The 72,089-nt window shown below is 35.9% G+C and overlaps 4 protein-coding genes across 5 annotated transcripts; 2 read left to right on the top strand and 2 right to left on the bottom strand.

Annotated features, from left to right (window-relative positions):
• Positions 1-30,016: 30,016 nt before the first annotated feature.
• LOC145133300 (uncharacterized) lies at positions 30,017-34,822 on the bottom strand. Of its 2 annotated transcripts, none has more exons than XM_079068245.1 (9): positions 34,662-34,822; positions 32,318-33,901; positions 31,992-32,218; positions 31,567-31,899; positions 31,234-31,480; positions 31,021-31,149; positions 30,735-30,950; positions 30,532-30,655; positions 30,017-30,452 (listed from the first exon to the last, which is right to left on the bottom strand). In XM_079068245.1, exons 2-9 carry the CDS (start codon positions 33,863-33,865, stop codon positions 30,214-30,216), a joined length of 3,063 nt encoding a protein of 1,020 aa, XP_078924371.1. In that variant the 5' UTR covers positions 33,866-33,901; positions 34,662-34,822; the 3' UTR covers positions 30,017-30,213. The 2 variants fall into 2 exon arrangements, with proteins under 2 accessions (XP_078924371.1, XP_078924372.1); XM_079068246.1 differs by lacking the exon at positions 34,662-34,822 and adding an exon at positions 34,376-34,454.
• Positions 34,823-38,698: 3,876 nt separating this feature from the next.
• Positions 38,699-43,159, bottom strand: LOC145129710 (CBL-interacting serine/threonine-protein kinase 24-like). The gene is made up of 15 exons (XM_079064491.1): positions 42,924-43,159; positions 42,151-42,395; positions 41,368-41,430; positions 41,191-41,262; positions 41,014-41,121; positions 40,831-40,905; positions 40,709-40,762; positions 40,495-40,620; positions 40,319-40,408; positions 40,104-40,226; positions 39,907-40,023; positions 39,712-39,828; positions 39,582-39,638; positions 39,396-39,470; positions 38,699-39,295 (listed from the first exon to the last, which is right to left on the bottom strand). The coding sequence occupies exons 2-15, from the start codon at positions 42,313-42,315 to the stop codon at positions 39,200-39,202; spliced, it is 1,338 nt and encodes a 445-aa protein (XP_078920617.1). The 5' UTR covers positions 42,316-42,395; positions 42,924-43,159; the 3' UTR covers positions 38,699-39,199.
• Positions 43,160-52,228: 9,069 nt separating this feature from the next.
• LOC145133110 (nucleoporin-like protein) lies at positions 52,229-55,439 on the top strand. Its single transcript, XM_079068043.1, has 8 exons — positions 52,229-52,590; positions 53,157-53,215; positions 53,369-53,511; positions 53,573-53,729; positions 53,809-54,126; positions 54,202-54,285; positions 54,357-54,794; positions 54,876-55,439. The coding sequence occupies exons 1-8, from the start codon at positions 52,278-52,280 to the stop codon at positions 55,305-55,307; spliced, it is 1,944 nt and encodes a 647-aa protein (XP_078924169.1). The 5' UTR covers positions 52,229-52,277; the 3' UTR covers positions 55,308-55,439.
• Positions 55,440-61,908: 6,469 nt separating this feature from the next.
• Positions 61,909-63,594, top strand: LOC145131032 (uncharacterized). Its single transcript, XM_079065767.1, has 3 exons — positions 61,909-62,514; positions 62,612-62,864; positions 63,365-63,594. Exons 1-3 carry the CDS (start codon positions 61,909-61,911, stop codon positions 63,592-63,594), a joined length of 1,089 nt encoding a protein of 362 aa, XP_078921893.1.
• The last annotated feature ends 8,495 nt before the right edge of the window (positions 63,595-72,089 follow it).

Raw genomic sequence — 72,089 nt, 5'->3', positions numbered from 1 at the left:
TATATATATATATATATATATATATATATATATATATATATATATATAGAGAGAGAGAGAGAGAGAGAGAAAGAGAGAGAGAATATGATCATGTGAGAACTTTTTTTTCGGTAAGGACTCGTAAGGATATTTTAAAAAAATAAAAAAAATCCAAATCATATAATCGAGCACACTACTATATAGGAAAGAAAAAAAATTGGAAAAAAAATTTGGATTATTTAAATTGAATCATGATTACTTTTTATGATCCATTATTCAAATTTAATGATCCAAAAAAAATTTCAATTTTTTTCTCTCCAATATAGTATTATGCTCGATTTTATAATTTGTATTTTTTAAATTTTTTTTAAGGTGTCCTCATTAGTAGTCATCGAAAAAAAAGTCATCACCGAAATCGGAATATATATATATATATATATATATATATATATATATATATATATATATATATATATATATATATATATATATATATATATATATATATATTATTGTGTTCTAACTAATTATTGTATGGATGTATGAATGATTGTGAGCCAATCATTTTTATTATTTTAAGAAAGTGATTAATATATATTATTGAATTAAAAATAATTGAAAAATATCATCTAATTTATTTATAAGGGTATTTTAGTCAATTAAAATAAATTTAAAAAATGAAAATTCTAGATTTTTTGGGATAATTAATTCTCTTCATTTAAAAATTATGATTTTTTATTAATTAAATTTTAATTCTAATGTAATTTTTAATTATACTCAATTTTATTCTATCAGAATGAGATTCTGTTAGAATGATATTCTACAAAAATGTTATGTTATATATTTCTGACAGAATATATATTTTTCTTAAATGAATTTCTTCATAAAAAGCAACATTTTTTAACCAATGGTTGAAAAATAATAATATCCTTATATTTTCATAGACATTTGAATATAAATACGGATTCATACATATTCTTACAGAATAGTCGTCGTAAATATTTTATTACAATTACACATATTCCAACAGAATGTCATAAAAAATAAATAAAAATCGTAAAAAATAACATTCTTAAATATATAATTCGTGAACGCACTTGATCATCTTCAATGGTCCATTTTGAGAAAATGACATTCTATGAGAAAAACATCGGTAAGAATGATTTTTTTTGTATAAATACCATTCGGTGAGAATATATTTATCTTCATCATGTAACATTTGCAACGCACCTATCTCTGCAATATATATATATATATATATATATATATATATATATATATTATTGTTAAACCATGGCGAGATGATGGGAAGTAACATTAAAAAATCAACCTGTATAAATGTGAGATATTTTAATTGCCAAAATTCATAACAAGTCAAGAATCTTTCCAATTTCTTTTTAGTTTCTATCATAAACTGTAAAAAAAATTCATATTAAGGTATTGTACCTCAAAACTCTATCAGAATTATAGTAGTGTATTTTTAGATTATTTTCTTTTAGATTAAGCATATATACACCCCCAAACAATAAATCAATATCTGGATGAAAAGAATCTAAGTTATTTATTCTCTAAGATTAGTCAATTTAATAGAGAAATTATAATATTTAAGAAGGAACTATATATATATTACATCCAGCAGGTAAGATCAACCATGTGTCTGTATCACTCCTCCCTCATTGCCATTGCCATGAACTTCCATGCCTATTATCTGCATACTATATATATTAGATGAATTGCATAAAGATTACAATGTATTAGATGAAATAACTTTTTAAACTTTCATATACATTATTGCAATGATAGTAACCACCTAATGCTTTTCTTCTAGTTCACTGAAGTAAATACAAGAAAGAAAAAGATACAATCAACTCATATTTGAACTGAATGAAATAAAAGGGAACATCAATTAATTGCTCAAATTATACATCAATGGCTAAAATACTCAAGGAAATAGTAATAAGACAACTATATTTGTCAAATCAACAAATAGGTGACCACATAAAACACAAGAAATATGTTCTGGTATGTTTACACATATCACTGCACAGGCTGGTCAAATTCGGAGGAATTCTCGAAGGATATTTGAATAAAAACTAAAGGTTCTTTCTAAATCTACCTCTTCCCTCTTAAGAATCTTTCTTTCTCAAACTCTCACATGTCTGTATCAATCAAGCTAAAAGGGAATGTTAAGAAATTAAAATAGACGAACCCTAATCATACCTGAAGGCATATTCGATGGAGATGGGTTTTTAAACCCTTTCCGGTGAAGATTGGTCCAACAATGTTGTAGGAGGAGGTGAAAAAGATTGCATCCATAAGAACTCGATTTAAAAAATCTCTGATCCAGATCCTTTACCGGTTCCGTTTTAGAGTTTTTCATCAAAATGGTGGAACTTATGTGACACCCCGAAACTTGGTCCGTTTCCGTTACTCGATTTCCGTTAATAAAATTTCGAATTCGTTAACTTTTCCATCAAACTTCTTGGTTTTGAAAATAATCTAGTTATATATAATTAAATTATTTACGATTCGGAACCAAAAATCACGCGGAAACCTGAATATCTCGAAAAACCAAACATTTCCGGTCTAAGTAAGGTTACGACCGTAAACTTGTTTACGACCGTAAACTCGTTTACGACCGTATACCCGTTTACGGTCAGTAAAGGGTGGACCCCCACCACCGACCACAACACCCATATATATACGAGACCTCCACCTTCATTAGAACGTTTCTAGCCAAAAACTCTCTCCTTCTCTCTCTAAACCTTGACCGTAAACACCTGAAAACGCCTTCAAACTTCGGGAAACATCGAGAAACACCGTTTGAGCCACTTCGGAACGTCTGGAAACGCTTATCTCTTCGAAATCAGCACCATTGTTCTTGAGTTTACGGCCGTAAACTCACCGAGCCTTCAGAAACCGTAAACCCTGTTCACGGCCGTAAACTGTCTGTCGACCGTAAACTCTTGTTCACAGCCGTAAACACCTTTTAAGTGGTGCTTTTGACTGAAAACTCACTTTCATCGATTCGATCAAGTCCCGGTAACATTCCTCAACCGAATACAAGTGTTCCTCTAACACGTTATCTAACGAAATCGCTAATTTAGATACATATATGTATTTATTTGATAATAGGATTCCGTTAAGTGTCACGTGCAACAACTCGAGGATCTTCATTTCAGTCAACGCTTTCACACAACAACTGTGAGTTCATACCCCTACATTTTCCGCATTTTTAATGTTTTCAGGGGGGGGGGGGAATACAAGCTAAACATAAATGTTTTCAAGAATATACATAAAACTTATGCAAATCACATACTTTGATTCCCTTTTGTACTATGCTGAGCATAATGGACGTTTTCACTAAAATTGCATAGTTTTTCCGGACACGCTATTCGCTACGATTTACATGCAAACTATAATCGGTATAGTTTGGGATTTTTCTAAAACATATCAAGCATAGAAAACTTTCACTACTAAACATATGCACTAAGGCAGAAACCGTTTACAGTTTACATCACTACTTTATCATGGTATTCATAACTGTAATTATCACTATATACGGTATACATACGGATTTTCACTACGGTAGAACATACGGATTTTCACTACGGTAGAACGCTACTACACTACATGTAAACTAGATTGTACGATACTGTGAGGCGCTACTTCACTACTGTACCCTTAGGTGTACAGCAATAAGAGTTTTAAGTTTATACTATACAAAGCTACTGAATGTAATTCAAACAAAGTTTCAGACAAAGTTTCAAACTGATGTAAACATTTTTATTTAAGTATTCACTGTAATGGTTGTGTTGCTATGATTGCTGTTATTCATTGGTTGTGATGCTACATGACGTCCTCCGCCCCGAAACGTTTCCGCCATCGGTTTCGGGGTGTGACAGATTGGTATCAGAGCCCTTGTTTATAGCGAACTAGTATACCGAACCTTACGTGGTATACAACTATAAACACTAAGGGGCCTAAGTGCTCTACGCTAAAAGTATACTTTCAAAATATAAAGTATTTTTATAAAAGTATACGAGCCTGCATACATAACAAAATTTGTGTCGCTAGTAGAACAAAACAAAAGTATTTGGATGTTGAAACACTGCGGTTAAACCTGGGCAGTTATGTAATCATGTCTAGGGTGAATATAGCCTGATCAACTATATTCAGTCGAGACATGACCAACATGTGCTTGAGAGTAACTGTGGTGTTACGGCAGGCCTAAAACTTACCAAAATCATATCACATAAAATACTATAGGAGTATTTTCGCTAGAGCCAAACTCGGTATACAGATTCACTCCAAGTGTTGCTACCTCTTCTTCCTTAAGCGATAACTTACTTGTGTTAGTAACCTTTCTGTACTTATCGCTTGGTAGAATACTTTTATTATCAGGATGAGATATATTTTGTTTTATATATATCTCGAGGACTTACCATCCTCTTCTTCCTGATTATTTCTAGAACAAGATGCCTCCTCGACCAAGACCCATCAGAAGGAACGACATCACTCCGCCACCACCACCACCCCCTCAGTTCGACCTTGTCATGTTCCAGGCAGCAGTTACCGCCGTCGTGACTGCAGCAATGGCACAAGTGAACGCTGGTGGGGCTGGAGGTGGAACCGACCCACAGAGACAAGATAGAAGTCAGGGACATCAAAAAGAGTGTTCCTACAAGGACTTCATGACTGCGAAACCCAAGTCCTTCGACGGAAATGGAGGTGTCATCGCCCTGACTCGATGGTTCGAGAAGATCGAATCCATCTTCGAAATTTGCGTCTGTTCTGAAGCAAACAAGGTGAAGTTCGCCGCCTGCACCTTCACCGACAGAGCCTTGACCTGGTGGAATGGTCGAGTCAAAACCCTAACCCTGCCAGTGGCTAATGTCATGGGTTGGGAAAGAATGAAGGAGCTCATGCTCGCGGAGTACTGCCCGAGGGGAGAAGTGCAAAAGTTGGAACACGAACTCTGGAATTTGAAGATGAAGGGTTCCGACATCGCTGCCTACACTGCTAGATTCTGTAATCTGGCTCTCCTCTGTCCGGGAATGGTTACCCCGGAAAGCAAGAAAATCGAAAGTTACATTTGGGGACTGACACAACCAACAAAAGGGAATGTCTTGGCTGCTAGACCGATTACTTTTGAAAGCGCCAAGGATCTGGCACAGACTCTGATCGATCATGGAGTCGATCTAGATGAGGTGGTAGCTGTCTCCGAGCCACAAAAGGAAAGCGGTGGAAAGAAGAAGAAGTTTGGCAACAAGCGAAAGGGTCAGTTTTCATCGGAGCCCTCCAAGAAACAACAAATAGTGGCAGTTCATGCTGTTACTGCTCCTGCTGCTGCTCCCACTGCTGTTTCAACCACCCAATCTCCTACCGGTGGTTATGCTGGAAAGCTACCCCTGTGCAACAAGTGTAACTTCCACCATCACGGACTCTGCTGTGAGTTGAGTTGCAACAGCTGTGGAAAGAAAGGACACACAGCTCGATACTGCAAGACACCGGCTCAACCAACCAACCAGGCTCCGGGAGCGGGCGCTGGTCAAACTTGTTATGGATGTGGAGAGGCTGGGCACTTCCGGAGAAACTGCCCCAAGGCAGCAACTGGTGGCAATACAGGAAGAGTTTTGGTGATGGGACAGGAGGAAGCAGTTGTTGATCCTACCGTTGTTACAGGTACGTTCCTCCTTGACAACTCTTATACATGCATTCTCTTCGATTCTAGTGCGGAGAGAAGTTTTGTTAGTCATACATTCAAACATCTAATCAAATGTAAATCCCAACCTCTAACCGAAACATTTACCGTCGAGATGGCTAACGGAAAGAAGGAGAGCACTAACGACATATTCATAGGCTGTACTCTTACCCTAGACAATTATTCTTTTCCTATCGATCTTATGCCTGTGTCCATCAAGAGCTTCGACGTCATTATCGGCATGGACTGGTTAAGCTCCAATCGTGCTGATATTCTTTGCTTCGAGAAAGCTATCCGTCTCAATCTTCCCTCTGGCGAAACCCTTATGATTTATGGTGATAGGCTCGGTTCGAACTTCCGTATCATTTCGTGCATCAAAGCTCAGAAGTATCTGCAGAAGGAGTGCCATGCATTCCTAGCTCATGTTGTCGACGAAACGCAAAAAGTTAGAAACCTCGAGAGCATCCCCGAAATCTGCAACTTTCCTGATGTCTTCCCTGAAGATCTCCCAGGAATCCCTCCTGAGCGCCAAGTTGAGTTTCGTATCGACTTGATCCCCGGAGCTACTCCTGTAGCTAAGTCTCCTTACCGTTTAGCACCAGCAGAAATGCAAGAATTATCCAGTAAGCTCGATGAGCTGATCAGCAAAGGATTCATAAGGCCGAGTTCCTCACCCTGGGGAGCTCCGATCTTATTCGTGAAGAAGAAAGACGGATCATTCCGGATGTGCATCGACTACCGAGAGCTGAATAAACTTACCATCAAGAACCGATATCCCTTACCCAGAATCGACGATCTCTTCGACCAACTTCAGGGAACCAGTTATTTCTCAAAGATAGATCTAAGATCAGGGTACCATCAGTTGCGAGTTCATGAGAATGATGTGCCCAAAACAGCATTCCGAACCCGCTATGGACACTACGAGTTTGTAATAATGCCCTTTGGTCTAACCAACGCACCGGCAGTATTCATGGACCTGATGAATCGGGTGTGCCGCCCTTTCTTAGACAAGTTTGTGATTGTGTTCATCGACGATATACTTGTCTATTCGCGGAGTGAGAATGATCATAAACAGCACTTAAGGCAGGTGTTGGAAACATTAAGGGCAGAAAAACTATACGCGAAATTCACGAAGTGCGAATTCTGGATCAGGAAGGTACATTTCCTTGGTCACGTGATTAGCAAGGAAGGAATACACGTGGACCCTTCCAAGATCAAAGCGATTGATAATTGGTCGGCACCAAAGACACCCACAGAAATCCGACAATTCTTGGGTCTCGCGGACTATTATCGCAGGTTCATCCAGAACTTCTCCAGAATCGCTAAGCCTTTAACTACCCTGACACAGAAAGGTGTAACCTTTAGTTGGGGAGTTAAGCAAGACACTGCGTTTCAAACCTTGAAACAGGCCCTATGCAGCACACCTATCTTGTCCCTGCCCGAAGGGACGGAGGACTTCGTTGTCTACTGTGATGCATCCAATCAGGGCTTAGGGTGTGTGCTCATGCAGAGAGGAAAGGTCATCGCCTATGCCTCGAGACAGTTGAAAACACACGAGGTCAATTACACAACCCATGATTTGGAGTTGGGAGCAGTGGTCTTTGCGTTAAAGATCTGGAGACACTATCTCTATGGAACCAAGTGCACTATCTTCACCGACCATAAGAGCTTGCAGCACATCTTTGATCAGAAGGAGTTAAACATGAGACAGCGACGATGGGTCGAGCTACTCAGTGACTACGAGTGCGAAATTCGCTATCATCCCGGCAAGGCCAATGTGGTAGCAGACGCCCTCAGTCGAAAGGAGTATTTTGGGCGTAAGGTGAAGGCACTAACAATGACCATCCATTCCCACCTGTCCGCGCAGATCAGAGAAGCTCAGTTGGAAGCCTTAAAACCGAAGAGCATGCCAGGAGAAGCATTGAGAGGAATGGAAAAGAATCTAGAGATCAAGGGGGACGGAGTCTATTATTTCATGGACCGAATCTGGACCCCAAAGTTCGGTGGTTAGAGAGAGGTTGTCATGAATGAGGCTCACAAGACTAAATACTCCGTTCACCCAGGTTCGGATAAGATGTATCTGGATCTCAAACAACTCTATTGGTGGCCAAACATGAAAGCGGAAATTGCTACTTTCGTGGGCAAGTGCCTGACTTGAGCCAAGGTAAAAGTAGAATATCAAAAGCCCTCAGGTTTACTTCAGCAGCCGGAAATACCTGAGTGGAAGTGGGAAAGGATAACCATGGATTTTATCACCAAGTTACCCAGATCTCCGAGTGGGCACGACGCCATTTGGGTAATAGTCGATCGGTTGACAAAATCCGCCCACTTCCTACCAATCAAAGAAAACTTCAAGATGGAGAGACTCACCCGAATATACCTTCAAGAAATAGTTCGCCTTCATGGTGTACCTGCATCCATTATCTCCGACCGAGATAGCAGGTTTACCTCGAGATTCTGGCAATCACTACAGAAGGCTCTTGGAACTAAGTTGGATATGAGCACGGCTTATCATCCGCAGACTGATGGACAGAGTGAGAGAACAATTCAGACGTTGGAAGACATGTTGAGAGCCTGCGTCATCGATTTCGGTGCGTCATGGGACACTCATCTTCCTTTGGTTGAATTCTCCTATAACAACAGCTACCATACCAACATCAAGGTTGCGCCGTTTGAAGCCCTCTATGGCCGTAAGTGCAGATCCCCTCTGTGCTGGGCTGAGGTGGGTGACACGCAGCTAGCCAGGGGTCAAGTCCCCGACAGTACTCTCACTGGTCCTGAGATCATCTGAGAGACAACTGAGAAGATTGTGCAAATCCGGGAACGACTGAAAGCCTCACGAGATAGACAAAAGAGCTACGCCGATAAGAGACGAAAACCCTTGGAGTTCCAGGTTGGTGACCGCGTCCTTCTGAAGGTCTCACCCTGGAAAGGCATGATACGTTTTGGGAAGTGTGGAAAGCTAAACCCAAGGTACATTGGACCGTTTGAGATCCTTGCTAGGATCGGTCCCGTAGCATACAAACTCCAATTACCACGGGAGCTCAACAACATCCACCTTGTTTTCCACGTATCGAACCTAAAGAAGTGTATGTCCGATGAGACACTTGTGATTCCTCTCGATGAGATTGAAATCAACGAGAACCTCAACTTCGTGGAAGAACCTGTCGAAATCATGGATCGGGAAATCAAACGAACGAAACGAAGTCGCATCCCGATAGTGAAGGTTCGCTGGAATGCCAATCGGGGACCTGAATTCACTTGGGAGCGCGAAGATCAGATGAAACAGAAGTATCCGCATCTTTTTCCTAATCCATGATTTGTGTTCTATGTTCAAATTTCGGGACGAAATTCCCTCTAACGGGGGGATGATGTGACAACCCGAAACTTGGTCCGTTTCCGTTACGCGATTTCCGTTAATAAAATTTCGAATTCGTTAACTTTTCCGTCAAACTTCTTGGTTTTGAAAATAATCTAGTTATATATAATTAAATTATTTACGAGTCAGAACCAAAAATCACGCGGAAACCCGAATATCTCGAAAAACCAAACATTTCCGGTCTAAGTGAGGTTACGGACGTAAACCCGTTTACGGCCGTAAACCCGTTTACGGTCAGTAAAGGGTGGACCCCAACCACCGACCACAACACCCCTATATATACGAGACCTCCACCTTCATTAGAATGTTTCTAGCCAAAAACTCTCTCCTTCGCTCTCTAAACCTTGACCGTAAACACCTGAAAACGCCTTCAAACTTCGGGAAACATCAAGAAACACCGTTTGGAGCCACTTCGGAACGTCTGGAAACGATTATCTCTTCGAAATCAGCACCATTGTTCTTGAGTTTACGGCCGTAAACTCACCGAGCCTTCAGAAACCGTAAACCCTAGTTTACGACTGTAAACCCTGTTCACGGCCGTAAACTGTCTGTCGACCGTAAACTCTTGTTCACAGCCGTAAACACCTTTTAAGTGGTGCTTTTGACTGAAAACTCACTTTCATCGATTCGATCAAGTCCCGGTAACATTCCTCAACCGAATACAAGTGTTCCTCTAACACGTTAACTAACGAAATCGCTAATTTAGATACATATATGTATTTATTTGATAATAGGATTCCGTTAAGTGTCACGTGCAACAACTCGAGGATCTTCATTTCAGTCAACGCTTTCACACAACAACTGTGAGTTCATACCCCTACATTTTCCGCATTTTTAATGTTTTCAGGGGGGGGGGGAATACAAGCTAAACATAAATGTTTTCAAGAATATACATAAAACTTATGCAAATCACATACTTTGATTCCCTTTTGTACTATGCTGAGCATAATGGACGTTTTCACTAAAATTGCATAGTTTTTCCGGACACGCTATTCGCTACGATTTACATGCAAACTATAATCGGTATAGTTTGGGATTTTTCTAAAACATATCAAGCATAGAAAACTTTCACTACTAAACATATGCACTAAGGCAGAAACCGTTTACAGTTTACATCACTACTTTATCATGGTATTCATAACTGTAATTATCACTATATACGATATACATACGGATTTTCACTACGGTAGAACATACGGATTTTCACTACGGTAGAACGCTACTACACTACATGTAAACTAGATTGTACGATACTGTGAGGCGCTACTTCACTACTGTACCCTTAGGTGTACAGGGATAAATCCTACCACTGTATAACCAGAGTCTCCTGGAGGGAGAGCGTGAGATTTGTGAATAGATCTATTCGGGACTGACAATCCCACATCTGGACTGCTAGCTACAGTTAGGCGGGCACGCCTGAGATGTACAAATGTCATTTAACTCGACGCCTGAAGAACGTTGGAAAGGTCTCTAGTCATATCAAGCATGGTTATACGACTCACAATATGTATAAATCATCTTTAGTTTACAAATCTGACACTCTTCAACGGTTTTATTTATACTAAATAGAACTAAAACTCACTACGTATACTGGCCAAGCCAGGGTTTTCAAACAGAACCAATTATGCTATGGCTTTACATACAAAATATTTATACTTCATGATTAGCTTTAGCTAGTCACATGAGGTAGTATTTTCGCATATCACTACATTTTTCAGTAACGAACATTCATGGTTTTATACGTAATCGATAACGCTACATTTTCACTAAAGAAAATATCGGATTTTCTTGGAAGCATACAGATATTCATGGTTTATTACAGAAGTGATAACATTACATTTTCATTAAAGAAAATATCGGATTTTCTTGGAACTATACAAATATTTTACGAACTCATCAACGATTTTTCACTACAAATCATCGCTTATGAACTCACCAGCTTTATGCTGATACTCTTTCAAACTGCTTGTATTCTCAGGAAATCAGTAGACAGGTACTAACTGAAGCAATAAGAGTTTTAAGTTTATACTATACAAAGCTATTGAATGTAATTCAAACAAAGTTTCAGACAAAGTTTCAAACTGATGTAAACATTTTTATTTAAGTATTCACTGTAATGGTTGTGTTGCTATGATTGCTGTTATTCATTGGTTGTGATGCTACATGACGTCCTCCGCCCCGGAACGTTTCCGCCATTGGTTTCGGGGTGTGACAACTTAGACCCATTTAACTTGCGGAACCAAATAATCAACCAAGATTACTACCATTGCTTAATCTCGCCGAAGCCTTTCTCGAACTTGGCAGCGTCATAATAGAAGGCAATCCTTCTTCTTGTTGATCTCGATTGAAATAGGAAGCACTGGTGGAGGCGGTGACCTGCTGGTGACAGAGTGGTAAGAAATGTCGATCATTTGAGCACTGGATTCGGACATCGGCCGATAATGGGGATTAGTGGATGTAGTGAGATGATTGTGAGGGATGAGGCGGTGATTGTATCGAAGAGGCACAAAGGATTGGATTATGCGGTGGCGGAGCTATGTCCATCGATTGCGACGGTGGTGAATTTTCATCGATGAGGACTCTGTGCCGATTTGCTTCTTGTCGATTTGGGTATGCAGTATTTAGGCGTGTGTTTGTGTTGATGGTGTTCATCGGTGGAAGTTTTTTTAATGGTGGAATAGGGTTTTTGATAGTGAACGGCCGTATATAATAACGAGAAGAAATTAGGTCAAAGTCAAAATAACTAGCATAATTATAGGAAGTATTTGTGGAAGTTATTTATCAAATTACTTAATTACCCTTATTTATTTATTTAATTTTTTAATTTTTTAATTTTGATTGGTTGACAATCAATCCGACATCCACACAATAACTAGTTAGAATACATGAGCATATCTCTCTCTCTCTCTCTCCCTCTCTCTCTCTCTCTCTCTCTCTCTCTCTCTATATATATATATATATATATATATATATATATATATACCATAATTAACAAAGAACCAAGGAACTAAATGTTAGCGTCAAAATTTAAAGCAATCAACAACCAAGGAAATGTATGTATACTTGTATATTGGACGTACATACACCGGATTATACCATAAAACTCACCTCTTTACCAAAAAACATACATCTTTTTTTGTTTAAATTTTTTTAAGTCACGATTTTTATCAAAAAAAAAAACAGAATAAGCCATTGTTTACGATTTTTCGTCCTATTTCCATAAAGATTCATGTTAATATATAAAAAAACAAACTTTTTTTCGAAAAAAAATCCACTTCGTTTTGTTGTTTTTTTCAATATTTAAGTTTATTTTTATAAATAAAAAACCAATTATACCAAAAATCTCAATTTTTTGTTCTATATTAAATACATCATCAACGATTAAAAAAAACTCGATTAGTTCATATTCACATTGTGAATCTAAACTGTAAATATTTCAATTTTAACATTTACAATATGAATCTAACTTAATATTATTCACAATGTGAATCTGTATTTTCGTTTTTACATCAATATGAATCTATATTTGAAGAGTATCAAAAAATATGAATTTTGATATATTTATTAAAAATTTTCAATAAAAATATGTCTTAACTTTTCAAAAAACAAAGAAATAAAGTGAGTTTTTTTAAAAAAAATCATTTTTTGTATATAAATATAGATCTTTATGGAAAGAGGACGGAAAATCATGAACAATGGTATATTCAGTTTTTTTTTTCGATAAAAAACATGGCCTAAAAAAATTTAAACGAAAAAAAAGGAAGTAAGTTTTGTCATAATTCGGTGCATGTGCGTCAATTGTAAAAGTCTACAACCCTTCATTTTGCTCTTGATCGCTTTAAATTCCGACGATTTAGATTGGTTTCTTGATTAATAATGGTTCTCTATTTAACTTCTCTCTCTCCCTCTCTCTCCCTCTCTCTCTCTCTCTCTCTCTCTCTCTATATATATATATATATATATATATATATATATATATAACCTTTGCCAATAATAATAATGTTTTCTTTTATTTTGTTTAGTGATAATAGCAACTTATTCACATGTTTATTGGTAAAAGGAGTATATGAGTTCATAACTTTTTTTGGAAAATTTTGCAAATACATGTAAGAAAACTAGTGAGATACTTAGGTATAAAAGTTATGCTAACCCTCATGTTTGAGATTATGAAAGATGGGATTAAGAGCTTCAAATCAATAGTTTCTTAATTTCAAAATGCATACATGAAAATCAAGAATGCATAAAAAAATAATCAATTAGATTGGAGTTGAGACAATGAGGTTATGATATATAGTTTGAAAATGGCATGCTACTTGCATATAATGATAGAAATATGCAGCACCCTTTGTTAATAGCCATATAACTCGATATTTATATCATAAAATCAATAACTTTCTAAAAAAATTTGTAGTCAACACAACAAAGAACAATTATAAAAGAATATCACCTAATCAAAGTTTGTATGAGAAAGTTTTAAGTGTTTTAGGTTGAGGAAAAATTATGCATGATTTGATGAAAGTATGTTGCCTAAATTAGGAAGTATGGAGTAAAACACGGTCTGTATTTTTTTGGGCATGAAAAACTTGGCCCGTGTAACTTGTCCGAACAAAAGTTATGGGATTAAAAGCCTATGTCAGTCTAATTGTCTCCAAAAACATTCCTAAAACATTACAGTGACATGAGGATAATTTCTAGAGTTTTGGAGCTTAATCTTGAAGCAAAGCAAGTGATTTCAAAAGGGAAAACAAAAATTAATCATCATCTACTTGAATCAAAGGTGTGTTGTTACTCTTTTGTAGCTTTGGTGGAAATATTGAAAGAACACATGAAAATCCTAGAATGCATATGTTCTTGTACGTTGAGAATCTTGGAAAATTAGACCACTAAGTGTTATATATATATATATATATATATATATATATATATATATATATATATTATTGAGGGTTTAGAATGTAAATATCTCTTATATATACTTTATATTGTAATCGTGATTTACATGCAATAATACAACATATTTATTACTAAGTTTATCTTGGTATCAGAGCCATATCCCGGAATCCCTAAAAGCTGATGAGTACCATCTCTTCTTTCTTCCATGTCGTTGACTACAAGACATATGTCTTTTTTTTCATGTCCTGTCTATTAATCGCTCTTATTACAGCCTTCACCTCCGATGAGAAACTACACATAAAACCCATAAGTTTGGCTTCACTTTATCTCCAAATAAAACGGCTACTGGAAGTAGGGGTGAGCGTGGGTGGGGTTGGGTCGGTTTTGGGGTAAAACTGAACCCAACCCACATATTATGGTTTTTGGGTTTTAGAACCCGTTGGGTTCGTTTTTTGGTCGGTTTCGGTTTTTGGGTTCTTGGGTCGGTTCCATTGGTTTTTAGGTTCAACCCTTGGGTTGATGGGTTTTGGGTTTAAACCGTGGGTTTTAGGTTGTAACCCATTTTCCAGCAAATCTTTATAACTTAAAAATGAAACAAATTTAGCAACCTAGATTAAAGAAACTAAAAAAACCATTACAACACCAACACAACATCAAATTTAACAACCAAGTTTAACAAGATTTTAGAAACAAAAACAAGTAGCGAACAACCGGGTCATAATCTCGGTTTCACTAAAACAACACCACAACCATATATTTGGTGTAATTTAGTACTAAATCCGCCTCCTTTTGCATTTGACGTATATTACCTTTGACATAGAAAGTCAAATTATAGTATATCATTGAAAAACATGTAATAATATCGGGTTGGGTCGGTTTCAAACCCAATGGTTTGGGTCGGTTTGAGGTACTAAAACCGAACCTAAAACCCATTTTTCGGTTTTTAAAAATTTAAACCCAAACCTAATGGTTTGGGTTCGGTTTCGGTTTCTCGGTTTCGTTTTTGTCGGTTTTTAGGTTTTTGGGTTCGGTTTGCTCATCCCTAACTGGAAGGCAATGGTTCAACCATTCCTTTTCACCAACTATCTGTTCAGTTTTATTGATGTCATAATCCTTTGTCCTTCTATGACTATCTCATCATCATCATCATCATCATCATCATCATCATCATCATGTAAAGATGTTGACGGCACCATAGTGTTGCCACCACAACCTAACCCTCATTACATAACATGGGTTTCTAATGATGCTCACGTACGGATGCTAATTACTTCTACAATCTGTGAGGCATCATTCTGAAACGTTCAAGGAATTACTTTTCATGATTTCTGGTTGTCTCTCAAGCGTGCTTATGCTCCTCAAACACCCTCTAGGGAATACACCATAAAGACTCAATTTCTCAAACTAAAGATGGCAGGCGATGAAACCTCCTTTGCATATCTTACAAAGGCTCAAGAATACTATGATGCGCTTGCCACTATAGGAGAACCAATGAAAGACAAAGATTTGGTGATGCTAGTTATCTTGGGTCTTAGTGAAGAATACAACGGGTTAAAATCAACCCTTCTTGGTTTCCACTTCATAATTGTGTTTGCATAATTTCATGGTTTGTTATTGACCATGCTTACATGATCAAGAAATCAGCAACCGATGTCTCTCCGGCTTAAGCATTCACGACTGTCACACACAATCGCACCTCAACGATTCCATGTGTCACTTGTTTTACTCCTCAACCGGATTAACTCCATGTTTTTCAACAGTTTATGTCACAACTTGGTCTTCAAGGTCGTCCATGCATAACATGCACAAACCCTTTACACAAATAGATCTGAAAATAACTATGCTTATGTTCGTGATACTAGACGTGGACGAGGAAACTACAACACCAAAAATCAAGGTGGAGGTAATTGTAATCAATTTAGTTGGGCTTCTAACCAAAATACTATTTTTGGCACATGCAACAGATGTGAGATTGGTCATATCTTGTCTCAATGCCCTAATTGTGATCCAACTACTATAAGGACAAAACAACCACCTTCAACCAACTTTACAGACTACCACTCACAAACGAGAAGCTTTTGGCTTCCAAATACTGGCTCTAGTTATATTGTTGCACCAGACCTATCTACCTTCGATAAATCTGAGGCCTACTAAGGTGATGACAACTTTCACATTGGCGGTAGTAAGGTTTACCTATTCTACATATTGTTTCCTCTCAATTTCTCTCGCCAAACAAAACCTTTTTCCTTCAAGATATACTTCATGTACCCGAAATAAAACAAAACCTACTTTTTGTCTAAAATATTCTCTTGATAATCATGTGTACTTTGAATTTCAATCCATGTTTTTTGTTGTGAAGGACAAGCATACACACATTATCCTTCTCATGGGTCCAAGTAGTGGAGGTATCCACTCCTTCTGTCTTCCTCAAACTCAACACGTTCACAAAATAACATTTTCTATGAGTCGTGATTCTTCCACCACATGACACCAAAGACTTGGACATCCAAATCCTCGGTTTTTTAAGTCCGTGTTACGTTTTGTGATTCTTGTTCTATTGGAAAATCGTCTAAAACTTCATTTATCACCATCTACTTATAAAAGTTCGCATATTTTGGATTTAGTTTTTTTTCATGGTGTATAGGGTCTCGCTCTCTATACCTCTTTTTATGGTCATAATTATTTTATGTTGTGTGTTGATCATTACTCCAGATTTATGTGGATAGTTGAAAGACGGTTTCAAACCAAACTAAAATCAGTCTACATCGAACGAGGAGGCGATTTTCGGAATCTCTCCCATTTCTTGTCTCCTTGCAGTATCACTCATTGCCTTCATGTTTGTATACTAGCAAAATAAAATGGTTTTGTTGAACGAAGACGATTCGTTGCCAAAACCGGTCTTACTTTACTCACTCAATCATATTTTCACAACCGTTTTGTCATTTTGCTTTTGACACCTTCGTATATATTATTAACCGAATGTCGTCTAGAACAAACTCCAACAACTCACCCTTTGAACATGTGTTCAAGCATAAAACCGAATTTTCATTTATTCAGGTTCTTGGATGTCAATGCTTTCCTCATCTCCATCCATACAATAAACACAAAATGGACTTCCGTTCTACAACTTGTGTGTTTCTTTGTTACATCACCACTCATCATGGCTACCAGTGTTTAGACCCACAATCTGGTCGCATCTATGTGGGCATGACATGTTCGATTTAATGAACAATCATTTCCTTTTGAAAAACCTCCTACAACCACTCTTACTATAACCATTCCAAATCCCTATTGTGACAATCGCAAAAATTAACCCCGAAACACTAATCGCAACAAGTTAAAAGACTTAGAAAGCGATAGTTACCAAAACACAAGATTTTGAGTTCCAACACGTAAGAAAAATCAATCCAATTAGATAAAAACATTGAAAATAAGTGCATGAAAAGTTATATTATCTTTAAGAAATAAAACCATGTTCCAAGAGTACACGATGTCCCGATCCTGGAATATAAATTTCATAAAAATCCGACTCCATATAAAATAGATATGATTTTTATAAAATATAAAAATCAATAACGCATAAGGAGTTGCAATGTCAAAAAGCTACGAAGAGAACAATTGAGCTTTGGATAAAGTCACCAAAAGAATAATCGTATTAGTTCCCGAGATAAGAATTTTGAGAAAAAGAAAACAAAAAATGGAGTCCGTATAAGAGTGATATGATTTTTACAAAATCATTTAGAATTATAAAAATAAAGGCTAAAATTAAAGTTAGAATTAACCAATACAACCTAAATGAAAGTTCTAGTACTCAACAATAACTACGTGTGTGTGTGTGTGTGTCTATATATATATATATATATATATATATATATATATATATATATATATAAAGACCGCCGAAAACAAAATTCATACGAAAGAGATAAGAATTTATGAAAAACATTTTCATGCACCGTGCACGACACACACTTCTGACGACCGGATTCCTTGAGATACGGGAAACATGGGCGAACGAGAGAGTGACACGTGTCCAATGTTGGATGGAGCCAACGTGCACATGTGTGTCACACATATGAAGGTGTGTCGTGCGCACATCATAACCTAACACTATAAATAGAGAGCCTTACCCTCTCTCTTTTCACACCTCACATCACTCTCTACTCTCTCCTATTCAATCGATAAAATTTCCCTTCTCCCGAATGGCTCAAGCCTCCCGATGCGAAGCTCTAGATCAGCCAAATCACGCTACAAGGGTGAGTTTACGGCTTCACTTTTATGATTTTCAAATGTTTTACCAGTAAGGGGGATTACATTTTATAATGTTACACTATCGATTTTACAAAATATTATTATTTGTATATCAAGTTTACAAAATGCATGAAACCTGAGGATGATATTATGCCTGGTAGTTACCATGCCAAAATTTCAGGAATAATATTATGCCTAGTCGTTATGCTACACAAAATCATAGGATAATATTATACATGGTAGAAACTCTGCCCAAAACTATATGATAAATATTATACTTAGTCGTTATGCTGGCAGATGCTCTAGGGTAACATAATACCTAGTTTTTATGCTGACCAAACCTAAGAATAAGCATAGTACTTAGTTGTTACTCTGTCCTAATATCCTATCAAAAACATAAAAAAACTATGATAATAAGTATAGTACTTAGTTGTTACTCTGTCCTAATATCCCATCAAAAACTACGATAATATATGTATATATATATATATATATATATATATATATATATAAGTATATATTAGTATAATTATGAAAGAGAATAACATCAAAGGAAAACTAAAGATAAACAAGATCAATAAACATACTATAAGGTTAAACAAAGCAGTTGTTAATTGAAAACAACAATTCATCCTTTAGCTGATTAGTTTTCAGCTACCCCGACCTATAATCGTAAAATCTTAGGTGAGCGGGAAAGATATGTATAGATCTATACGGGATTAACAACCCCACTTGTAGTTGCTAGCTACAACCCCTAACGGTAAAGTCACAACAGACATAACTTTCTAAACTATATAACGACGTTCGATGAAGCGTTGTGGTGGGCAAATATCTAGTCAAAAGCTCGATTATAGGAATTGATTGTAACAAATGCTCGACCAACCTTAATAAAATAAACTACCTAGAGGGGAACGCCTTAAGGTATTAATATACTCGAAACTAATCGAGTGTATAAATTCGAACATTCCTGAAAGAAGGAGGAAGTAAAATGAAAGTGAATACTAAAGGAAAGATGACGAAACACAAATTAAAGATAATGAAAGAAAACACTCCCTAGAGACATAGAGTATAGGAGTAGTTATGAGAACATATATATTCATAAACAAATATCCTATATTGAAAACTTTTGCAACGAGTATTTTCAATTAGACTATAAAAATTTGTGAAATGTTTTCAAACCACATGTATTCCTAGGGAGCCAAAACAAGGGAAGATCATTTCAAGGAAGTACAAGATGTACTATTTACACGGATCACAAGAGCCTGAGGTATTTGATGGACCAGCCAAATCTGAACATGAGACAACGACGGTGGTTGGACGTGGTGAAGGATTACGATTGTGAGATCCTCTACCACCCGGGAAAGGCCAATGTTGTGGCCGATGCTCTCAGCCGCAAGGCGGTCGCAACTTCGATTCGGGATATATGCCTGAGGATGACAGTGATTACTCCGTTGTTGGAACGGATTTGGGAGGCTCAGGTCGAGGGTATGAAGGAGGAGCGTCGGAAGTGTGAGCGGATCATAGGGCAGGTGGCTTCCTTTGATTATGACAACCGTGGGTTGTTGACCCTGCATCGGAGGGTCTGGGTGCCATATCAGGGAGGTGTATAACAGGTTCTGATGGAGGAGGCCCACAAGTCTAGGTCCTTTATTCATCTCAGGGTGAAGAAGATGTATCAGGATCTTCGCCCTGATTATTGGTGGCCCTGCATGAAGCGGGACATAGCTTGGTATGTAGAGAGATGTTTGACTTGCAGGATAGTCAAGGCCGAGCACCAGCGACCACATGGCAAGATGCAGCCGTTGGAGATTCTCGTGTGGAAAATGGAAGACATCACCACGGATTTCATCACAAAGCTTCCCAGGACTGCACGTGGAGTAGATTCAATTTGGGTCATCGTGGATCGGTTGACCAAGAGTGCACATTTCATCCTGATCCAGGAGAGAACCGAGAAGTTAGCTGATATCTACGTCCGCGGGGTAGTGGCACATCATGGAGTGCCAGTGTCGGTCGTGTCAGACCGAAATGTTCGCTTCACTTCCAGATTTTGGAAGCGGTTCCATGACGAGATGAGTACTCGTCTTCACTTCAGTACCGCTTTTCACCCTCAGAAGGATGGGCAGAGTGAGAGGACAATTCAGACTCTAAAGGATATGCTACACGCATGTGTGTTGGATTTTGGTGGGAGTTGGGATACGTATTTTCCGTTAGCGAAATTTTCGTATAACAACAGTTATCATGCTAGCATAGATCGACCTCCCTTCGATATGCTCTATGGAAGGAAGTGTAAGACCTCGATTTGTTGGGCTGAGGTCGGTCAAAGAGTCATGGGGAGTACCGAAGTGGTACTCAAGACCACTAAGATGATCCAGCAGGTCCGGAGCAGGCTCCAAACAACTCAGAATCGGCAGAAAAGTTATGCCGACAAGCGACGGTCAGACTTAGAGTTTCAGGTGGGTGACATGGTTCTCCTGAAGGTGTCACCTTGGAAAAGTGTCATCCGATTCAGGAAGCGGGGCAAGCTGGGCCCCAGATACATCGGTCTGTTCAGGGTTTTGGCTCGGGTGGGCCAGGTTGCTTATCGTTTGGATCTTCCAGCAGAGCTCGGTCAGATCACAGCACCTTTCATGTATCTCATCTATGGAAGTGTTTAGTGGATGATTCCGCAGTTGTACCCTTAGAGGATATTCAGGTGGTCGAGTGCCTGAACTACATTGAGAGGCCGATAGTGATTCTCGATCAGATGGAGAAGACCTTGAGGAACAAGGTCGTGGGGATGGTCAAGGTACAATGGCAGCACCGGAAGGGTTCAGAATGGACATGGGAGCCCGAGGATGAGATTAGGGAGCACTATCCGGAGTTGTTCAGGGCAACGGACTTCGAGGACGAAGTCTGATTCAAGTGAGAAGAATTGAAATGCTCGATATTCTCCAAGGTATTATTTATTCATATATTGGGTTAATTAATTAAATTGGTTTGGGCTTGGACCCATTGGGTCCTTATAATTGGGCTGAGGAGTGTCGTACGCGGGGTGTACCACTCTAAGTACGCGCAACGTACTCACGAGTTATAGACGCGGATGCCATGCGCGTACATGCAGTGTACGCATGCAGTCCCCAAAACCCTTAAATTTAGGGATGATCCCTATATAAAGAACATTATGCCCTAAAGCCCAGCCACCCTCTCATCCTTAAGCCACTCCCATGAAACCCTAATCCATATATTGTGTGTTCTTGTTCTTGGAAGGCCTTTTGAGGGCATTTTGGTGTTTTGGATCCATTCTCCAAGGAAGTGAAGAGCAAAACAAGGTGGTGGTTCAAAGGAGAAATTGTAGATCTAGGATTGTTGCTTCATTTCAGACCTTTTCAAGGTATAAAGTCTTGAACTTGATCCTTGACTGCTTAGATCTCCTATGTTGAGTTTTTGGACCTTTTTGGTCCCAAGAATGGAGCTTTATGATTCCAAATCTGTTTCTAGACTTAGGGTTGCCACCCTTTGTGCTATTTGAGCTATGGCCATGTGGGTGGAAGTAGATTGCTATACTTTGAGTTTGGGTTCATGTGGGACATATAAAGTCACCAAGTCAGTGACTTTATGGATTAAGACGTTGAAGAGGACTTGGATCTGTGATTTTAGCCTTTGGAATAGAGTATTAAGTGCTTAATGGTATAAGTGGATTAACAGAGCAGTACGTTGGGCGTACAAACATGTACGCGCAGCGTACAAGCCATGCAGACTGTACGCCTAGCGTACAGTGGAGTACGCCCCGCGTACCCACTGGATTTGGGCCTTGCGTCATTTGGGCCTCGGCTTAGGCCATTCCTTGGACTTTTCTATTTTGGGCCATAGTGGGCCATCAAAAATCGGTTATTTTGGGCTAAGAATATGTTGGGCTTAAGAGAAGGCCCATTTGAGGAGTTGGGCCCAATTTAGAAAATTTGGACATTGGTGGCCTACTAGTGGGCTTGGGAAGGCTATCTAGATTTGGGTCTTTCATGATATGGTTTTGGGCCTTGAGCATGGGCCAAATTAGATCAGGGGTAAAATGGTCATTTTACCCTAAGAAGGATTATTAGTTTTTGACTAAGTGTTATTGTGGTAATGATAGCTCGGGGAGTCGTCGGAGCAACCGGTAGAGATTCCTTACCGTGAGATTCTGCATTCATCTTTGCGAGGCGAGTTTCCTTTTATAGGAACGGGTCGCAGGCACCAATGTCAGCCCGTATGTATGATTATATGTTTCCGGATTTCGATATGATGTCGGGCGGTGCCCGATGAATGTTTATATGCTTTCCAGACTAGGGTCCGATGTCGAGCGATGCCTGAGGAATGTTTGTATGCTTGATGTCTTCATGATTCTTGCATGTGTTTGTATTTGTATGTTTCCGGAATACATTCTTATGTCGGGCAATGCCTGAGCAATGTTAGTATGCTTCTGGATTTCGGTCTGATGCCGAGCGGGGCCCGAGGAATGTTTATATGTTTATGTTATGTGAATATTTTATGTGTATATTTTTATATTTTATTATGTATACCGAGTTTTGCTCGATGCCGGGCACGGCCCGATGCCGGACTATGTCCAATGCTGGACGGGGCCCGATACTGGACATTGTCCGATGCCGGGCGAGGCCCACGATATGTATATATGTGATTATGTGATTATGTGTATGGTATGTGGTAGTTTAGGGAGACTCACTAAGCTTCGTGCTTACAATTTTCAGTTTTTGTTTCAGGTACTTCTGGTAGCAAAGGGAAGAGTTCGGGATGACTGCAGTGCCCACACCATTATGTTTATCCTGGGATGATTACTCTGATGTTTGGATTCTCTGATAATAATGTTTTTGAGATTGTTTGACTTATGTTTCGATGAAGTGTTTTGATAACTATGGTTTTATTTAATGATTTAAAATGAAAACTTTTGGTCATGATTTTTGGGATGTTACAAATTTAGTGCTATATTGGTTTATTCTATTAACACCTTATTCACCACCAAAGAATCGGTAGAATTTTGATCAAGAAAGCATTCATTTTCTATTAGTTTGCCCTACATTATCTTAATTTACTTATCCGAGGTAAGTTGATTGAATGCGTATCCAAATAAGGAAAAAAATCTAAAAAAAACAAAAGAAGAAAAATGCATCTTACACACTAAACAATTAACTCAAATAAACATAGCGTCCAAACCTGAGTATTCTCTTTAGATGCACTATTAACAACAATTGAAACCTAAAAAAAAGACTAATCAAGATTAGATCTCAAATCAGAATCAGAAAACCAAAATGGAGGCAAATAAAATTAAATTTTAAACTTGTTTAACAACAAGAAGCTCTCCAGAATCCAGATTCATGCCTATGTGTGTGTGTATGTGTGTGTGGGTGTTGAATCTTGGGTAACTAATTAAATGTCCCCAAGTAATAAATATATGTGTAAGACATGTATCAGAGCATGTACATATATTTAGAGTATATATGGGGTATACTTTAGAAACATGTAGCAGATCATGTAAGTATACCTAGAGTATGTGAAGCAGATGAGAATGGTATTTGTTAATACCCAAGAGATACTAGATAGAGACAGAAGATGATTATATGCAGTATAGTCATAAAGGTATGTATGTATGTCTAGATATTAAAGGTATTATGTAGAATACCTATATGTTATTAGATATAGATAAAGATTATGTACTTAATGTATTAAGTACTAGAAGAGTGATAGAAGATCTCTTAATGAGATAAAGAGATAGATTGTCCATGTGACAAGTGTTATGTGATGAGTCACATAACAAAGATAGAGATGCAAGGAAAGATGGTTCATTCAGGGACAAGAGATAGAGTATGGTTCCTATGGGCACAAGAGTATGATTCGTTCGGGAATAAGGGCATGGTTCCTACGGGGACAAGAATATGATTACTTCGAGAATAAGAGTATAGTTCTTATGGGGATAAGAGTATGGTTCCTTCGGGAACAAGAGTATGTTTCCTACGGGGACAAGAGTATGGTTCCTTCGGGAATGAGTTTATGTCCATGAGTGGAAATAGATGATGAGATGTGGATAGATAATTCACGTGGGAATTTAGATTGTGTATGGTTAGAAAAGATAAAGAAAGATTCCTTAAAAGGAACAAGATAAGAGAGTGCTTTGTAAGAACTTAGATGTAATTTATGAAGGATTAAGAGTAAGGAACCCATGAGGGACTCAAGAGAAGAAGAAATATTAAGGATCTATGAGGGATTATAAGAGAGAGAAGTAAAACCGAGTGGTAGTATCCGATAAAGATAATGGGATGTTGTTTCCCTTAGAAGATATATGAGATTAGAGTATGATATGTGATCACTGTGTCTAGATGAGAACATAATGTTGAGGCATTAGAGAAGAGAACAGATAGAGTAGAGAAGAAAAGAGTATATAAGACAAATAGTATAGAATATACACAACAAAGAGAAGCGTTAGAGATAGAGTATGAGAAGAGCCTAAGAATAGGCTAAGTAAAGAGTATGAGAAGAGAAAGAGATAGATGAGATGAGAAAGAACAATTAGAGGAGAAAGATAAAAGAGATATACGAGAAAAGAAAGAATAGCAGCATACGATATTAAGAGAAAGAGTTAAATGATATAGTATAAGAAAGAAGAAAAAAGAAAGATAAGAAAAGACATAAAGTATAACTCACTAGACATAGTGTCTGATGTAATAGAGACTTATGTTTTGCATGTTCAGATAGAAGCATTTGTGGTACCAAAATAGAAGACATGAGCACAAGGACAAGAATTAGATAGTAGGATAATATTTAATGTATTTTTCGTGTTGTTCAAACTTGTATGAAAGATTTTTATTGTAACCTTGTGATTTGTCTTGGGAAGTAAAATGTTTTAATTTTAGTAGAATTCCGCAACTGTAAGAAAAACTCTTATATTTCCTTTAGAATACATGTTAGAAAATTCGGGTTGTTACAAAAAACAAGTTTTCAATCATTAAACAACTAAGATGAATCATAGAGACGATTTGGGAACTTTGAACCAAAACCCTAGTTCTCATATCTTTGTGAATGTTCAAAATCTTAATGTTTTAAGTGTTAAGGATGTTGCAAGCTTAGTATATCAAAGATGAAACATGCAGTTTAGAACTTGGTAAATTGGAAAGTCTTCGAGAATTTTTAATCAGACATTATTATTAATCATGCTTAATTATTTCATATTTTAATATTGAACCGACTTTTTACTAAGTCAATGGTCATGGGTTCAACCGGTTTTTTGATAAACATGTCCGAGTCATTTCGAGTAGTAATTAAGCAAAAACCCGCTTCTAGTAGGCTCGGTCTCTTCACTTGGTCACGATCCAACCGGTTCGACCGGCCAAGCCAACCCAGACACCCAGTTATAAAACATTGTAAACATATGGTTTGAAAAAAAAGTATTTGCATCTATGTTGGAAGAAAAAAAATATGCATATATGTTTTGGAAATAATGTATTTGTATCCATGTTGGAAAGTTAAGTATATAAACATATGTTTTGGAAAGAAAATGTTAGTATCTATGTTGGAAATAAAAGTATATAAAAAATATGTTTTGGAAAGAAAATACTTGTAATTATGTTAGAAAAAAAATATGTGTATTATGTTTGAAAAGAAAAGGTATGTGAGCCTATATTTTTGAAAGAAAAACATATGAGAAATTAAATATCCTTCTATTTTTTTTCCTATAAATCCTCCTACCCAATTAAATTGTGAGATGTGTAACATTTAATGCTAATTTAATTATATTTTAATATAATAATGTGACACATATCATATTTTAATGGGTATGAGGATTGGTAGGAATAAAAAGTAGGAGGATATTTAATTTTTCAAAACATATATATTTGTCTTTGAAAAGAAAGGCATATGAGCCTATATTTTGGAAAGAAAACATATATTTATGTCTGAACAGAAAGACAAATGAGCCTATATTTTTGGAAAGGGAAGTATACGCATTTATGCTTAATTATATTTTGGTAGGATAAGTATATATATTTATTAGGCTATCACATGTGGAAATCACATGTGGAAATCACGATTGATAAAAAAATCTATTTATATAATAAGATAATGAAATATTTAATTATATGATTGGTAAAATTATATATAATATTTGATGTATATTGGTATATTTATAATATTATGTACAGATAATATTAGAATGGTTACAAAAATAAAATATTTGTATTCAATTTATCATTAACAAACGAATTTCTTCTAACTTGATTTTCTTAGGCGTTTGTAGTATTCATGGTGATTAAAGATGTTGTAACATTCCAATTTTCAAGGCCAAAAATTTCATTTTTAATTGAGTAACTTATAAAATAGTTTACCAAAAACATTGCAAATGTCATACTAATTTATAAAACCGTAACAACGCGTCTCAAAACCTATCATCAATAGTAATAAAAATCAGAGTAAAATCCCAGAAAACTCAATGCGGAAATCATGTGTGTGAGTGTGAAGTGCTGCTACACCGCCGGCTCCTTCCCCTTAGATGAAGAGGTACCTGAAACCAAAACTAAAAACCGTAAGCACAAAGCTTAGTGAGTTCCCCCATCATACCCATACCAGATATTGCAAAATCCTCGGTATCTTTCAACCGGTAACTGTCAGGCATAGCCGGGAGCTGGACTCCCCCTCGGTATCTTTCAACCGGTAACCGGGAACTAACCTCCCATTCGGTATCTTTCAACCGGTAACTGGAAACTAACCTCCCCTTCGGTATCTTTCAACCGGTAACCGGGGACTATTTCACCCCTACTACTGCTAACACATATTAAGCATAATAATCATATCAAGCACATTAATCATATCAAGCACAGTAAGCATATCACATATCAATCCTAGATAATTATCACAAAGACAATCATCTATCCAACACTCTCACTTGTGGGCCGACATTGTGGTCGTAGACCCACCCCTACTAGAAGGAAACTCACCTCAAAGTCGTGTAGTGTCTGCACTGATCTCAGTGTGGAAATCGACTCTCCCCGACTCCTCAATCCCTACACAACAAATCTTCTAAGTTATCAACTCATACTCGTAACCCTTACAAGGGTCACTCAATCCAAGTCAAAGTCAAAGTCAAATCCATGGTCAAAGTCAACTCTTGGTCAAAGTCAACATCTGGTTAACTCGACTCGCCGAGTTGGCCCGTCAACTCGTCGAGTCCCCATTTCCACAAAATGTCATAATCCCGTCCCTACTTGTCGACTCTAGCAAGAGCTCGACGAGTTCGCCTTCAACAACATATCAGACAACCTTCAATCGACTCGCCGAGTTTGTCCTTGAACTCACCGAGTTCATCTTCATCCATAAGAAGATGTTCAGTCTATGACTCGCCGAGTTCCCTTTGAACTCGCCGAGTCCGTCTTCATGTGGCTGGGACATTGCCTTGGACTCGCTGAGTCTGTTCATCCACTCGTCGAGTCCTATGATTTCCAGGTCCCTAGTGAACCTAAACAACTGGGGAAACCTTCGATCTTAACAACTGGTCCATAAACAGAAAGGGTTTGGTGGAAAAATACACCCCGACTCGCTGAGTCCCAAGAACGACTCGCCGAGTCCCAAGAAAGACTCGCCGAGTCCCTCTATGTCCAAAACTATACAGTCGATTATAACGGGTCTTAACGCGTCAAAACCATAGATCTGGCCTCTTAGGGTCCATTTTATACGTAAAGCTTCAAACTTGATGTACATGCATGGGGCCTTTGGCTCAAAAAGCCATAAAATGAGGTCTACAAGATGCATGGGTCTCCCATGGCCATAAAGTTGGCACCTTTATGCCATGGGAACCCTCAATGGTTCCAGATCTGAAGCACAAACCCACTTCTACACCCAATCCCGAATATAACTTCACTAATACTTAGAAAAATATAGAAAATAGCCCCAAATCAATATCTAAGCAATGAGTAGCCAAGGTTTCAGCTTTATACCTCAAATAAGCTGGGAATGTGCCCAAAACTCTGGATCTTCTTGCTTCCTCTTGATCTCACAAGCTTCCTTCTCCTTCTCAAACCTCAATCACACCAAAAATGGCACCACAAAGCTCAAGAACACTTAAATAAGGCTTAGGGTTTCGTGGACAGGGTATGGAGGTGATGGAGGCTGGGATGGAGTCCTCATAAAGTGTTTAAATAGGGTGCAAACCCTCAAATTTAGGGTTTCACTCAGACAGCTCCTACTCGCCGAGTCGGTTTCCCGACTCGTCGAGTAGGGCACTTAAAGCCCCGATAAATGACGAGTCTACTCGACGAGTCGGGCCTCCAACTTGTCGAGTCCAGAGTAAATTGCAACATTTCTTGAATTTAAATACGTACCAGGAATCGGGTGTTACAGATGTGCAAACAAAATAATTTCTTCTCAATTAGAATGTAGTGTGGTTTAGTGAATTAAGGAGATGTAATTCAATAGGAGATCCATATCTCTGAAGGTAAGTATGATAATGTATCCCTGGTTTTTTGGCATATATTAAAATTTTGATATAATTAAAATCATAGACTTTGTTAGATAAGAAAGAATTTGAAATTTATATTAGGATAAGATTTATGTTTACAATTTGAATGTGATTTGAAATCTGGAAGCAAAAAATGAGTCTAGAAAAAAGACATGTGACATGGTTATGTTTTATTTATTATAATAAATAGATATTTTTTTTAAAAAAATGTGTTGATGTTTTGAAAAGAAAAATATTTACATGCTTATAATTGGGAAAAATGTACGTTTGAAATTTTGAAGTAATTGAATGTTTTTTATATCAAAATATGAGTGTTTCCCTCGATGACTTGTGTTTGGACCCTAGTCGAAGACATATAAATTGGGTTACACGAGGGTTTGACTCTCAACCCTTATATTTTTTCTTGACATTAGCCGAGATGTCTAACAAGATCTAGGGAAAGTACTTTGGTGTATGTTTTTTTTTTTTCCGATGACATAATGTTGGTCTCGAGTCAATTTTGATTTTTTTTATGTCGGTTTCAATTATCTCACAAGTTGACTTGGCCCGATAATACCCTTCAGTGTTATTTAGAAAATCATGGAATTAAACACATGCATATACATATAAATTATGATTATGCAATGTCAATGAAAGTAACATCTTTATTGTGATTGTGAGCTATAAATTTATGAATTTGCTAGCCGGCTACATTATATCGTATTTTCTAATGTACTAACTTTAACTTTTAAAAATTAAAAACTATCAACTTGAGTTCCAAAATATATTTTGTACTGTTATTAATGAAATTGTTGACTTTTTGTATTTCAACTCAAACGTTCCTTTCAAACTGTCATACAGTTTCTAGTCAAATCATGATCAAACTTTCATCAGGTAATGGAGTAACTTTAACTTTAAAATCACGGGAACCCTCATGATTTTTATGTGATTAATTAATTGTTACTTATTTCTAATTGAATAATGTATATTTCGTAAAAGGTTAGGTTTGATATTAAAGATAATGAAAATTAGACATCGGAGTAAAACATGCACATGCACATGCTTTGTTCTATCAAAAAAAAAAAAAAAAAAAAAAAAAAAAAAAAAAAAAAAAAAACTATATTTTGCATAAAGCAAATAAACACATGGGATGGGAGCCCTTCCAAAATACATCCATCCTGGCCATGTTTTGAGAGTAGCGTGACATTGGCAAGCACGTGAATGACACATGTTTTATTACGTCATTAATACCTATATAATCTTTTACCTTTTTAGTACAATCTTACAGAAACAGTCCTTGTAATTTGATACAAATTGCATATTCGTTCTAATTAAAAAAAAAAAAGAGCTTGTAGACCTCTTAAAGTCTAATATCTTATATTGTTAATATGAAAAAAATAATAACAATTTAAATAATAGTATTGAGTAATGAATGAATATAAATAAATCAAAATTTCCGAACTGGTGACTCGACTCGTGGTGAACAAAATTTGTAAAACTTATTCGCCAGGTGGCATACCCTTATTGGTTGTGAGTTATAGTTATAGTGAATCGGGTTTAAGCAGGTGAGGGGATGGGGTCAGGCTGCAAGGCTTTCTTGACCAACTCCGACTGTTCAGTCCCGTGAACTCCATAGAATCCGGTGGCGGTAGCAGCAGAGGTTCCACGGCCCACATACTTGATATCATATATCGTACCCCTTCCCAACACCTTCATGGCTGTAGCAAGCCGATGAGAAATGTAGGAATATGCCCCCATGTTCATCGGCTCCTCCTGACACCAAGCAATCTCCGCATCTAAACAAATAATTGTGTATTATTATTATTAGTCAATAAAATAATTTCAAAGATATTAAAATTAGTTTTTAGTACTTACTTGGGTAACGCTTTAATTCACGCTGGATTAGGTCATATGGGAAAGGGCAAAGCTGTTCGACCCTACAAATCGCAACGTCTTTGCTTCCCGTTGACTTCCTTGCTTCATCAAGCTCATAATACACCTACACCAAAATACAAACATAACAGATTGTAAATGCCCTTTTTAATCCTGATAATTACAAAAATGGCCATTGGATGTACCTTTCCAGAGCAAAGAACTAAGCGTCTAATGCCCTCTTCGAGATCCGAGTGGCCGTTTTGATCCTTGATAAGTCGCTTAAAGCGGGTCCCTTGTTTGTCATAGCCCGGGTGGCCTTCAGCATCATCGAATTCTGATAAATTTGACTTACAGTCTTTATGTCGAAGCAAATTTTTAGGAGACATTACAATAAGCGGCTTACGGAAATCCCTGTGCAGCTGCAATAGCCAATATGTTAAAAGTTATATGATGTATTTAAAAAAAAAAAAAAGGATGAGCTTAACTTACTTGTCTACGCAAGACATGGAAATAATTTGCTGGGGTTGTGACATTGACGACTTGCCAATTGCATGTTTGGATTTGTGTACGGAGTGTGGGGTCCATTTCGGGGATCACAAATGGATCATCGTCGCTCATCTGGCATCATCAAATTAAAGTTTAGAAAGAGATTTCAGATTTATAAAGAAATAACGAAAAGAGGAATGAGGAATGAATTAATACTTGAAGGAAACGTTCGAGCCTTGCACTGGAATGTTCAGGGCCCTGACCATCGTAGCCATGAGGCAGCAATATGACTAAGCCAGTCTGACGTAGCCACTTGGCCTCCCCACTGCTTAAGAATTGGTCAAACATGACCTGAGCTCCGTTTGAAAAATCACCAAATTGAGCTTCCCATAACACCAACGAATTTGGATTTTCCATTGAATAACCCAATTCAAACCCTAGAACACCAAACTCCGAAAGAGAGCTGCATACATGTATTCATCCATCCATTCAAAAATACTGACACGAGTAGTATCGATTCAATAGTTGATTATTAAGCTAGTTACCTACCTGTTGCTGACTGTGAACATTTCGGGATGCTGATTGGACATAACATGATCCAACGGACAGTATCGTTCACCAGTGTCCTGATCATGGATGACAGAATGACGATGACTGAAAGTACCTCTCTCAACATCCTGACCACTCAACCTCACGTGATTCCCCTCCACCAACAGAGTCGCGAAAGCAAGAGCTTCTGCAACCGCCCAATCAACACCCTCCCCTGATTCGATCATCTTTAATCGGTCGCCAAATATCTTTTTAACAGCTCTGTGAGGCTTGAAGCTTTCTGGAAGCGTTGTGATTGCCTTCCCAACATTCTTCAAGATTTCAGGCTGGACCCTGACAACCAAAAACATTTAACCTTTTTAGTAATTGGGACCAAAATTTCAAAAATCTGCTCTGTTCAAGGACCAAATATGTAATTTTTTTACCCGGTGTTACGAATGCGTGAGAGTTGTTCAGGGGACTTGAAACCTGTCCAGTAAGCTGAAAGCCAATCCCTTTTCTTTTGGGTATAATCTTTACTTGCCATGAATTCTTCATTTAATATTGTGGTTACCTTCTTTTGCATTCTGTCGATGTCTTCTTTTGTTGATTGACCACTTTCCAACAGCTTCTTTTGGTAGATTTCAAGTGCAGATGGGTGGCTTCTGATAACCTATAGTAAAAAATGAAGCATCTGGACTAAATCCGTAACTTTTGAGAAAATATAAGGACTAAAGTTGTAACAAGAGAGTTAGAGATTCTAGATGCTGACCTTGTACATTTTAGGCTGAGTGAAAAAAGGTTCATCAATTTCATTATGCCCAAATCTTCGATAACACGTAATATCAACCACAACATCGGAATGAAACGTCTGCCGCCACTCAGCCGCCAGCTCACAAGCATGAACAACCGCTTCCACGTCATCACCATTAACATGAAAAATCGGAGCATCCAAAGCTTTAGCAACATCCGTACAATACTGTGAAGATCTTCCCGATTTCGGATCAGTAGTAAACGCGACTTGATTATTCACGACAATATGAATTGTTCCACCAGTTGTATAATTAGGAAGAGCACTCAAATGCAAAGTCTCATAAACAACACCTTGTCCAGCAAAACTCCCATCTCCATGAATCAAAATCCCCATGTTCTTCGTTCTATCGACATCATTCGAATAGTATTGTTTTGCTCTTGTTTTCCCAATCACAACAGGATCAACAGCTTCTAAATGACTAGGGTTTGCAACTAACGACAAATGGATATGCTTTCCACCTCTTGTGGCTCGATCATATGAAGTCCCTAAATGATACTTCACATCACCAGTTCCTGTATAAAGTCCGACTTCATCAATTGGTTTTGTTCCACCACTAAATTCGCTGAAGATTTGTCTTAATGGCTTCCGAACAACGTTTCCTAAAACATTTAATCTTCCTCTGTGGGACATACCAATGACGATGTTTTCAACTCCAAGATCTGCTGACCTGTCAAACATCTCTTTCATACCTGGGATTAGGGTTTCACCACCTTCAAGACCGAATCTTTTTGCAGCTGTCCATTTGGTTGCTAGAAAGTTTTCGAATTGTGTACTCCAAATGAGTCTATCAAGAATGACTTCGCGCCTTTTACTATTGTATTGACTTGGAGATGGGGTTTCTATTCTGTCTCTTAACCAGTTACAATGATCGCGATTTGCAATGTGCATGTATTCGTAACCTATGCTTCCACAATAAGCTTGTTCGAGTCTAGTCAAGATTGCTCTTAGGGTTTGAACAGGGCGATTTTCGGATAAAAAACCCGACATTTTCCATACCCCTAGGAAGAATTCACGGTCTAGATCGGATTCAGTGAACCCGTAGAAACCCGGGTCAAGATCACCTGGGATGTCTCGTTGTTCGAGGCTTAATGGATCTAATTTGGCTTTCATGTGGCCATGAAATTGGTAAGCTCTCACGAGTAATAACAATTTCATGGATTCTTGAATGGTTTGACCGGATACTCCATGGGACATGGAGGCTTGGCCTACGAAGTTTCTGAAGAAATTGTCCCATGATTCATCGACACTAGTGGGGTCCGCCTCCCAGGCTCTTTGCATTTCTTCCAAGTAGACACTGCTGGTTCCATCTAAGAAGTTGTCTGATAATTTGGAAAGTGGAACAGATCGTGGAATGGGTGATTGTGGTTTTGATTTGGGAATTGTGGTGTGAAAATGGTGGATTCTTGATGGAAGGAGTCGGGGTCTTGATGCGTAGGATCTGCCTTGTGTTAGAGTTTTCCTAATTGCAAGCTTTGCTACACTAGTTCCAGCTCTCAACCATGCCATTTTTAACCTTCAGGTTTGTGTTCTAAAGCTCAATTCCTGCTAACACAAAATTTGGACATAAACCAATATAAATTTTGAAAATCTGCAGTAGAAGAGGGAAATCTCATAATCAAAAGTTTTTTCTCCATTTAACACGCATAATAATAAACAAATGAAAAGGATATACTATGCTGTAACAGAAGGGGAAACAGTTTATAGACTTTTAAACAACAAAAATTTCATATAAGAGGTGTCTGAAGTGATATAAATCGAATGATTGTAGGATGAGGATGATGATGAACACAGAAATCAACAGCAATTCTAACCCCTTGGCTTGGAGAAAGAAGTAAATCAAATAAGGATGATGAGAAATGAAAAGACTCAGTTTTTCTGATTTCTGATAAGGGGAAAAATCAGAAACAAAATAAAGGATCATAACAAAACAATACAGAATCTAATATCAACATCAAATCCCAATCCCTTGGATCGGAAAGAAATAATCTAAGGAGAATGCAGAGAAAAAGAACAAACCCTAGGTTTATGGAAGTTGAATATGCGCTCTCATTTCTCCTTGCGCAGATTGTTTACATTCTGAGAGATTAGAGATCTACGTAAACAAATTTCTTCATGAAATAACACGTAAACAAATTCAAAAAACAGCGTAAACTTGCATGCCATACAACATTACATTCAGAAATCAGGGACTATACACACACTGACACACATGAATTCGTTATCAAAATAGCAAAATTCCAACATACTACGGTTGATTCCGAAAAAAATTAAACATAACGAGGATGAACGAATACGAACAAACCTAGTTCTGTGAGAGATCAATAACCGCTTGGGTTTCTCCTTATGAAGACTGTTTGCAGATAAGATTATACAGATCTCGATTTATTCATTCATTGCGGCAAATAGCTTCTCCCCATTTGCACCTTAACCAGAGCATAAGAACAGTTGCCACTACAATTCTGTTTCTCTTTCTAGAGACGACGATAGTCCATACGTTCTACTACTGCCCCCTGTAGTTTAATATATTTTCATTTTCATCATCCTAAGTTTTCTTTTTGTTTACATTCTTCCGTTAACCTTTTTGCTTCTTCCACATAAAAAATAAAAATAAAAATAAAACAAAATAAAAAAAACAGTTTATAATAATCAACTTTTTATATGTAAAAAACACCACTCTTTAGGAAATTGAAAAATGGTTAAATATTATTACAAGATGATAATATTTCATTCTTTTTTATATATGTGTATATAAAAATTATTTTAACAAATGGTTTTCTCTAATTTACCAAATACCAAATGAAAATGTGGCCTTGTGTTTTGAAAATAAAAGAAAAGTATAGGGAGGGTTAGTGTAAATATTTTAATTTATTGGTTGAGAAATTCTTAAACCGAATTTAATGTTTGATCATGAGAGAAAAGGCATACACGTGTAATATCTTTTTTTTTGCATATTTTCCTTTTATAATACAAGCGGCAGAAATGGTAGCCTTTCTTTTAGCGAAGAACAATTCTAATTTTTCTTAAAAAAATGTATTTTGTTTTAAGTTCCAAAAAAAAGTGAATAAATTTGACAAATATAACTTTAATTAAAGAATTAGAAATCATTAGAATCGACATTCGACAATATAGTAAAAATATAACCAGATCACACTAAAATCAATTTGTTTTTGTATAAGATATTTTCTAAAAACCTATTAGCATAAAATATTTACTTTATTTATCTTATTCTTTGCAATCTTGTAAAAGATTACAAGAATAAGCTAAATACAATAAAAATGTTATGCTAATTAAAACCGGTTCTCGGTTCGATCCAGATCACCGTTAACATCCAGAAACCAAAACGTGGCCAAATTGAAACAGAAATGTTTAATAATGGTATAAAGTGAAACTTCAAAATATATGTGTAGGAGGTGAATATCTCGTACATCCCTCAAATATGAGGGACCAGCTTTGAAAATATTCCCCAAATCCGCGATAGCGAAGGCCATGGGCTCTGCAAAATCAACAATTTTCGAAAATGTATTTTGGCCATTTGCCCCAAGACTACAAGAAAAAGAATGTTTTTGAGATTTTACATGTTCTAGAAACTATCATAGTTCTCTTTAATAATTTGTAAATCTTTTACTTCATGGAGCTATCATTTATTGAAAGAAACATTTATTAATGGCTACTTTTTGAGGTGTCTGGGATTGCTTTTTGAACTCCAAAAGTACTTTTGGACAAAAGTGTTTGTTGACTCGTAGTAGTGACAAAAAATGTTTTGAAAAAAATGTTTGGATTGGTTTTTATCGTGTCAATAAGTTTTATAATTGTAAAATGAATAAAAATGGCATGGAAAGAAATGAGAGAAGAAAAGAGAGTGAGAGAGTTCATTAAGGGTAATATTGTCATTTTCAGTTCAAAAAGCCATAAGATTCACCAACTTTTGGAAACCTTCATTTTAAAACACGTCAAATAGTTGTTTTGAAAAGCACTTATGCAACGGTCAAACACTTTTTTAAACTTATTTGTTTTTTGAAAAACCAATAAGTTATTAAACTATTTTAAAAAGCAATTCCAAACACCTAGAGTACTCAAAAAGGGAGGGAGATTCCTTTGCCTTGAACTCAGCTATGTTGAAGCTCCAGTTTTCAAGCAATTGTTGATATTCTTTGAACTCACACTTGAGTGCTTGCAAAATATAACAATGTACTCTCATTCATTTGTTATTATAGCATTCTACTTTAAGTTTCTTTCTTTATAACATTATACTTTAAAAAACTACCAATTACAGCAATGCCATCCAAATGCAAATCGATTTTCACTATATTTTTCAAAATATAATGTCAAAATAAGTAAAAAATAAAAAGTACAATGGCTAAATAAAAAAAGTACAATCCCATGGTTTGGGGTAATTTGCGTGTTTGGTCCCTAACTTATTTTTTTAACTCAGAAGGTCCCTACTGTTTGTTTTTATTACGCGTTTGGTCTCTACTGTTTGTTTTGGTTATGCGCTTGGTCATTGTCTTACCTAAAAAGACTATTATTTAAATAGGAAAAAATGGTGGGGTACGTAAGGTAAGGTGAGGGGGTGGGGTTAGGGGTGTGTTTATTTAAATAAATTAAAAAAACAATGTCAAAATAGTCTTTTTAGGTAAGACAGAGACCAAGTGTGTAACAAAAACAAATAGTATGGACCTTCCGAGTTAAAAAAATAAGTTAGAGACCAAACGCACAAATTACCCTAAACCATAGGGACCATTCGTGTAATTTACTCTAAAAAAAATAGAAAGAAACCGAAGTAGGATACTATAATACACATATAAATAAAAGTAAGTTGATATTTTTTACATTACCCCCTTTTATGAATCGTCAATCGTGGTCAGGTATCTTTTGTGGTTTGACTTAAAAACATCTTTAATGTTGACCTGAGCTGACCTTGATGAAAACAAAACACAAAAATATTTCAAAGATTGTTGTAATTGTAATTTCCAGGAGATGTTTGTTTTATTTATTATTATTATTATTATTATTATTATTATTATTATTATTATTATTATTATTTTTGGAAAGGGAACTTCCCTAACGAGGGTTTCCGGGCCAGCTTTCGCGCACCGACTAATCCTCCGTTGCAAACATAAGACTTTGCCTCATGCCCTAGAGTCACTGCAGACAAACCTCCATGCAGGGGCGGAACACGGGCATTGAAACTAGGGGAGCCGACACAAACACTGTTAAAAACGGGTTATACAACATCGTTAAAATGGGTAAGACAACCTAGTTTTGCAACCGGGTCTTATAGTTATTCAGATTGAATAAATGATTTAGGTAGTCATATTAAAGAATTAATAAGGGTTTTAGCCAAACTACCGGTGATCAAGTGGTCTATCATATTTTGCGGATTCAGTTATTTCCTCCAATGAATTATATCAACACTTAATACAAGTAAAATAATCAAAATGATAACATAATAATTTTGTAAATAGTACAAAATTAACTAATAACTGATGAGAAGTTAACATGTAAGATATACATTAATACATCTCTAACAAATAAAACTATCTTAATTTTTATTTGAATCTTCGTAATATGCATTTTTGAATTGCATCCATCGTAGGGCTGAAAGATAACTGACATATAAAACCAATCCTATTCTATATAAGCCACATATTATAAGTTAAAAAACCAGGGGGGCCATGGCCCCCCTAGCCCCTTCATAGTTCCGCCCATGCCTCCATGGCCACAAGGGCTGAGTAGTGTCGGCATTTGAACATGGGTCAATAGGTTATCCACAATATCTTCCACATATCTTACCAATACACCACAACCCAAGTGGTTGAGATGTTTGCTTTAATGATTCGGGATGATGGATTTCAAAAAGTTGAGTATGAGAGTCTTGTGGGAGGAGTGGTGGCAATCCATTTTGGGTTGAAACTTTGGATGCTTGCGGACTTTTTATTAAACTTTAATACAGATACAGAAGTTCGATGAATATCATAGGAAACATAAGGTTGATTCTATTAATGTCTTGTATAAATATGAAACTCTTTAAAAACATGGTTTACAATAAAAGTGATTTTAAAATTAGTTAATTACTTAATTTATATACAAGTAAACTATTGGATACATATTTAAATAAAATATCCCTTGAAAATTGAATTCTTTATTTCAATATATTCAATTCAATTCTTATATTATATTAGGATCCAAAGATCTTAATAACCCAATGTAATCTCATCTCTTTAGTATTTATTCTATTGTCACGTCTTTATTCTACTAAACTTAGAAAATTCATCATTTCTACTACTAAAAAAGTCCATTCAACTTGAAATTGAGTATAATAGATTGCAAGAAGCCTCATAGAGAATCATAGCTTCACCCAAGCTCTGTTTTATTCCGTGTAGTGTCTCGTTAACCCATTTAATTTTCGTATAGGTTTACATAAATATTATTTAACATAATTTGTAAATATTTCCCCCAAGTTTTTCTAGACATCTTCAAATACTCATCCATTGAGTTGGCAACTTTGTTGTATGCTATCTGACAGAGCGCCGATGTACAATTTTGTAATGGAGTAAAGCCCTTTCTACCTCTCGCATCCCATCCTAACCTAAAAAATGGCACCTCTCTCTCCAAATCATTTACCATCTGCATGAAGAGTTTGCTCATCGAGAACCATTGTCTAAACATTTTAGCATCGTATATGGCTTCATCACCAAAAGTAGTACCACACAAGTAAATATGTACAAAACATATGTATATACACTTAGCATGTTGTACAACACTAGCTTTTATATATATATATATATATATATATATATATATATATATATATATATATATATATATATACTCCTTGGGTCAGCACGTCATTGTTCTGTATATAGAAGAGTTTGGCAGTCCCTCTTTTGGCTTCCATATGATATGGTCGAGTTTACCACAGAAATCCTTATAGAACTGACATACATAGATAAACGCCGATAAAAATAATCATTACAATTTTCAAAACACAACACAACTTTTGTGTAAAGAGAAGGATGAAGTTTGTGTTTCTTGCCTTATGGTATTCGAGAGTATCTCCAGCAGCCTTTCGAACATCCACCATGAAAAGAGATGTTGCCACTTCATACACCTTAATTAATAATTATATATGAAATTTGTAACCCACTTTTCCAACACCAAACAAAAAAAAAAGGGGGGGGGGGGGTAAAATGTAAAATAGAATGATAGTCAAGAATTATACCTCCAAAACAACAGCAAACTGTCCAGCACGATTCACGGATGCACCCTCGAGTCTAGTCTGTGGAACATTACATAACAATTTTGGAATCTAGTTTGAAAAATTTAAGAATTTTGTTTCTTTTAAAATGTACCTTGTAGCCACGTCTAATGACCTTAAAACCCAACAATTCTGCAACTGCTGTGATTGCTGAAATGATATCTTTAGCAGGCTTACGGGATACAAAACGAGTTTGTCGTCTTACATGATCCTATTTTGGTCTTTATTGTGATCATTATCCCTACATATGATATAAACATAAAAATCAAACAGAAAGTTTTAAATATACCTGACGCCTATCAAATAAGGCAGATAGATTCAGTCCTTGAGAGAGAGTGATCATCTCAAATGCATTCATTGTTAAAGGCGCAGCTTTCTCCTCTGATCTTTCCATTACATATTGATCCTACAAATATATGTTTAGGGTTTAGGGTTTAGGGTTTATATGTGGTATAAATAAATACCAAACAAAGTTGAAAGTCCAACCTCAATGTCATCAAAAACTGCACGAACATCATCTAAACTCGCATCACCTTCTTCACCCTGACTCATTGATACATAGTTCATTTGGAACCATGGATGCTCCCTTATTCCATCAATTCGAATACGCTAAAATAACAATGTTATGTCAAAAAAAATAATAAAGTAAAAATAAAAATAGCATCATACTTTGAAAGTACAATGCTATTACAGATACTCACAGTTTGAGGGTTGGGATCCAGAATCTTGTCTAGTAATGACTTTGCACCAGAAGGGAACCAGAAAGGATATGAAAACTCAGCAGCACTGACCTGAGTGAGTAGTTGCAGATCTTAACAACTAAATATAAAACCGTTTTATAAAATAATGATGTTAATAAAAGTCTTTGATATTTAACCTTTTTATACAAAGTTGGAAGATCTGACTCCTCAAATGGAAGATATCCAGCCAACAGGACATACAGGATGACTCCACATGACCAGATGTCAGCTGCCCCACCATCATATCCGCGTTTTCTTAAAACCTAAAAGTCAACCATGGTAAAAATCTTAGTCAAAGATTAAAAATTAGAAGAAAATTGTTGATAAAAAATTGATATTGTTTTGGTGAACCTCTGGTGCGATGTAATTTGGGGTTCCACAAGTGGTATATAAAAGTTCAACACCCTGGAAAATAGTTTTATATTAGGAAAGAAATATAAACACTGAAAAAAAATATATAATTATATGCTTACTTCGTGTGGGAGTGCACTGAGTCCAAAATCTGAAACCTTTAGCCTTTCTTTGGAATCAAGAAGGAGATTTTCAGGCTATATAATACAAGAAACACTGTTAGTAGAAAATAAAACATTTAATATAAATCCTTACACCTTAAATGATCTGATTATTCTTAAATGTTAAAACTTTGTGTGTCTTACCTTTAAATCCCTATGGTAGACACCCTTGGAATGGCAATGGGCAACTGCATCAATAAGCTGTTGAAAGTATCCCCTGGCTTCCTTCTCTGAGAGCTTTCGTTTGTGAACCTAGGGTCACGAGGGTAGTTTAGGTATTTTATGTATCAAATACTACTTCTATCAAAAAGTAGAGCTTACAATTCTGTCAAAAAGCTCTCCTCCAGTGACAAATTCCAGTATTATATATATCTTTGTATGGCTTGACAAAACCTAACAGAAGGAAAGGATCATGGCATTAAAAAAAATTATAAATCATATCAAGATATGTATTTGCTGAGATAGGAATTAAAATGTATTTCATGATTTCATTTATACCTCATGCAGTCTCACAATATTAGGATGTCTCACTATCTTCATAATGGAGATCTCTCTTTTAATCTGCAAATCAACTTAAATAAGTTATATACTATTAGCAACTTGATATAACTAGGAAAAATCACAAGCATCATACTTTGCAGAGTCACATTCACTCTGTCTAGACTTCTAGTTAATTGCAGTGTTTGCTAGTATATTATTGGTGACTTCTTATTTAGCCTTATTTTAGGCCTCACACTCTTAATATTCTTCTATTCAGAAAACCTAAAAGCATTTGTTGCATAAATTTGTTTACTTGCATGCTTGAATTCTGGTTTCTCTTGTTCAACTAAACAATTCACTCTGTCTACATAATTGTAATATTGTAATGTTTGCTGATATAATCTTGGTAGCATGATATTCATCCTTATAATGCTAATTATGTGCATATTTCTTAGGTCTCACAGTTGTATCTTCTATTCATGAAACCTAAAAGCATTTGTTGCATAAACTTGTTCAAAGTGTATGCTTGAATTCTGTGTTTCATTTGTTCAACCTCTTCAGAGCAGTTGAACTTGTTTTTCTCCATTATTTTAGTTATGATGCTGTTCAAAACTACAGAGAAGCTAAAAGGCCATATTCCATGGTTAAAATACAGGAAACAGAAAAGAGGGAAGATTGAACCATCTATGAGATACAAGCAAGATTACTAGATTAGTTTAGAATATATCTAACAGATGCGTCTTTGGTATATGTTATGTAAGATTTTGTGTTGAAGAGAATAATTGTAAGTGAAAATCAAACCTGATCCACCATTTTATGCTTCAGTATTGTGCTTTTAGCCAGAACCTTAACAGCAACAGCCTCACCAGTCTCTGTGTTTTTCGCAAACTTGACCTTTGCGAATGTGCCTTCACCAATTGTTCGACCAATCTCATATTTCCCGACCTTCTTTGTAACCCTCTTCATCGTTTACCCAAGGCTCAAAGAACATATAGATCATCCACAATTTCTGACCACTGGCTGAACCGCTGAAGACAATGGAAAAACTACACAGCATTCAACATTTATAACTATCTATGTAAAATAACAAAAGTCAAATTTATAAAGTAAGTTCTATTGAAAGGTCATTCTAATCCAAACAGTTCTACAGTATCATTCACGATGATAACATTTTTTCTTCATCGATGTGATGTATCAGAATCTAAACCTAACTATTAGCTCCTTTCACGCCTTTCACATAGATTAAATCGGAATCTCACTAAGCACGTGGAGGAAACGTGAACTTAATAATTCCATTTCGAGCTCATTGATCCTCTTCAGCACAATATGACACAAGTTTTAACAAAAGAATACCAAAACATTATCATTAGTCTCTTTAGACCTGACGAATCGTTCTTATCACAAGTAATTGCAATTTCTAAAATTACACAAAATCACAAATCCAAACGACACACAACGACTCCTAATTATATATGCAGATACACAAAGACATATACCTTTAGCTAGGTACACTTTTTATACATAAGTAAAATTCAGTGCAATTAAATTGAAGAAACTCTTCAGCCGCCGCTTACATGGAAGAAGAAGCGTGTGACCGGAGTTGCGGCAGAGATAGAAACCGGTGATTGGATCGTCTGGAACTCCAACGAGTACACAAACTGAATCGATACGGCGCGTCGAGAGAGAGAGATGTGGGCCAATTTGGCTAGCAGCCTGCCTAGCCCGCTCAAAGTGGAAAACAGCAAAGCAATAAGCTTTTCAGGGGAAACACATGTATAGAAAGGTACAACATTCAATGCATAAAGTACGTGTTTTTCTTTTCATAAGAATACTGTTATTCAATAAATACGGCTCTGGACGAACGAATGGTTAACAAAGTTGGGTACTTTTCCTTGATTTATTAGTGTTTTAATATTATTAAATAGCCCTTAAATTACTAAAATAACGCTTGCTTAGCTACATGAAGCTTGTAGAGCCATGACGATGACGTGGACACGGTCCCACGACTATTACAATAATAGGTTCTGACCGTCCATATATTAATTTGTTGCTATATATGAAAGATCAAAATCAGAATTAAATAGTTGTAGTAAAATGATTAAATATAAAGTTTAAATGAATGATCTTATCTTTATTTTTAGAGTAAACTATATGTTTGTTTGCGGAATGATCTTATCTTTATTTTTAGAGTAAGCAACCTATTTGTTTGCGTTGGTGGTAATGTACTTGACTAATATTGCATTTGTAAAATATATATGAATCTACCGTTTATCCTTTCTATTCTAATAAAAGAATAAGTTTATTCTTTTTTTTGTTATATGTCATCCTATTAAGTCTCATAATTAATGTAATGCTAATTAATGTTTGGGCCACTTTTGGACTCTAGGGTTTTGGGCTCTTGATGGACTAGAAGTCTTTTTGAGTTGAGTCATTGTTAGGCCTTGGGTCATTGCAGATTTAGGCCATATTGGGCCTTGAGTGTCTTTTGGACTTTAGGCTAGTTTGGGTTTGGACCGTGATATGTTAGGCCCAATTAGGGAAGCGTAAAACAGTCTTTTACCCTTAAGATTCGAGATTAAGGATTTGGGCTCTCAGTTTAGGTTAATGACCTAATTGCTAATTAGGGTTCTATTATTTGTCAGTAGCCCGAGTGTGATTTGTTTATATTCTGAGGTGAGATCCTTCATTGTACTCGTGGATCGAAGGCACCAATGCTGGCCCACTGGTGTAACATCCCAAAAATTAGAGTAAATTTTTCATTTTTCCAAAGCAACCCTAAGTCAATAATTGTTTACAAAAACGTCGTTTCAAAAGTATAGTTCGTAAATCAGAGTATCGCAATATCCAATAACATAAAATCTGAAGGATGTACACGATCACGCCTTTACTTTTCCCGATCATCTGAAGTACCTAAAACCATAACAAACAACTGTAAGCACAAAGCTTAGTGAGTTCCCCCAAAGTAGCACCGCACAAACAGATAACATATACAACAAGCATTCATACAGTGTTTGTTGGTCCTTGACCTCAACCCAATCATATCGGGTTTGTTAGTTTACATCATAGAGCGGTAAGACCTCAAACCAACCGTCCAAGGTTTGTTGACATGTGGACTCAACCTTACCATATTGGGTTTGTTGACCTCCAGTCTCAACCCAACCACACGGGGTTTCTTGGCACGTTGCCTCAACCCAACAATCAAGGTTTGTCGGCGCGTGGCCTCAACCTTACCATACCAGGTTTGTTGACTGGAAACACAAAGCAGTACAAGCTCAACCTAACCACATTATGTCGACATATGTAATAGATAAACATATAGCCAGTAAACAGATAAACATGCAGATATACAAATCACTACCGCATAGCAACATCTTAAATACTAGGATACAGATCTAACAGATTACTACAACATAACAACATCCTATATACCAGGATACATAACCTAGTGGGCCGGTATTTGTGCATTCGACCCACGAGTACAGTGAGAAAAGCTCGCATCTCGGTCTGAAAAGATCTCCGGACAGGGCACAACTCCGAATGTCAGCTCGACTGATCACCTATTCACTAAATAATGACCAATCTCAATTACCACTTTGAATACCCAAAATACCCTTAGGTCAAACTTTGTCAAAGTCAAATGTCCACAAAAGTCAAAGTCCAAGATTGGTTGCGTACGCCCAACGTACTCCATGTATGCCCAGCGTACGCGATTCAAGTCCAGTACGCCAAACGTATTCCCAGGTACGCCTAACGTTTTCTGGTGTACTCCCAGATACGCCCAATATACGCTGGCTGATCCCAACATTCCATTGAGCACTTTATCCCTTAAGACCTTTTGTCCATAGCTCATATATAGACGCAATACATCGTCTTAAGTCATAAATTTTCCACCTTTATGACTTCCCATGGTTAAAAAAGGTCCAAAAGTCAAAACCCTAACTTATTAATCCATTAAGACATCATAACTCTTGCATTGAAGGGATAGAAGGGCCAAGATCACATTTTTATGGTTCCTAATAACTTCATAATGGATAAAGTTTCCAACTTTATCTATTAGAATGGTCCACACAACCAAGATCTAGTCTTTAAGTCTTCCAAGGGACCAAAAGTGCATATTTTTCAACTTAATCCATTAAGTCCAAGTCTCCAACCTTCAAATCTGAATCAATATGATGTTTAGATGGCTAAAGTTTCCAACTTTATCCATAACATGGTCACAAACTTTCAAGATCTAAACTTTATGCACTAAAATGACCAAAAGCTCATAAAAAATGACCAAAACTTTCAAGTTTCCAACTTTATCCATAACATAGTCACAAAATTAGCTAGATCTAAAAAATACACCATCAAGATTCAAGCTTTATACCTCTAGAAGAAAGATCAATGTGAACAAAGTCTAGATCTATAAGCTCCAATGCAACCAACACTTCCCCAATAAGCTCCTTATTCTACAAGATGCACCAAGAACACTCCAAAGCACTTAAAAACACCTTCTTTTTGCTCACAAGGCTCAAACCAGGGTTAGGTGTAACACTTGAATCCTGGTAAGTTTCTCTTTTTCCCTTGTTGAATTTATTTGTGCATTTTTAGTCCTTGAGTTATACACGGGGCGTACCACAAGGTACGTTTAGCGTACAAGCTATAAAGCAAGTACGTGGGGCGTACCAAATGGTACGCTTAGCGTACTCATGCGAAGGCTTGGTCGGGGTTCCGGATGCGTACGCGAGGCATACGCATGACTTAATGAAAACCCTAATTTCAAGTGTGGACTATATAAACATCATTATGGACCATGAAACCCTTATTTATCAGCCTCCTCTATCCTCCTAGCCCTATACTCGAAACCCTAAGCCTCTCTATTTCATTTTGAGCTTATAATGTCTATTTTAGTGTGTTTTGATCCATACTCAAAAAGTAGAAGCTTGGTGCAAGGTGGTGGATTAAGGAAGAGCTTGTGGATCTCGACCTTTTGCTTCATTTCCAACTTATTTGAGGTAAAAAGGTATGAACTTGCAATGATGGTTTAGATCTCTTATGTTTGAGTTTTTGTACCTTTTGGCCCATAAATGAGATATAGTGGTTTGATACCACTCTAGGAGCTTTGAGTTGCCGCTCTTGGTGTTTCTGAGGTTCTAGATGCACAAAGTTGTCACATTTAAGGTTTAGATCCATCGATGCATGAGTTGATGCCATTTTTATGAAAGTATACTGTTATATCTTGAAGTTGGGATCTTTTGGGGCATGCAAAATCACCAAGTCAGTGACTTTATGGTTCTAGACGTCTTTTAGGGCTTAGATCTGTGTTTTGGGTTGTTGGTCTTAAGCATTAAGAGCTTAAGACAGATGGCTTCATACGTTGGACGTACAAGTCCGCACGCATGACGTACAACCTAGGTTGCATGTACGCTTAACGTAAAACCCAGGTTGCATGTACGCTTAGCGTATAACTGAGTATGCCCCGCGTACTCAATCTGTTGGGTTTCACATCTTTTGGGCCTCGGTTGAGTTACTTCTTTGGACCTTGTTGCTTTAGGCCTTAACGGGCCATCTGGAATCAAGCTTTTAGACTAAGGAAAATTATTGGGCTTTTGGGTAAGGCCCATATAAGGGGTTTGGGCCCAATTTGGAAAATTGGGCCATATATAGGCCATGGATGATTATTTGGTTTTGGGCCTTTTAGATTGTGGATTTGGGTCTTATTCTTGGATCAAACTAGGTCAGGGGTAAAATGGTCATTTTACCCCAAGTTTGGATTATTGGATATAGATTGGAACCCAAGTGTTAATTGGATGTTATTTTGTACTGATATAGATTGGAAAAAAATATCAATTTTGACACGTTAGCATGCCACGTCATCAAACTGACATGCCATCATGCCACATCAACAAATAACCGGGTTGACCGGTTAAGTGGTTAGAATTGTAACAAATTGGAAAACACAGTGTCAAATTTAAGACAAAAAATAACATAATGTCAAATTAGAATTTTGATGTAAACTTAGTGTCTTTTGTGCTATTTACCCTTATTTTTAAGCTATTTATTTTAAAATTCTTAATGATTATAAAAAATAGTTTCATGAGTTTTTTGTTAATTTAAGATTACAATTTATGTTTAACACTATAATTTATAACTTTTAACTATTTAAAAAATGACCTCTCGATTTTTTTTCAAGTTTAACTGAAATTTTGATTTAAGTTAGTCGTTTAACATCATATTGAAATTAATAATTAAACTATTTCTGCATAAAATCATAAAGGGATATATACACTAAAGTCCCAATATTTTCATCGATTTGACAAGAAAATCCTAAACTTTATTTTTTTGACAGTAAAGTCCATATTACCGGCAATTTTAGACACTTTTACTCTTTTTTCCCGGTTAGCCGGTAATTAGGACTTTTTTTTTTCAAAAAAATAAAGTTTAGGACTTTCTTGTCAAATCGTCAATTAGGACTTTACTGTCACAAAAATAAAGTTTAAGACTTTCTTACTAAATCGTTGAAAATATTGGGACTTTAGTGTATATATCATTTTTTTGTTAGAAATTTAATGGTATGATACTCTTTAAGCATAAGAGTTATTGAAACATTCTCTAGTCAGTTGGATCCTATTGAAATCCTCAACGTTTGCTTCTTGTTAAATCGTTATTTTAATCTCAACAAACTGACATTGAAAAAATAATCAAGAAAGAAAGAAAGAACCAGGGTTGTGTTGGCTTTTTGCAGTCCCAAAAATGGAGAAATAAGATACCGAAAAAAAAAAGAAATTGCCCTTCTTTCCCTTCTCAACATTCACACCCTTTTGACTAGGCATGTGTTGTTTGTGTTTATATAATCTGTTCCCACTTTTTAGTTCAAGATTTGGCGGAGAAGCAAGAAGAAACTTTTACAAGGGTGAAAAGACTTGTAAAAGTTTCTTCTTGCTTCGCCGCCAAATCTTGAACTAAAAAGTGGGAACAGATTATACAAACACAAACAAATCATGCCTAGTCAAAAGGGTGTGAATGTTGAGAAGGGAAAGAAGGGCAATTTCGTTTTTTTTTCGGTTTTTTATTTCTCCATTTTTGGGACTGCAAAAAGCCAACACAACCCTGGTTCTTTCTTTCTTTCTTGATTATCTCCATTTTTTTCAATGTGGGTTTGTTGAGATTAAAAAAACGATTTAACAAGAAGCACACGTTGAGGATTTCAATAGGATCCAACTAACTAGAGAATGTTTCAATAACTCTTATGCTTAAAGAGTATCATACCATTAAATTTCTAACAAAAAAAATGTATACACTAAAGTCCCAATATTTTCAACGATTTGACAAAAAAGTCTTAAACTTTATTTTTTGACAGTAAAGTCCTAATTGACGATTTGACAAGAAAGTCCTAAACTTTATTTTTTTGACAAAAAAGTCCTAATTACCGGCTAACCGGGAAAAAAGGGTAAAAATGTCAAAAATTGCCGGTGATTTGGACTTTACTGTCAAAAAAATAAAGTTTAGGACTTTCTTGTCAAATCGATAAAAATATTGGGATTTTAGTGTATATATCCCAATCATAAATTATACAAAAGTTGTGACTTTAAATGACAACCGTTTACATATGACAAAATATCTAAATTAATAAATTAATATGTTAAAAAGTTAAAGTCATAATTTTATAAATAGAAGTAAAATATGATATTTTAATATTACAGTTTAGTTAATTTATGATTAGAATTTAGTTTTTGCATTAATTTAACATTATTAACCAATTTATAATAATTATTAGAAAGAAATTGAAAATACATAAAAGTTTCAAATGCATGTGATGCAAGTAAAAATGCCTCCTTTGTAAGTATATATAAATATAGATATAGATATATAAATATAGATAGATATAAATATATATAGATGTTAATGACTTGTAAAAGTAATAAACTTTTCCCTTGTATATATTTAGTCACGTATGTTAATGACTTGTAATGGTTATGTGCTCAAAAAAAATAGTGATTAAGTGTTCAACCTTGATAAAATTTATTTAACTTTAGGCACGACAAAGTGGGGGTCAAGAACCCTCAGCGAATCGCGAATCCTACCTGGACTCGGCAAACACCGTGCCACAAACTTGGCGTGTTGAGTTCGGTGGCCAAACTTGGCGGGTTTCTACTGAGCTAATCCTCTATCTTCTCCTTTCTTCTTCCCCATTCGACAACCTCTTTTTCTCCACTCCATCTGTTTGGTATTACAAAGAAGAAAATGTTGTTCGGCTGAAGTGGAGGTCGGTGCACTCGACACCACCCCAACCTTACAGGTAATTAACTCTTCCTAGATGTGATCAGTTTCCTTATCATACTTACTAGGTGTGAGACCCGTATATTATACGGGTTAATTTAAAAAAAAAATAAACATTAAAGTTTAAGCAGTAAATATTTTTTGATGTAAAACTTTAAAATAAGAAAGGAAGAAACGTATTCGTTGCAATTTAATTTCATATATATTATATTTAATATTTTACATATATAACTATATGACTTTAATTTTAAAATTTGAAACAAATCAGAAAGGGAAAATGACATAAAAGCCCTTAAGTTTTCACAAAAATGTCGGTTTTACCCTTGGACGTGTTTTATGTCCAGTAAAGCTCGAAGTTTTGTTTAATTTGTTCATTTTTACCCTTGTAGCCGGTTTCCAGGTAACCGGTAATGCCATTAAAGCCCTTGAATTTTCAAAAATGTTTGGATTTACCCTTAAGTTTTTCAAAAATGTTCGGATTTACCCTTACATTGATTGTTGTTGTTATTATTATTATTATTATTATTATTATTATTATTATTATTATTATTATTACATTTTTAATTGTATAAAAATATTTTATACATACATTTTTAAATGTATAAAAATATTTTATACATTTTAATATATTTTTAAATGTATAAAAATATTTTTACTAATATAAATATATTTTTAAAAATATATGTACTTGTATTTAGTATTTATATACATTTGAAAACCCTAAATCTTCATCTATAATTGTTGAGTCGAACAGAAAAAGCTTGATAAAGTAAAAAATATCGTCAATGACTGATTTTGCAAAAACAAATGCTTTAGATCAATTGATGCATTTCGTGATCTTTTTTGTGAACTTACAACAATCATAAATGAAGTTTACACTCGTATTTGACATTTCGTTATCAATTTTTGAGATAAAAACAGTTAATGAATGATTTTAAGTTGATAATACTTAATTTTTACAATGATCAAGTGTTTTTGTTGAGGTTTTTTTGAATTATATTCTGTATATTTTCCATTTACAAGTGTTATTTGTTTGATCATTTATTGTTATCTACTCACTATTAACCTAATATAGTTGAATATTAGAGGTTTTTTCAAATTTTATACTAAATCTTATCTATAACCGAGTGTTTTTATTGAGGTTTTCTAATTATGAGGGTTTTATAATTGTTACGTTATGTTTTTAATTAATGAATATTTATTTTGCTTATCTATTTAGTATGATGTTTGATAATAAATACATATTTATACTTGGTAATATGTACAAATACATATAATTATATCTTTTATATAATATAAACCATATAAATACATATTTTTATATTTATATGTATATAATATATTTTTATATGAAATAAATATATATTTATACTTATACCTACTAAATATAAATAAATACATTTTTAATATATAAATACATTTATTTAGGAATACATGGGCTTTCAAATGTATATATAAATATTAAATACAAGTAGATATATTTTTAAAAATATATTTATATTAGTAAAAATATTTTTATACATTTAAAAATGTGTGTATAAAATATTTTTATACATTTAAAAAGGTATTAAAAAATAATAATAATAATAATAATAATAATAATAATAATATGTATAAAAATGTATTAAAAACGTATGAAATATTTTTATACATTTAAAAATGTATGTATAAAATATTTTTATACAATTAAAAATGTAATAATAATAATAATAATAATAATAACAACAATAATAATAATAATAATAATAATAATAATAATAATCAAAATAACAATCAAGGTAAGGGTAAATTCGAACATTTTTGAAAAACTTAAAGGTAAATCCGAACATTTTTGAAAATTTAAGGGCTTTACTGGTATCAAGTAACCTAGGTAACCGGTAGGTTACCTGCAAACCGACTACAAGGGTAAAAATGAACAAATTAAACAAAACTTCGGGCTTTACTGGACATAAAACACGTCCAAGGGTAAAATCGACATTTTTGTGAAAACTTAAGGACTTTTATGTCATTTTCTCAATCAGAAATTGACAAGAGGATAATATTTATTTCAAAAATACCATAAAATGACAAGTGTTAAAACTCATGAGAGATTGACAAGTGGCAAAATTATTTTCATTTATTAGGAAGGATGAGACGAACACCAACAAATGATAAAAACATCATGACTAGAACGTTAAACATTAAAAATAACCAAATTGACAAAAAAAAAACCCCTTAAAACTATATGTTGTGCATATTATACATAAATATAGAAATTCCCCATGATGTTATTTTTAGGAATCCAAACAATAAAAATCAACCTTTTTTAAAACATTATAAATTAACTATTTTGAACCAACACAAAAAAAGTCAATGACCTACACATAGGGTGACAACTAGTAAAGGGACGAGATTTGTAGTTTACTCTTTGCTTCTTGTTGACATATCGATAATCATTAATCTAAAATTGTTACTCGAAAAAATTGACCTATAACTTTTTAAATTATCTAGTTTGAAAAACATTTAAAAAAAAATCTAGTTTGGAAAAGATTTCAAATATTTAATTTATTCTATCCAAAATTTTGTAAACCAATGTACGGGGGCATATGAGAGTAAACTTAAAAGTCTTCCGAAACTCATTAAAATCCTTTTGGTTTAAAATTTAGGGGAAAAAACACGTAGGTAGAGAGATGGAGAGCGCTAAGCCGTCGTCTTCGGCGCCGCCGTACTCAGGAGGACGCGCCGGTGCCGGCGGGAAATTCAGGAAGCCTCCTATTTCAAGGAAGCGGGCGTCTACTCCTTACGACCGTCCATCACTGACTACTGGTAATAATAAATCAGACGAGCCTCAAGACGGCGGCGGTAGCTGGTTGTCGAAGCTTGTTGTCAATCCTGCTCGTCGTCTCATTGTCGGTGGTGCTACCAGAATACTGCCATCGTTTTTCTCCAAATCAGACTCTTCTTCTGCTGACGAGTATGAGAACGATCCCCCTGGTGATCGCGGTGAGTCACAATGACGATGTCACGCATACAATATTAATTAAAAATTAGGTTTTGAAGTGAATTAGGGTTTCGTTTCTACTTGATTAGTACAATACAATTAGAATATGCGTGTTTTAAGATTGATTACACTGGTATGTTTTATTGAAGTGGCAGTGGCACAATCTCATAACAAGTTCTTTTAATATAATCCATAAACAGCAAGTAGAAATTATTTTTTGTTACTTATTGTAGCAATCAGTTTGATTCATGCGTTATTGCATATAAAGTCACCCCTTGCTTACATGCAATTGGTAGATGTTAATTGCTTGTGCCAAAAAAATCTTTGGTCTTTATCAGATTGTTCATGGTTCTGGTTGCATCAAAAAGATTTGGAAGGGCACTGGAGGATTAGAATTCATATGGAGTTTTAGAACCATAGGAAAGATGTTAAAAAAGGTAAAAGAGGAATATGTCATAATGTAAAGTCTTCCACTCTAAAGAGAGATACCAACATAGGGTGAAAAATAGCTAATTATGTTTCTTGTATGTCATTTGCTAAAACATGTAGTTTTTTTTTTTATTGACAGATGATCAACATATAGATGCAACTGAAAATGCAAAAAGTGATGCTAAACATACTTTAGAGGCAAGTTTTCTTATCCTTTTATCCTGGGACTTGTAAACATATAAACATTCATGTGGATATCTGAAATTTTCTAGAATGTAATCATTAAGAATACTAGGATGTATGTTTATATGTCTCTGTTGTAAGTAAATGTATCCCATTATGGTTATGCAGCTTGGAGTATCCAGTAATGAAAGGGACAAATTGAAGGGAAGTTCAGAACATAATATTCTCCAACAAGATGAATCAAAGAACTCACCTAGCAATCATGGTTTAGCTAAAATTGAGAACATGTTGAAAGGGAAACAATTTTCTAGGTAATTTGTTATATACTTATATTATAATCATTCTCTTTCTAAAACTTAAAGTATAATGCAGGGATGAAAGGAATCGTTTGATGGAGATATTGAATTCTAGATTGGTTGATGTTTCTAATACTGAAGAGGAGAAGAAAACACCAGAAGTAATTTCTCTTTCTCATGGGAAAGCTAAAGAAAATGTGGTGGAAATCCCAATGCCTCATTTGCAATCAAATGTAAGGACAAATGTTACTAAATTTTTATTACTTGTATTGTATTATATGATCTATGAATTATGATGCTGTTGTGAAACAGGTGAAAGATGAAGTTGGTGCTTCACCTATTGATATTGCAAGAGCTTATATGATGGGAAATCGAACATCAGAAAAACTAGGGTTTAATACTTACACTATTAAGTCAAAAGATGAAAGGGAAAGTCAAAATCATGATTTGATTCCTTCAAAGCTACATAACATCTCACCTTCATCAAAGTCACCCACTTGTTGGCCAGGTGTCATGGTTCAAGAACAACGTGGCTATCTGACCCCACAGATTCAAAGAACCAGATATGGTCTTCATGGTTTCCCAAGAACACCATATTCTAGAACCATCTATTCAACTACTAAACCAAAGGTATGTTTTGAAGGAGAGACTAAATGACCGTTTTACCCTTGTTATGTTTAATTTGTATATTAATTTTATTAACAGGTGAATCAGATACAAAGTGATAACAAGCCTTATAATGTTTCTGTGACACCATTCCAACATTCGCGTACTCCTATTTTTGGCCAGGTATTAATTTATTAAATAATTTTTAAAAAAAAGAGAAAAGAATGGGAGCTTATTTTTTTTATTCAACACAGATGAAGTCAAGTGGTGATGTCTATGGATCAGTGGGGCCAATTCGTCGTGTAAGAAACAAGTTCCCATTTGAACCACAATCTGAAAGACGTAGTAGTGCTTCTAGAAGCTTTGTGCCTGATTTCCAGAAGAATCTGGAAGCTTCTGGAAGTAGTATTACTAGTGGAGCATCTAGTGAAACAGTTAGAAAAATAATGGAACAACTTGATAGACACAAGCCTACACCTAAAGAAAAAGCAGATGAATTGAAGCTTGCAACTGAATGGAAAAAATCATCTTCTGAAAATAATTCCAATTTGATTATTCCCAATTCTAAGGAAAGTAGCATTTTAGGATCTTTTGTTAAAAGAAATGATGATGGAGTTGACCCAGTCAAAACTTTACACAAGGATGCAGAGCCTTCATTTGGTTTCAAGAATACAAGTGCTGCTGATGATGAGGTAAAATTTTTATTTATTTATTTATTTATTGTTAACTAATGTTTTACATTGGGAATTGTTGTGATTGGTTTAAAACTGAAGGAAAAAGGAAAAAGTCAACCATGGTCATTTGACAGTCAAATCAACGGTCAGGATGCGAGTAAAAAGAGACAATCTCAACCAATGTTGAAGCCGATTTCCTTCAAAAGGCCGGACCCACAACAAGTGATATCATCGTCGGATAACAGCCGTGGATTCACCTTCCCATTCTCTGTCACCGCCAGCTCAGCATCAGAGCCGCCTACACCATCCATCATGCCATCTTTTCCGGCGACCGGAGTAGCACCGCCGGTTATACCAAGTTACAGTTTTGGAACAAAGAAATCTGAGCGGGTGGTTTTCAGTTTTCCTTCTACAAGCAGTGGTGTTATACCTATTGGTGATGGTGAGTCTGACCTTAAGTTCAACTTTGGGTCGGATAAAAAACGGGTCTCTTTTGGTTCAATAGGAACTGATGCTATTGCAATTAATTGAACTTTTGTTTGTAGTGGATTCTAGCCATAACTTTTTTTTTTTTTTTTTTTTTTACGTATCTGATTGATTTTTTTTTTCCGATAAATATATTTTGAGTATGGTATAATGAAGAAATAGTTAAGAGTTTGGGTGTCTGTGTTCCATCTGTATCTGATTTACATCTCACAATGTGGTGTGGTAGCTTGAGGAATAACCTTTTCGTAAGCCTATATGCAACAAAAGTCTAAAAAGTGTTGGATGAATATTGATAACTTTTACAAAGCTATATGTTATTACTCCTAATTAAGAAATTTGAGATTTATTTTGACGATATATTTACTGGTCTATATATGATATTTAGTAATATGGAGTTTGCTTCATAAGGTTTCGTTAGTTTTTTCCTTTACGGATTGACGTTTTCATGCGTTTGATTGATTATAAGTGCATTTTTATTAGCACCGAGAAAAACTAGAGTTTTCATTTTTTAAGATGAATTACTAATTATTCCAAGTCACTCAAAAACGACTACCATATATTTTTTGAGTAAATTATAAATTTGGTCTATTTGTTTTAAATCTTAACATAAATATAAATTTTGAAAATGTTTTAATGTGGTTCTTTATTTTGCTTTTTGTTGCGGACATAGTCTCTGTGTTTTGCAAACTTAAAGATAACATTAGGACAATTCTAAAATTCAGATTGAATTTAAATTTTTGGGTAAAGCGTAGGATCCAATTTATAATTTGCGTTATCTTTTAACAATATCTAATTCAAATTTATATTTAATATGTTCTAAGACCATCTCCAACCCACTTCCATTCTCCCCCCCCCCCCCCACACCCCCAAAAAAACAATGGAGTAAAAAATGGGGGCAAATAGTGTTTCATCTCCAACCTACTCCATTTTTTACCCCATTTTTACTCCCAAAAAGTATATTCCATTATTCTAACTTATATAAATTGTCAAACACACCCCTTCTATTAATTTGGTTTTAACAAATATATAATCTATATTTTTTCATTACAATAATTTTAAATAAATAAGATTATATTTATAACACTTAATTACAAGCTTTTGTAAAATACGTTATCGTGTTTTAAAATTTCAATATGTATTTAAATTTTAATATGAATTTGATAAACAAAAAACAAACACTATATTTATAATTAATTAATATAATTTAATATATAACACAATATTATAGGTATTAAATATTACACTTAATTCTAATTAGTAGATAAAAATAAACTAGAAATGTATAAATATATAAAAAGAGGGACTAAAATCGACAACTCAAAGTTCATCCCCATTTTGGGGGAAATGTGTAACGCCAGTGTTTCTAGGCTAGGAATTAATATTGACATAATGGTCTAGGTTAACCTTTGTAACTCATTTTGAAGAAATGAAAAGGAGTTATGTGAATTTTATGTGAATTATGTGTTTTATGCTTAATTATTAGGGTTTAATTAATTAAGAATAAAAATGAGCGTCAAAATTAAATATTAGATAAAGCCGATATTTATTAAGAAACTTGAAGTGGGTGTGACAAGGATTACGGATATATAAAGAATATCGAAATCCGAGTTATAACGAAGAAGTTATGACCTGTCGAAGTTTCGCGACAAAACCGGCACGGGGCCGAATGTCGTAAAAAGTGAGTTTTTGATAAACTACTTTTTAGCCTTAGTTATCTAAACGAAACTCGTAGTGTTCGTTAAACCGAGAAGTTCGATAAAAAGAACGCCAAAATCTGACTTCGTATGAGGAAGTTATGATTTTTCGAAGTTTCAGCTTAGCAGTAGACAGCTAAAAACTCGAATTTTAGATCGAGTGATTTTTAGCCGACACAACCTAAACGAGAATCGAAGGTCTCATAAATAGTAGCACAACGGTAAAAAGTCTGACGAAAACGGACTTCGGATGAAGAAGTTATAAATTTTTAACGGATTTCCTGTCCCGGTCTATTAAAAATAATAATTTAAAAATTAAAGTCAAAATTAGCCGACGAAGTCTAAACGAAAGTCGTAGAGCGTAATTTTACCTACGCGTGCATATAAAGAACGTCAAAAACGGAGCTCGTATGCGAAAGTTATGGATTTTAGAAGTTTTGGCGCGAAAATCGAGAAATTATTTTAAAATCCGAGAAATTTCGCATAGGCCACGTCACCTTCGCTGTATGAACAGTATTCACGTGCTCGCTTCTGATTCGACCGAAGGGAGGCCTAACCGAAGCAAGCCGCGTGTCGCCCTTGTTCCGATCTGCTGAGTCACCGAAGCAGCTGAGTCATCCGAGCTTCGCTGGTCCAATCCGAGGGTGTCGCGTGCCCTTCGCGTGTCCGAAGCTCGCACCTTCCACCTGGCCTCGCTCCGCGGCTGCCACCTGCTGCCTTCGCATGTGCGACGCGTGTCGCGTCCGAACCCTCGCTGGCACCGCCTCTTCTCGGCCGACTCCGGATCTCCCCTCCTATAAATAGAGGGCATGCGAGATTGCCCGGGTACTTTTGGGAATTTGGCATTTTCACACCCTTTTTCAATATTTTAGCCATTTTTGCTTCCCCCGATGCCCCAAGATCATTTCCAATGCCCGGAACACGTCCCGGAGTGCCCGAGAAGCCCGAAAAATTTATCTTTTCGATTTCGAAGCCCGACCCTCGCAGAGCTCGGTTTCTCAATAAAACTCCCGGTTTTATTAGAAACGATCGTTTTAGGAAACGAATTGCTGCCCGATTTTCATTAAATCATGTGAGTGTATAGTTACTTTCACCTTACACATAGATATGAAGTATTTACCTTGAAATACGTGCTATGTGTAAATATATTAATTGTTTATTTGAGGTGACTGTTGAATTGATGTTTTATATAAGTTTTAAACTGTATATATATTTTTATCTACAAATATGTTGGGTAAAACATGGGTAGATGAATTAGATGATGTGTGATGAAATAAAAGTAATGAGAGGTATCGATGTTTAAGATGATCTAGTCATCTAGCAGAGTATAGACAACGGCCACAAACTATTTTAGATAGTCCAGTGGAACGTTAGTAGACTTGTAATCGGTACGTATGTTTGAACTATATGTTCATAAAGTGTTCTTGAACTATATGTTCATTAGGTGTTTTTGAACTATGTGTTCATCCATTAGTTCTTCCTTTTGACACTATTACGTGTCGGGGTACGGGAGCGTACGAGAGTACTTTATCAGTATTTTCCCTATACTTTTATTTGGAAGAGCTTTGGAGTCTTTGTTCTTTTATGAAGTGATCGGACTAGCTTCATGAGTTAGTGATATAGATCATGAGTTAAATAGTGGGCGTGTGATGAAAGGTGAGTTGGATAGATGAGATGATCAGTGATATAGATCATGAGTTGAGACTGATTGGTGAAATATGGGAAAAGCTTTTACCCAAATGTTGGCGTGAGTGGTTCAATATGAGAAAAGCCCTTACCCAACGTTGACCCCCGTCATTCAGCAGAGTAGGGATGACAACCATTGACTGTTCTAGACGGTCTGCAGAACACTAGCAGGCTCGCAACCTGTAGGTGTTAATGGACTCGATTGTTCATTCGTTGTACTCTAAGACCCCCGTCATTCAGCAGAGTATGGATGACAACCATCGACTGTTTTGACGGTCTGTGGAACACTAGCAGGCTCGTAACCTGTAGGTGTTAATGGACTTAAGTGTTCATTCACTGTACTCTATTCCCCTCATGAGTGCCCTTAGGGCAAGTAAGGCTGGGGAAACCCCTTAAGTATGTTCATCAGCTGTATGGAAAACCCATTGACATGTATTGCGGGGGGAACTCCCGTGGGAAATACCGTCGATGAATAAGAGCTATGGACTAGCACATGACGACGATGTGACTTCGTGCCTATTTGAGATAAATTGCTGAAGGAAAGCAATGTTGTCACCTTGTTGGTTGTTTTATGTTAGGATGTCTTGTTTGACATAACTTGCTGAGGGAAAGCAATGTTGTCACCCCGATGTTTGTTTTATTTGACATAACTTGCTGAGGAACCCCCAAAGCAATGTTGTCACCCCTAGTGATAATCCTTAGGCTAGGTCCCTTGTGATAGTTGTTTTAGGGACGTAAAGTGAGGATAATGGGAATAGGTAATTATTAGGGTTATTTTTGGTTGATGAAATTAATAAATTTATTATTGACTGAGAACTTAATAAGTTTATTATTTATTGTGGGTTGAAAACCATATATGCTCACCAGACTCCCAAGCCTGACCCACTCAGTTTAATTGTATCACAGGTATCGATACGAAGTTGCTTTACACTGAGAGATTAAAAGAGAAGTAGATCACTAGTGTAAATGAATGTAAGTTTTGTTTATGCTTATGTTTTTGTATTGACAATGACATCCCAATGGTTTAAATGAATAAAATACATTTCTTCGGAAATGATTTGATAACATATTTATTATGTTTTTCTGGGAACAAATTCTGCAACACTTTTAATCAAATGATTACTCTGAAATTATTTCAAAAGCATAAATTAAACCGGTCTTTTCTGGCTGTGAATTTGGGGATGTCACAAAATGAATAGTACTATTCATTTCCTCCAAAATGGGGGAATAAATGGGGTATGGTTGGAGAAGAATATGAGAAGAAATGAGGGAAATAATGAAGAATGGGAGTGGGTTGGAGATGCTCTAATACAGTAATACTTATTATTTTTCCTTTGTAAAATTTGTTTTAATGGCTGACATACTAAAAACTACTTTTATCAAACTATGCAAGATATTAGAGCATCAACAGAAATCTATTTTTTTTTTTTTAAATTTTTTTTTGTTTTTTTAATACATACTTATCAATCCAAAAATCTAAAAAATAATCTTTATATTAATAGATTTTTTTCATTAACTTATCCATAGGACCCACATATATGTATTTATATATTTTATTGTTTTTGTATAAGTTTGTTATATTACAAGATTGGTGATATTTTTAATTATAATTTTGATTCTTCCACTTAAAAATAAGGTGTTTTGACTTATATATTCTTCATCATGTTTTTATCTATTAAATTAAAATAGGGGTAGAAGTCAAATCATCTTGTTTTTATGTGGATGAAAAAAAACAAGATGATTTGAATTTTATACCCTATTTTAGTTTTTTTTTTTTAACCGGCAAATACAAATATTATAATCTATTCATAAACTACCACCTAATTCCACCCATGTCCAAGAAAAATAAAAAAGTAAATATATCTTCTTTATAGATACCGTCTTACATAATATTTATGTATAATAATAACCTAGGCTAAATGGAGTGGCCATTTTAAGGCTCTCCCCAAGGCCTGTGGCTTACTTCGCTATAGACCATCCCTTGCCTCTCGCTAGGATGTATGCCAAGAAAGAGTCCCTGCCGGAGTATAGTGAGAAAAAGAAAAGAGACTGAGAAGCATTGAGGGTTTGATCAAATGTTTTTATTTTTTTTTATTTTTTTATTTTTTTTGTGGAATACTCTCTTGCTTTATGAAATACATGGTCATCAATTTGTGAAAGCATGGAGTATTATTTATTTATTTTGTTTTGAATAAAGAGTTCCAATAAATTATGTTTATTTAAATAAGAACTATCAAAGTATTAGTTTGTTAATTACCTTTTTACAAGCACTTAAATAATAAAAAACATAATTTACTTAAGTTTTTGTTTTTAAAAAAAGTTATTTAATATGAAATATGTGTTTTAAAACGTATAATTTACTAAAGTTTGAAAAAAAAAATCAAGAAATGCTAGAGATACTACCACTTTCTATAAAATGTTAAAAAAAAGTTACTAACGAGGTGAGAAAAAATGACATAACAACAAAATAGACATTATATTTACAGTTTTTTTCTATTTAAACCAAAAGTTTTACTTTTTTCCTAAAAAGACCACATTTTTGGAGGATCTTTGTTATTTAGAAGAGATAACCGGTTGACTACGTTAATAGCCGGTATCAAGGTATCAAGTACGTATGTATCTCATCCCCTCCATTATACGTCACTTCTCTTCTTCTACACTTGTTGCTAGGTTTCATTGTTGCTCTTCAAGATACACAAGTCCATATGCAAAACTAGGGCTTTTTCTGAAATTGCTCAAGGAGAAAGCCATGACATCTAACAACGATGCCAAGAAGAAAACTAAGAAACACAAAAAAAAATACGCTGATTATGAAGATCCCGAAGATGAAATTCTCGTATCAGACATGCCCATGGACTATGAGAGGGAAAAGGTAATAACTGTTTCATTCCAATCTGTTAAAGATCCTTTTCTTACCAAACTTTTTGAAGATGAATCTGAGTTTTTTGGTGAAAAAGATGAATATGTAGATGATTTAGTTCATCTAGAAGATGACGAGAATGACATTGGTGGTTCCAATTCTGTCCATGATCCCACCATAGAGTGGAATCTCATGGAACCAAAGGTTGGAGAGAAATATCAAAATTTTTCTCAATTGAAAAATTGTCTTATTAACTACGCTGTGGCCCATGGGTATCCCCTAAGGTTTGAGAAACTTGAAAGTACTAGGTTAGTAGCTAGATGTGGTAGAGATACAGACAAAAAAATGTGATTTTCGTTTGTATGCATCATGGATGAACGCAGAAAGAACAGTCCAAGTAAAGTCAATGAAAAAGAAGCACTCGTGTTCAAGAAAGGTTACTTTTGGACACCTTGTATCCCCTCAATGGATTGCTTCTCATCTTCTGAAGGAGATTGTTTTCAACCCATCTATTAAACTTAAAGAATTGAGGGAACTCATTAGGACAAAATTCAAGATCACCCTATCTATCAGTAAATGTAACAGGGCTAAACATAAGGCAATGGTGATGATTGAAGGGAAGGCTAGTGATCATTATGCTAGAATTTGGGACTATGCTGCAGAAATACAAAGATCCAACCCTGGTAGTACTGTGCAAGTGGGTGTAAACCTTAATCCTGATGGAAAACATTACTTCCATAGATTCTATGTATGCTTTCATGCATTGAAAACAGGATGGATTGTTGGATGTAGGAGAGTGATAGGATTAGATGGGTGCTTTTTGAAAGGGCAAGTAAAGGGTCAACTCCTAACAACTATAGGAAGGGATGCCAATAACCAAGTATATCCTATATGTTGGGCTATGGTAGACATTGAGAACAAGCAAAACTGGAAATGGTTCTTGGAGCTTCTTAGTGAGGATGTTGGAGAACAAGAAGGTGGAGGTCTTACAGTTATATCAGACCAGCATAAGGTATATTGTTATTCTTGTCCCTTATGTCATAAATTTCAAAAGTTTCTTGTCCATTTTTTCATAAAAAAGGTGTCAAATAACATTATTATTCTTTTAGGGGCTACTTGAAGCAGTAAAGGAGATCTTGCCAAATGCGGAGCATAGACAATGTGCTCGCCATATATACGCAAACTTTAAGAAGTCATATAAAGGAAAAGAGTACAAAGATCTGTTTTGGGTTGCTTCTGGTTACACTGTCGAACCTCAATTCATATCTGTGATGGAGAGATTGAAGGCTACAGATGTGGGTGTATATGAATACTTAATGTCCCATAACCCGAGCTCATGGAGTCGTGCTTACTTTTGTCAAGGTAAGTATTTCATTTTCCTTTTTACTTAAATTTGTTCTTTATACTTTAATATAACACTTAACATTTGGTGTTTGCACTTAACATTTATGGTTTGGACGTTTTTACCCTTGTTGATGTGCTAGATTGAATAAAGGAATGAGCAATTCCAATGCAACCAAAGTGGATGAATTTGTGAATAAAAGTGGATAAGTTTGTTGTGATTTATGTAAAGCTGAAAACAGAATTTTGAAAACAAAAATCTGAAATCTGAAAACAACAATCTGAAATCTGAAATCTGAAAACAGCAATCTGAAAATCTGAAATCTGAAATTATAAATCTGAAAACAGCAATCTGAAAATTTGAAATCTGAAAACAGCAATCTAAAAATCTGAAATCTGAAAACAGCAATCTAAAAATCTGAAATCTGAAATCTGAAAACAGCAATCTGAAAATCTGAAAAAAAAAATTTGAAATCTGAAAAACATAAATCTGAAAAACAGGTATGTTTATTTTTTAACAGATAGAGCATGTGAGGCTTTTGAGAATGGTGTTAGTGAAAGCTTCAATGCGATGATTGTTGATGCTAGAAAGAGGCCATTGTTAACAATGTTGGAGATGATACGTTTAAGTGTCATGGAGAGAGTTTCTTTTATGTATAACCTACAACAAACGTGGGAGGCTCCTATTTTCCTTGCAATCATTACGAAATTGGAAACATTTGGTGAACATTATGTTGGATTAGGTGTCTAAGCCCATAACTATAATTGGTATGTACTTGAATTGATAGCAGCACAGTCCTTTTGGGTTGCCCTCAACCTAGCAATTGGACAAGGAAATTATGAAAGGAGAGATATTAATTTATAAGATTAATAAATTAATATATATATATATATATATATAAATGATTTATTAATATGTTAGTGGATTAATATATTAATAAGAAATCATTATGTTTAATTAATTGTTAGCCAGAAATTAATCAGAATTAATTTTGGGGTTAAAAGAATTAATTATAAAGTGTAGGGACTAGTTTGCAATTAACTAATAGTTGAGTGGAAGGTTCCAGAACCCCCTTGGAAGGGGGTGGACGAAAACCCTAGGGGAAACCCTAGAGAATTCGTCCAAGGGCTCCAAGATAAGGCCTTGGGTCTTGCTTAGGCCCTAAGCAAAGGATAACTAGGGTTTTCCCTAAACCCTAGTTCCCTCAACTATTTAAGGAGCCTCCTGGCTCACATTTTAGTGTACTGATTCTTTGGAAGAATACCCTGGCCGAAATTGCATACTCCCTCTCCTCTCTCTCTCTTCTACTTTCCTTCTTGCTAGTTCTTGGGTGTGATTCCATTAGAGGCATTACATTTGTGGTGCTGAGCTTCCAAGAAGATCAAGATCAAGATCAAGGGAATATCAATTGTTTGCTATAACAATTGAAAGGTATGTAAACCCTAAACCCTAGTTTACTATTTTCGATAATAGCCTCTCTCCTCTAGGGTTCTTGTATTGCAATTCAAAGTTGTATGTTCAATAGTTAAAACATAGATCCAAAGTAGGTTGCATGTGAACTTAGGAATTGTTTTCTAGTTTACTTGTTGTACCTAAAACCCATCAGTGGTATCAGAGCCATTGTTTGTTTTAAATTGAATTGCTATAATAGTTGAATTGCAAATTAGGGTTTATAGCCATTAAACCCTAAAGGCCAAATTTTCGCAATTAGGGTTTTGGATTGAAGGGTTTTCGAAAACCCTAGCCTCCAAAGAACCCTAATCGAAATTAGGGTTAGGGTTTTGAAAACCCTAGCCTCCTCCCTTATGAATTTCGAAATATGCTAGAGGATAACTAGGGTTTCTTGTTTTTGGATAATTGTTACTTAATTAGATTAATTGGATAATTATCCTTACCCTATTTTTCGAAATTTAGAGGGATAAGGATTAGGATTAAATTAATGGATTAATTTAATTAGATAATCCTTACAAGATTTAATAATTTGATTAATAGTTAATTAAAAGATAAATATTAAATCTAGTTAATTGGTTTATTTAAATTTAAATTTAATAGCTTAAATTTCGAAATTTATAAACCCTTGAAGTTTTAAAATGTTTTAAAACACACCTTATATATATATATTATAATTAAAAGTTTAATATTATATATGTATAAGAATATGGTCAGTCAAATCGCTAGTATGCCTCATTCACGAAGCTAATCTATAAGGGGGGTATAAGGAAACTGCCTATAAAATGGTAGTTGAATGGGTGTCCACTCTCACCCACCGCTTCCTTGATTAGTGGAGGGTCGTTAGCAGAACGGATTTGATAGGACAACTACTTCTCATTAAAAGTATAATGATATTAAAAGTACTAGAACATTATTTTCAAAAATCCCAACTCTAGTTACTTTAGGAAAAATGTGAAAAGTATGCTAATCCATGAAATTGCACATTATGCTTTATTAGTCGTTAGTGGAGCGTGTGTGGTTAACCAGCACACTAAAAGGCACTAATAAAGAGTAGTAATGGGTATCTCATAATTGTCATTTTGATGGAGCGTGTGTGGTTTACCAGCACATCAATAGTTAATGATAAAGACAATGAGGTTACCAAGCACATTTGCATGGTTATTCACATCTTGTTTGTGATCCTCGGCATCCCAGTCATAAATAGAAGAGCATAATCTGAGATTAAAACATGCCATTGAATAGTTTCAATGTATCTCAAAAGAATTAGGAATTTCACTTCGTTTGTTTCGTCTAATGGTGGAATTGGTGAATCGTCATTCACCTACCTTTATGAAATTTGCACTTGGATCTCGGCATCCCATTTCTGAGTTGTGAATCTTCATAGTTGGATCCTAACCTTGATATTATATCTTTGGGTTATTCTATTAAGGTATCTTGAAATCTAACTAAAACTTTCTTTCTTTTCAGATGTCTACTCCTGGAAACACTTCTGCTTCGTCCTCCTCCAACCAAAACTTCTCTTTGCTCAATATTTGCTCCAAAGTCGTTATGGATGGCTCAAACTATAACGATTGGATGCGCAACATCAAGATGGCTCTTCGTTTCGAGAACAAAGAATATGTTCTTGAAAAGGAGCTCAAAGAGCTTGATGAGAATGAAGCTACTCCTGAAGATCTTGCTGCCTACAAGAAACATTACGATGATGCTACCAAAGTGGCATGCATCATGGTGGCAACTATGTCCCCAGAACTGCAGAGGTACTATGAGGACTACTGGCCTTTCGAGATGAACAAGGACCTTATGGAAAAGTACCATAAGCGAGCTCGTCAAGAAAAGTTCGAAGTAGTCAAGTCACTCATGGCTTGCAAGATGAAAGATGGGGAGTCGGTTGTCTCACATGTGCAAAGAATGCAACGCTACATAGAGCGTTTGGTCAAGCTCAATATTCACTTTGATGAGGAATTGGCCATTGACATGGTCTTGAACTCACTTCCTGAATGTTATGGTCAGTTTATTCTAACTTACCATTTGAACAATACTGAGCAGACCTTGGCCCAATTGCACAACTTGTTGCAGACAGCTGAGGCAGGGATGAAGGGTAAAAGTATACCCTCCACACCTGCGAGTGCCCCTGTTTTGGCTATTGGACAGGGAAAGGGGAAAAAGAGGAAAGGTCCTCCCAAGCAAAACTGGAAGAGCAAGGCTCAAGCTGGGTCATCTAGTAATGGCCCAAAGGCTAAGCCCAATGGTTCCACTCCCCATGTTTCTGATCCAAAAGAGGCAGTTTGCTTTTACTGCAACCAAAAAGGGCATTGGAAGAGATCTTGCCCACAATATCTGCAAGATATCAAGGATGGCAAAGTGAAGCCATCTTCGGCAGGTATTTACACTATTTCTGCTAATAACTCATTATCTTCTCGTTCATGGGTCCTTGACACAAGATGTGGTTTTCATATCTGTTCTGATTTGCAGGGTCTAAAGGAAAGTGAGGAGATAGAGCGAGGAAGGATAAACCTGATCATGGGAAACAGAAAGTCTTCACCAGTAACCAAGATCGGAGTTTATCAGCTTCTGCTTAGTAATGATGTTAGATTAGATTTAATAAATTGTTGCTATTCGTCTGAGATGACGAGAAACATTATTTCATTTCATGCATTGTTCAGACAAGGTTTTACATATTCTTTTAATGATTTGAATGGTTCAATTTCTGTTTATAAGAATGGTGTTTTTATGTTTGAAGCTTTGCCTTGTAATGGTGTGTATGAAACAGTGACTTGTGTTGATAGCTTAGGAAATAGTGTACTTAATATTGACTTGTCTAATAGTGTAGACAAGGCATGCTTGTGGCATTGTCGTCTTGGACACATCAACAAGAAACGCATAGCCCAACTCCAAAAGGATGGAGTGTTGGAATCATTTGACCTAAAGTCAGATGACATGTGTGAATCTTGTCTTTTGGGAAAGATGACAAAATCACCATTCACAGGGTCTTGTGAAAGAGGTGAAGGTCTGTTGGATCTCATACACACGGATGTGTGTGGGCCCTTCAGATCAACTACAAGAGATGCTAATCGATTCTATGTGACTTTCACTGACGATTATAGCAGATATGGATATATCTACTTGATCAAGCATAAGTCAGAAACTTTTGAAAAGTTCAAAGAGTTTAAGCATGAAGTCGAAAATCAATTGGGCAGAAAGATAAAGATACTTAGATCCGATAGAGGCGGGGAGTATCTTAGTATCGAGTTTAACGACTATCTGAAAGAATGTGGGATAGTCTCACAATTGACTCCTCCTAGGACACCACAGTTAAATGGTGTAGCTGAGAGGCGCAATAGAACCTTGTTAGACATGGTTCGTTCTATGATGAGTCGGGGTTCGCTTCCTATTCACTTCTGGGGGTATGCCTTAGAGACAGCCGCCCACATCCTCAATCTTGTCCCTACAAAGAAGGTTGCCAAAACACCTCACGAAATGTGGACAGGGAAAGTTCCCTCGTTAGCACATATTAAAGTCTGGGGTTGTGAAGCTTTCGTAAGACGAGAGACTCACGACAAGCTAGCAGCTAGAAGTGAGAAATGTGTTTTCATTGGTTACCCAAAGCAGTCTTTTGGATATTTGTTCTACAGGCCTAGTGAGAACGTGGTCTTTGTAGCACGAAGAGGAGTCTTTCTTGAAAGAGAGCTCATATTCAAAGAGGACAGTGGGAGCACTATTGACCTTGAAGAAATTCAAGAGTTAGCCAATGAAGGAACCTTAGATGACACTAGCACTCAACCAGAGGAAACAGTTCCTGTTGAACCAATTGATAACTCATTACCTCTTAGAAGATCCACTAGGGTGAGTGTGCCACCTGAGTTGTATGGTTTTCATATTACTTCAGATGGTGACACATTCATAAGTGACAGAACACTGGTAAACTTAGATGAACCAGTCACTTATAAGGAAGCAATGGCAGGCCCAGAGGCTTCCAAGTGGAAAGAGGCAATGGACAGCGAGATTAAGTCCATGTATGACAACCAAGTTTGGAATTTGGTTGATAGTGCACCAGGTCGCAAGACAGTTGGGTGCAAATGGATCTTCAAGAAGAAGACAGACATGGATGGGAATGTGCATACATTCAAGGCTCGACTGGTTGCAAAAGGTTTTACTCAAACCCCAGGGGTTGACTATGATGAGACTTTTTCGCCAGTGGCTAAGATTAAATCTATTAGGATATTGCTCGCCATAGCTGCCTTTCATGATTATGAAATCTGGCAGATGGATGTCAAAACTGCTTTCCTTAATGGGAAGTTGGCTGAAGATGTTTACATGAGTCAGCCAGAGGGTTTTGTTGATGCAAAGTTCCCCAATAGAGTGTGCAAGCTTGAGAAATCCATTTATGGATTGAAACAAGCATCTCGCAGTTGGAATCTTTGCTTCCATGAGAAAGTCAAAGAGTTTGGTTTCTCTAGAAGTGAAGATGAGTTCTGTGTGTATATCAAGGCTAGTGGGAGTATAGTAACTTTTCTGGTGTTATATGTCGATGACATATTACTCATTGGTAACGACGTTCCAACCTTGAAAGAGGTTAAGTCTTGGCTTGGAAAGTGTTTTGCAATGAAAGACCTTGGAGAAGCTGCCTATATTCTTGGGATTAGAATATTGAGAGATAGAAAGAAGAGACTAATTGGACTTAGTCAGAGCACATACTTGGATAAGGTACTAAAGAGGTTTAGTATGGAAAATTCCAAGAAGGGAGAGCTACCTATCCAGAGCAATACCAAATTGAGTAAGACTCAATGCCCGAGTACAGATGTTGAAATAGATGACATGAGTCGTGTACCTTATGCTTCCGCTGTCGGATCGATCATGTACGCTATGACATGTACTCGCCCTGATGTGGCATTTGCTTTGAGCATGGTCAGTCGCTATCAGGGAAACCCAGGTAGAGCTCATTGGATAGCAGTTAAGAATATACTTAAGTATTTGCGAAGGACAAAGGACTGGGTCCTTGTGCTTGGTGGCAGTGATACCTTGAGAGTAGATGGTTACAGTGATGCCAGCTTTCAGACGGATATAGATAACTTCCGTTCTCAGTCGGGCTGGGTGTTTTTACTGAATGGAGGAGCAGTTACTTGGAAGAGTTCCAAGCAAAATACGGTGGCTGATTCTACTTGTGAATCAGAGTACATAGCAGCAAGTGAAGCGTCGAAAGAAGCAGCTTGGTTGAGGAACTTCATCGGGGATCTCGGAGTTGTTCCAACCATCCAGGAGCCTATGGAACTGTTCTGCGATAATGAAGGAGCGGTTGCCTTGACAAAGGAACCGAGAGATCATGGTAAGACCAGACATATCGACAGAAAGTACCATTTCATCAGACATAGAGTAGAAGAAGGCCATCTTATAGTAAAGAGGGTGTCATCTGAAGATAACCCAGCAGATCCTCTCACAAAGGGTCTGAGTAGGGCTAAGCATATTCAGCATGCTCGGAGCATAGGACTGAAAGATGATATTAGTTTTAGTAGTTAGATTAGTTTTTGAAACTTGTAACAAAGTAAAAGTAATTGACTTTTGGTGATTAAATAATAAAGTATTATTTATAAGTTTGGCTACTACCTTTTGTCAATTGTTTATTATTGCGTTTCATTTTTGCATGTTTTACTTCCTGAATAATGAGATTATTCAAACTCCACAGTCGCTCGTACTCTTGGAAGTAAGTAGTGAATTAAGACTGTCATGAATTGGATTGCAGATTGTCTAAGGATAGACATGGCAATAGAATTGCTGCAATGTTCATGAGTACTCAGAAATTGAGATTTGAGTATTGGATAAACCCACGCTCAGAGTATTACTTCATGGAATTCATCACGAGTAATACTGAGACGATAATATCTTATAATCTTGAAACGAAGATATATGAGTTGTAATTTACAAGTCGGTTGTGCATTGGTGATACGAAAACGCATCAGTAACTTGGTGTTATAAAACGTATTGTCATGCATAATTTGATGAGTAAAAGATACAAGCATATGAGTCAACGTTTATTCGTTCCTTTTGCCCTAACAGGAAAAGCGATATCTGTGGGCCCCTCGATGATTTGGTGTTGACTTATGTGCTGGGCCCAGCCAGGACTAAATTGATGTGTTCGATTAGAAGTCCTACATCATCACAAATCAAGAATCGGGAAACATAGATTCTGGACAAACAGATTGATTACATTCCATGTCTTTTGTCTGGGGATATCAAGCAGAACGAAGGGTTATATGATCACTTATCTTAGGACACGTAACTGACTGGGTCAGAGTTCGGCAGCAGCTTTTTGGAAGCTACAATTTGCTGGTCAAATTTAGAAGGCATACTAGCAATTATAGTTACAGACTTATCCAAGTGGGAGACTGTTGGATTAGGTGTCTAAGCCCATAACTATAATTGGTATGTACTTGAATTGATAGCAGCACAGTCCTTTTGGGTTGCCCTCAACCTAGCAATTGGACAAGGAAATTATGAAAGGAGAGATATTAATTTATAAGATTAATAAATTAATATATATATATATATATATATATATATATATATATATATATATATATATATATATAAATGATTTATTAATATGTTAGTGGATTAATATATTAATAAGAAATCATTATGTTTAATTAATTGTTAGCCAGAAATTAATCAGAATTAATTTTGGGGTTAAAAGAATTAATTATAAAGTGTAGGGACTAGTTTGCAATTAACTAATAGTTGAGTGGAAGGTTCCAGAACCCCCTTGGAAGGGGGTGGACGAAAACCCTAGGGGAAACCCTAGAGAATTCGTCCAAGGGCTCCAAGATAAGGCCTTGGGTCTTGCTTAGGCCCTAAGCAAAGGATAACTAGGGTTTTCCCTAAACCCTAGTTCCCTCAACTATTTAAGGAGCCTCCTGGCTCACATTTTAGTGTACTGATTCTTTGGAAGAATACCCTGGCCGAAATTGCATACTCCCTCTCCTCTCTCTCTCTTCTACTTTCCTTCTTGCTAGTTCTTGGGTGTGATTCCATTAGAGGCATTACATTTGTGGTGCTGAGCTTCCAAGAAGATCAAGATCAAGATCAAGGGAATATCAATTGTTTGCTATAACAATTGAAAGGTATGTAAACCCTAAACCCTAGTTTACTATTTTCGATAATAGCCTCTCTCCTCTAGGGTTCTTGTATTGCAATTCAAAGTTGTATGTTCAATAGTTAAAACATAGATCCAAAGTAGGTTGCATGTGAACTTAGGAATTGTTTTCTAGTTTACTTGTTGTACCTAAAACCCATCACATTACAGGTTAGTACATTGCTTGTATTTGGAAACATGTGTTGGCCTATTACACCTTCTAATAAGTACATTTAATGTATTTGTAGGTCATGGTCTGTCATACCAAGTGGCGGAGGGGTATTTGAGGCAAGGTCAACCTATGAGTCCTACTGTGTAGATTTGCAGTCCTGGTACTGCTCATGTAGACTATGGGAGTTATCAGGAATTCCTTGTGTTCATGCAATAGCTGCAATGTTTTACAATCAGCAAAATCCAGAGGATTTCATCAGTCCTTGGTTTTCAAGTGAAAAATTCAAGGAGAGTTATGCTACTTTTTTTACAACCTATGAATGGTAGCAACCTATGGCCAACGACTCCTTATGAAAAACCTTTGCCACCTATGTCTAGGCGGATGCGTGGGAGGCCTACTGTGAACAGGAAGAAGCATGCTAGTGAGAAAGGAGACAGCGGATCTAGGAAAAGAACTGTTAAGTGTAACAATTGTCAAGAGTTTGGGCATAATAAA

This window comes from Lactuca virosa, chromosome 8, assembly GCF_052849685.1.
Source record: "Lactuca virosa cultivar CGN04683 chromosome 8, Lactuca_virosa_CGN04683_v6, whole genome shotgun sequence".
Classification (NCBI taxonomy): Eukaryota; Viridiplantae; Streptophyta; class Magnoliopsida; order Asterales; family Asteraceae; genus Lactuca; species Lactuca virosa.
This window is presented reverse-complemented; position numbering and strand designations above follow the sequence as displayed.

What these genes read in the sequence shown, in the direction of transcription:
- LOC145131032 (XM_079065767.1), top strand. Translation starts at nt 61,909, where the DNA reads ATGAAAAAGAAGCACTCGTGTTCAAGAAAGGTTACTTTTGGACACCTT. An exon ending in TTATATCAGACCAGCATAAG is followed by an intron (nt 62,515 to 62,611) that starts GTATATTGTTAT and finishes TTATTCTTTTAG; the next exon opens with GGGCTACTTGAAGCAGTAAA. An exon ending in TCGTGCTTACTTTTGTCAAG is followed by an intron (nt 62,865 to 63,364) that starts GTAAGTATTTCA and finishes ATTTTTTAACAG; the next exon opens with ATAGAGCATGTGAGGCTTTT.
- LOC145129710 (XM_079064491.1), bottom strand. Translation starts at nt 42,315, where the DNA reads ATGAAGAGGGTTACAAAGAAGGTCGGGAAATATGAGATTGGTCGAACA. An exon ending in GAGAGCTTTTTGACAGAATT is followed by an intron (nt 41,122 to 41,190) that starts GTAAGCTCTACT and finishes TCGTGACCCTAG; the next exon opens with GTTCACAAACGAAAGCTCTC. An exon ending in TTCCAACTTTGTATAAAAAG is followed by an intron (nt 40,409 to 40,494) that starts GTTAAATATCAA and finishes CTACTCACTCAG; the next exon opens with GTCAGTGCTGCTGAGTTTTC.
- LOC145133300 (XM_079068245.1), bottom strand. Translation starts at nt 33,865, where the DNA reads ATGGCATGGTTGAGAGCTGGAACTAGTGTAGCAAAGCTTGCAATTAGG. An exon ending in CTCAGCCTAAAATGTACAAG is followed by an intron (nt 32,219 to 32,317) that starts GTCAGCATCTAG and finishes TTTTTACTATAG; the next exon opens with GTTATCAGAAGCCACCCATC. An exon ending in TCCATGTCTTGCGTAGACAA is followed by an intron (nt 30,951 to 31,020) that starts GTAAGTTAAGCT and finishes TGGCTATTGCAG; the next exon opens with CTGCACAGGGATTTCCGTAA.
- LOC145133110 (XM_079068043.1), top strand. Translation starts at nt 52,278, where the DNA reads ATGGAGAGCGCTAAGCCGTCGTCTTCGGCGCCGCCGTACTCAGGAGGA. An exon ending in ATGCTAAACATACTTTAGAG is followed by an intron (nt 53,216 to 53,368) that starts GCAAGTTTTCTT and finishes ATGGTTATGCAG; the next exon opens with CTTGGAGTATCCAGTAATGA. An exon ending in ATTCAACTACTAAACCAAAG is followed by an intron (nt 54,127 to 54,201) that starts GTATGTTTTGAA and finishes TTTTATTAACAG; the next exon opens with GTGAATCAGATACAAAGTGA.